This window comes from Benincasa hispida, unplaced genomic scaffold, assembly GCF_009727055.1.
Source record: "Benincasa hispida cultivar B227 unplaced genomic scaffold, ASM972705v1 Contig245, whole genome shotgun sequence".
NCBI classification, from domain to species: Eukaryota; Viridiplantae; Streptophyta; class Magnoliopsida; order Cucurbitales; family Cucurbitaceae; genus Benincasa; species Benincasa hispida.
Genome location: NW_024064773.1, coordinates 931762 through 1003850, shown reverse-complemented (window position 1 = coordinate 1003850; position 72089 = coordinate 931762). Strand labels below are relative to the sequence as shown.

General features: G+C 32.5%; 5 protein-coding genes and 2 non-coding genes across 10 annotated transcripts; 3 read left to right on the top strand and 4 right to left on the bottom strand.

Moving 5' to 3' along the window:
- Positions 1-7986: 7986 nt before the first annotated feature.
- Positions 7987-18282, top strand: LOC120069116 (OVARIAN TUMOR DOMAIN-containing deubiquitinating enzyme 5). 2 transcript variants are annotated; one of them, XM_039020801.1, is made up of 4 exons: positions 7987-8223; positions 10329-11637; positions 16403-16507; positions 17207-18282. In XM_039020801.1, exons 3-4 carry the CDS (start codon positions 16404-16406, stop codon positions 18063-18065), a joined length of 963 nt encoding a protein of 320 aa, XP_038876729.1. In that variant the 5' UTR covers positions 7987-8223; positions 10329-11637; position 16403; the 3' UTR covers positions 18066-18282. The 2 variants fall into 2 exon arrangements, with proteins under 2 accessions (XP_038876729.1, XP_038876728.1); XM_039020800.1 differs by lacking the exon at positions 10329-11637.
- A 14345-nt stretch (positions 18283-32627) lies between these two features.
- LOC120069137 (uncharacterized mitochondrial protein AtMg00860-like) lies at positions 32628-32957 on the top strand. The gene has a single exon (XM_039020820.1). It carries the CDS (start codon positions 32628-32630, stop codon positions 32955-32957), a length of 330 nt encoding a protein of 109 aa, XP_038876748.1.
- Positions 32958-35901: 2944 nt separating this feature from the next.
- On the top strand, positions 35902-36885 carry LOC120069131 (monothiol glutaredoxin-S1). The gene has a single exon (XM_039020816.1). It carries the CDS (start codon positions 36122-36124, stop codon positions 36515-36517), a length of 396 nt encoding a protein of 131 aa, XP_038876744.1. The 5' UTR covers positions 35902-36121; the 3' UTR covers positions 36518-36885.
- Positions 36886-39881: 2996 nt separating this feature from the next.
- LOC120069118 lies at positions 39882-41494 on the bottom strand. The gene is made up of 2 exons (XM_039020805.1): positions 41362-41494; positions 39882-40519 (listed from the first exon to the last, which is right to left on the bottom strand). Exons 1-2 carry the CDS (start codon positions 41415-41417, stop codon positions 40342-40344), a joined length of 234 nt encoding a protein of 77 aa, XP_038876733.1. The 5' UTR covers positions 41418-41494; the 3' UTR covers positions 39882-40341.
- A 3918-nt stretch (positions 41495-45412) lies between these two features.
- TRNAR-ACG lies at positions 45413-45485 on the bottom strand. Its single transcript has one exon. It is a non-coding gene; the product is annotated as a tRNA-Arg (tRNA).
- Positions 45486-51000: 5515 nt separating this feature from the next.
- TRNAR-ACG lies at positions 51001-51073 on the bottom strand. Its single transcript has one exon. It is a non-coding gene; the product is annotated as a tRNA-Arg (tRNA).
- Positions 51074-54854: 3781 nt separating this feature from the next.
- LOC120069105 (BTB/POZ domain-containing protein At1g03010) lies at positions 54855-59605 on the bottom strand. 3 transcript variants are annotated; one of them, XM_039020788.1, is made up of 5 exons: positions 59309-59605; positions 59073-59165; positions 57316-57382; positions 55790-56986; positions 54855-55695 (listed from the first exon to the last, which is right to left on the bottom strand). In XM_039020788.1, exons 1-5 carry the CDS (start codon positions 59368-59370, stop codon positions 55153-55155), a joined length of 1962 nt encoding a protein of 653 aa, XP_038876716.1. In that variant the 5' UTR covers positions 59371-59605; the 3' UTR covers positions 54855-55152. The 3 variants fall into 3 exon arrangements, with proteins under 3 accessions (XP_038876716.1, XP_038876715.1, XP_038876717.1); XM_039020787.1 differs by having other exon boundaries at positions 59073-59605; XM_039020789.1 differs by lacking the exons at positions 59073-59165; positions 59309-59605 and adding an exon at positions 57470-57555.
- Positions 59606-72089: the final 12484 nt, after the last annotated feature.

The following is a 72089-nucleotide window of genomic DNA, read 5'->3' as shown; positions in this document are numbered from 1 at the left end:
TTTCTTTTTGCCGTATAATCTAAATAAAATTGTATAAATAACTTGTATTTCTACAAGTTATCAATATTTCATCTCTTTCATAGATGATTATTCAAAATTTGGATATCTCTACCTAATGCAACGTAAGTCTGAAGCTCTTAACAAGTCAAGGAGTATAAGGCTGAAGTTGAAAACTTGTTAGGCAAGAAGATAAAAGCACTATGATCTAATCGTGGTGGAGAGTATATGGACCTCCAATTTCAGAACTATATGATAGAACATGGGATTGTGTCCTAACTCTCGGTCCCTGGTACACCTAAGCAAAATGGTGTATTTGAAAGGAGAAACAGAACCTTGTTGGACATGGTTCGGTCTATGATGAGTTATGCTCATCTTCTAGACTCATTTTGGGGTTTTTCAGTGGAGATGCATGTTATATCCTGAACAACGTTCCCTCGAGAAGTGTTTCTAAAACACCTTTTGAGTTATGGAGAGGTCATAAAGGTAGTTTATGCGACTTTAGGATTTGAAGTTGTCCGGCACATGTGCTAGTGACTAACCCAAAGAAGTTGGAACCGCGTTCGAAGGTTTGCCTCTTTGTAGGCTACCCCAAGGAAACGAGAGGTGGATACTATGATCCGAGTGAGAACAAAGTGTTTGTTTCTACAAATGCTATCTTCTTGGAAGAAGACCACATGAGGGATCATAAGCCACAGAGTAAGATCGTTTTGCATAAGATCTCTAGTGAGACTGAGACTGCTGAGGGTTCAACAAGAGTTGTTGAATAGGCCGACAGATCAACAAGAGTTGTTGAGGTCGGAACGTCTAGTCAACCAGCTCAAGAGTTGAGACTGCCTCAACGTAGTGGGAGGGTTGTGAACCCATTGGATTGCTACATGGGTTTGACTGAAGCCCAAAACTTCATTACGAATGATGGGGTCGAGGATCCGTTGTCTTTTAAGAAAGCAATGGATGATGTTGACAAAAATGAATGGGTTAAAGCCATGAACCAGGAAATGGAGTCTATGTACTTCAATAATGTATGGGAGCTTGTTGATCCACCTAATGGGGTAAGACCTATTGGGTGTAAGTGGATCTATAAGCGAAAGAGAGGTGTAGATGGAAAGGTGCAAACCTTCAAAGCTAAACTCGTGGCAAAGGGTTATACCGAGGTTGAGGGACTTGACTATGAGGAAACTTTCTCACATGTTGTCATGCTCAAGTCTATCAAGATTCTCGTATCTATAGCCACATTTTATGATTATGAAATATGGCAAATGGACGTCAAGGCTGCCTTTCTTAATGGTAATCTTGAAGAGACCATCTATATGACTCAATCAGAGGGGTTTATAGTTCTAGATCAAGAGCAAAGAGTTTGCAAGCTTAATAGGTCCATTTATGGGCTGAAATAAGCATCTAGATCTTGGAACATCAAATTTGACACTACTGTCAAGTCGTTTAGCTTTAATCAGAACGTTGATGAGTCTTGTGTTTATAAGAAGATCATCAACAACTTAGTAGCTTTCCTGGTACTGTATGTGGATGATATCCTACTCATTGGGAATGATGTAGGGTATCTGACTGACATTAAAAAATGGTTAGCTGCCCAGTTTTAAATGAAAGATTTGGGTGAGGCACGGTATGTTCTAGGGATCTAGATCATTTGGGATCGTAAGAACAAACGGTTAGCCCTGTCTCAGGCATCGTACATTGATCAAATGTTGATCAGGTACATGATGCAGGATTCCTAGAGGGGTTTATTACCTTTCAGGCATGGAATCGTTTTGTTTAAGGATCAATGTCCTAAGACACCTCAAGAAGTTGAGGAAATGAGACAGATTCCCTATGCTTCTGCTGTAGGAAGCTTGATGTATGCAATGTTGTGTTCCAGACCCAACATTTGCTATGCAGTAGGGATTATCAGTCGGTAATAGTCCAATCTAGGATTTGATCACTAGACGATGGTCAAGATGATCCTCAAGTATCTTTGGAGAATGAGGGACTACATGCTCGTGTATGGAGATAAGGATCTAATCCTTACAGGATACACAGACTCTGACTTTTAGACCGATCGAGATTCTCGCAAATCGACCTCGGGGTTAGTTTTCACTCTTAATAGAAGAGTTGTAGTCTGGCGAAGCATCAAGTAAGGATGCATCACAAACTCCACTATGGAAGTCGAATACATAGCCATTTGTGAAGCAACTAAGAAGGCTGTTTGGCTGAGGAAATTCCTTTCAGATTTGAAAGTTGTTCCAAATATGGATTTGCCTATCGCACTTTATTGTGATAACAGTGAGGCTATGACAAATTCGAAGGAGCCTCGAAGTCATTGTCGGGGTAAACACATCGAACGAAAATATCACCTGATCAGGGAGATTATGCATCGCGGTGATGTGATAGTCACGAAGATCGCATCGGAGCACATCATTGCTGATCCCTTTACAAAGGCTCTCACGGCTAAAGTGTTCGAGGGTCACCTGGAGAGTCTGGGTCTGCGAGACATGCGACATCTTGTCTAGGGCAAGTGGGAGATGATAATAGGGTATTCCCTAGTTTATTGTATATTGTATATTTTTTATATTGTATTGTACATTAGTCTCCCAAGTCATTAGGATAAGTGGAAAATTGTTAGGATTGGTGTCCTAATTCTCCCGGAGTCTCGTTGTTTGTAATGTTACACATTGTTTGATGAATAAAATAATTATTATTTCATTCTGGCATTTACTCATATCCAAAAAATAAAGCTCCACGGTTATCTTATGTATACTTAAGCATGTATATGTGATATACAAGTGGATCATGTCTTAAGTGATAACCCAAATAGGTCTGTAGTATAAGGATTAAGGTGGGATACCTGATCCTGGTGACACTACGGATACGGCTCGCTTTGTAGAGGTTTGTAAGTGTTGTAAACTACTACAGATGGTAGATCCTGATCAATTCATGTGGAAGACGTGCGAGCGAGGGTGTCTTATACAAAGAGTTTTGCATAAGACTGACCACGAGATGACTAGACTCTGTATATAACACCATTGATACTAGAGACTTACATCTCACCTAAACAACCATAGGTGACACGATCTCAATTCTGAATATTTTGGGAACTCTTGCCTTTGAGGGCGGTCTTTGATTAGTAAGGGTGAGAGTGGCCAAATTGTCAACTCAACATGCCTACCTTTTAGGGACTTGTCTAATTTAGGAGCTGGGAACTCAATCTACAAGATGGAATTAACTCATTTTCCGAAGCAGGGATAAGTAGAGAGATTTCTCCCTTAAGGGCTGATTCCAGCTTAAACATAATGGCACAGCTTCTCTTTGGAAGAGAGGACTCAGTCATAGTAGGACTGTAACTTATGTTCATTAGAGGGATCAGTGGTACTTTAAGAAGTTAGATGAAACTACAGGGCAATAACGGTTATTGGCCCACTGTAACTTACGAGCGATCTGTGAAGGGTTGTCGAACTTCTGATTGGTTAAGATGGACACATAATATACCTGTGGTAAGGAGAGTTCAACTGTAGGTTTTTAGTGGAGTCCGATAGTTAACGAATGGTAGATCTCGTGACTAAAGAGTTTAATCAGTTATTCATGTACCGTTTGAGCTTTGAGCTACAGGTTCATAAGGTTTCCTTGGTAACTCAATTGGATTCAGTTGAGGATCAGTTCTGTGTATTGAATTTAAAATTATTCAAATTGACAAGAGATAGTTTGATTATGTATGATATGATCGGTTTGATGTATGAGATACATCTAAGTGGAGGATTAAATGTAATGAGATTTTACATTAAGTACCATAGAATAGAAAGAACTATGGTGATGATTTACATTAAGTACCATGGAATAGAAAAGAACTATGTTTATAGTGTTCATGAGATGAAATATTAAAACTATAGGTTGTAAATATAGTATGATAATGGTTATCATTTATATTTATATAATAATATTAATTATTGGATAATTAAATCTTTTTCTCTAATAACCAATTGAGTCGGAGGTTATTGGTGGTTTTATGGTAACCGTGTGATAAAAAAGAAGTTTTTTTTTCCTAATGTTAGTAAGTTTTTACAAAGGTTGAAAAAATTGTTTTTGAGATTTTCTCTCTCGGAAAATTAATCTCACGGAAGTTGTCAAGTAAATAGGATTTACTAAGCGACAACTTGAAGCGAGCTAAATGATCATGTAATGTTTGTAGGCGACAGATCCACAGCTAAGCGATGAGCTAAATGATCGCTTAGCTTTTGCTAAGATCGATCGCTTAGCTTTTGCTAGACGATCGCTTAGCTTTTGCTAAACGATTGGGCATCGACCTATACAATAGGTTCAGTCTTCTCCCACTTGCTCAATTATTTACATGATTGTTGTTTCCTCTGTCTTTTGCCTAAAACCAAGTCCACACAAAACCCACCCTCTGGATTCTCACACCGAGAGTACCAAGGTAGCCTTCTTGATAGTGTCATACTCAACTCGACACTGTCGAGGTTCTGTGGAGGTTGTTCGTGCTGTTGGGGTGTTCGTGACCGAGGCGATCGCTGAGTTCGAGTGCGTAGTGTTCGTGCTGTGTAGCGGTCGTGTTGAACGAGTGTTCGAGGTTGTTGTGTTCGAGCGTTCGTGATTAAGGAGCCCTTGGCGATGATTCTACAAATGTGCATAGATTTCTCCTTGATTTTTTGTTGTATCATGCTGTAATTTCTGTAATGAATGCATAACCGTATGTTTGTGTTTATGACTGTAATTTGTAAAGTTCATATATGATTGTAATTTGGAATGATCTTTCCGCTGCTCATGGAAATCCCTGTGTTCGATTTCCTTCATTAATAAATTTAATAATTGAACTTTTAAATCTTCTTCAATTTCTAAGTTATTAATTTTCCCTTTCATAAGACAGTTGGGAGCTATATATCTTTTTTGTCTACATTTATAACAAGTAACTTTTTTCTCTTCTTGGTAATTTTATAATTTTTAAAACTTCCTTTTGGTTTTGATTATAATTTTGTTTGTTTTGGCTATTTTGAAAATATCCTTGGGTTCTATAGGGATTTCTGTAAAATTTTCTTCTAAATTTCTTGGGTCATTTTCGTGCTGATGGAGTCTATATTTTCTCATAACCATATTGAGCACAAAAAGATTCAAGTTCCTACTTTTGCTTATGAAATTCATCTTTCAGTTTTTGGAATTGAACGGGTTCTCTAATGGGATTTTTGGTAATTGTGTAAATTAAAGTTGCAAGAGCGTCTTGTGTTTGATTTATTCCTGAGCCATTTTGTTCAACTTTAATGACAATTAGTATTCTTGTTTTGTTACTTGAGGATACACAATTATCCCACCATCCTTTTAAATTTCCAGTGAATCCGAAAATTAGCATTTAAGCAATTTGATGCTGTATTTTGGTGTATCTTATAAGCAAAGCGACTAAGGTCATCTCATGCATTAAATTTAAAATTTGATGTTTAGTCATGTTATCTATATTCCATTCATAGATGTCATTTCCTGTATATTGAGCCTGAGTTAATTGATATATCTCTTCATATTGCATGTCAGGGAGAGAAGGTTTGATATAATAATTTCTTAATTCTAGGTGTCTATGATTTGTTATCTTTTGAAGGGTGAGGTTCTAAAATTGTTATTCCAGGTTGTTTCAAAATTCTCTTCTAGTTCATGTATGTGAGAATGATTTTCACCAAGAGTTTCATTTATGGTATTAACTTTTGATGTTGATGTACTTGATGTTTTTTATGAATTTAGGTTTAAGTTTCGTAATCGAAAGTTAATTTTGTCTAAAATGTTATTAGATTCTTTACTTGAAAAATTAATTAATTTTAAATCTTTATCCAAAATTTCAAAAGGTCTAAATAAAGCTTTTGTTTATGACTTGGTTGAGGTTGTGATTTCATAGGATAATGTTGGAGTTCAAGTTTAGATTGTATTCTTTCCACTTGATTGGATATAGTATATAAAATTTTATTGGAATAATTATTTTGTAATTTTATATTTTTAATATCTTTTAATGTAAAATTTTTCTTATAATATTGAAAATATAAACTACTAACAAAATCCATAATGAATGGGCCCATAAACTCTCCTAATTTTGATTGACTAACATTTCAAATTTATTAGCTTTTTATCCGTAATTCCTTCTAAATTTCAAGTATCAACCATTAATATAACTTCCTCGGAATTCTCATAAGTTTACTTTGGAGAGTTGAAGATTTTTCATATTTCTTATTTATTTATTTCAAAACTAAGCCATTCAAAAAATCCACTAAAAAATATATTATATATGGTAGATTAGATCCATTTTAAATTGAATTCTCTCCCTCCCTCTAAAGCTCTATGAACTCTAGAGTTTTATCGATATTCTATGTGGCCTCATGAGTTCGAGTTTGATTATCAATTGCTAGAGTAGAAATCATTTCTTCAATTCAATCCAATTGCTTCACAGTTTCAGGTTTTTTTCATTCAAATTCTTTTTACCTTTCTCTAAAAAAAAAAAATCATATTATCGATTGTTCAATACCTTAAAATCTAAGATTTATTTATATTTGTATACTTAGAATATCGATATGTCTACTACAAAATATGAATTTGGATATGAAAAAACCCAACAAGAAAAGAAGAGTATAAAAATTGATTGAATCTCAAAAAGGTGCTCTTGATAAATTTGTTATTGGAAGTAAAAGTAATTAAATAGATGAAATGATAGAAGAAATGATAGGTATGGACAAATCGAAAAATGAAACAAAAGTAGTAGATAATTATATGGTTGAAAATGAAACATGTAATTAAATAAACTTGAATGAAAGAAAAAAAACTAGAGAGTGAGGAGGAAAATGAAAAAAGAGAAAACAATGGTGATATTAGTAATGATAATAAGACATGTATGATGCATTCTGAATATAATATATATGATCTAGGAAAATGAAAAAAATATCAATTCTAAATTAATTGACTTATTGGTAGAAAAAGATCTCATTATAGAGAGTCATTTGATTTTTCCAAAAGATTATAATTCTAGACATTTTTTTAATATTCATTATACTAGAAAAATTATCCAATGGCAAAAAACGTGATAGAAATTGGCTAGTTTACTCAAAGGATTTCAATAAAATTTATTGTTTTTATTGTAAGTTATTTGGTACTAAATTTAATACAGTTCAATTGGCTAATGAAAAAGTTAAAATGATTGGAAAAATCTTAGTTCTCAGTTAAAAAATCATGAAACTAGTAATGAACACATATCTTATAAGAATGCTTGGATTGATTTACAAATTAGATTGTTAAAAAATAAAACAATTGACAGAGATGTTCAAATTAATAAAGATAAAGAACATTGGAATAAAGTATTAACATGAATTATTATTGTTAATAAAAATCTTGTTAAAAATTAATTTAGCATTTCAAAGAAATAATGAGAAATTTTATCAAAATTTAATGAATTTAGATTATCAAAATTTAATACATAAGCAAGAAAAATAAAATTTAGATAATTTTTTTTTATATGTAGACCTCGAACAAGATATAATTAAATTTCTAAATCCACAATTAATAATGATAATTTATACTTTTATTTATTTCAGGATTTTATGAAAATTAAAATAATATTTTTGTTATTGAATTAACATAAAATATGACTGTCTGATTTTTTTTTTTTAATTTTTTTTTAACATAACGAATCTATTTTGTTATCACACAAATCAAACCCGAATTGTAATTTTACTTATTTTAAATTTGAAATTAATGGTTTTTCTATGAGACCCCTTGTTCACTTCGAAAATTCGTGAATTTTCAAAAATGAAGATGAACTTTGGGTTAAACCAGAGAAAACCGTGAATTGAGCGGACCGAAACCGAACCCACCAGGTCGGGCTCGATTGAACCGAACCCGTGAAATTTAAGCGGCCGGTTGAATCGAAAATTAATGGAACCAAACATTCAATAACCAGTGGCATTTTCGTATTATCCTTGAACTTCAGGACGACATTTTAACAATTTTGCTCACTCTCACTTTAAGGGCAAGAGACTACAGTTCTTGTTCGTCTTCTTCCAATGCCCTAGCTTCTCTCAGTCCCATTTCCTCTTCCACACACTCATCACATTTCATCTTCAATTTTCCGTTCGTTTTGGACATAGCTTCTGCTGCACTGCTCTTCGTATTCGATTTCGACGGAAATTTGTTGATACTCAAACGAATAACGCTTCGTGTGGGTCATTTGTTAAATAATTCTTGCAGAGGATAGTTGCTGAGGTAAAGTTTGGCTTCTAATTCCAATATTTGATTTGTAATTACCCATCTTCCCCTTCTAGCTTCTCTATTTCAAAATAGAGTGAAATCTGAATTTCGTTTTCACGTCTTTGTATTGTTCATTTGGTTGGTTGTTAACAACGGTATTGGGATTTTCCGAATTGAGTTTCGAATCTAATATTTGAAGTGGGTTTTGGATTATGATTTTAGTTTAGAGAACGTAAAAAGAAGAATGAGAAGGCATTCTTTAGATCATGATGCCACTGGTTTGAGAATTTGATATGCTGTTGTTTTAATTAATTAGACTGTTACTTGGAGGTTATAGTGTACTCTTCTTGTGAATTTGAGTGAATATTATATAGATGTAGATATGCGTATGTGGACTAACTTGCCCCTATCTTGACAAATCTCAGGACAAGCGACCCTACACCATTTAGTTATTAGTAAACTCAATAGAATTTTAGCATAAGTAGGTGGCCACTTTAGATTTCGTAGTCTTATTGAAAGTCTAAAGACGTTATGAATCCATCAATCTTAGTTCCAAGTGTTCCAAATCTTATTTGGCTTCAGTTATATTTGTCTGAATGGAAGTATCTGGACCTTTGTTGACAAGTTACCCTATCCATATTATGGGAAAGGGGAGAGTGACGATGGTTCTTCATTTCGTTAAATGGGTGTTAGTTTCTAGATTGTGCGAGGAGATCGGATTTGAGATTGGTAATTAATGACTAAAGTCAGCCTTTGAGGGTGGCCTTCTTCACAAAATGGTTGTAGCATTTGCTCTTGTAGTTTGATGGTCTAGCGAAGCAAGCTGTGGTTGGGGATAGTGTATATATAAACTTGGGATGGAATAAGGTTGAAATAACACTTTTGTGAACCACTAAAAACCTAATTCTTAACCTAGTCATGTTTCATTTACTTTATTGGGGTATTCCTATCTCTTAGCTTGCACTTTAGAAGGTAGATCTGATGTGATTTGGGAACACAGGAGCTTTCTTCCCTTTGGTTTTTCATTCAAAGGAAGCATTTAAGATGAGAGACAACGTCTATCTCATATGGACTGCTCTAGCCATCTTGTTTTTTCTTCTACTTCTTTTTCTTCATTTTATTTTCTTGAGGAATATTAGATCACAAATAAGGAGATGGGGTTTCTAACCTATAACCCATAAGGTGAGGTATGCATGCCTCACCATTTGAGCAAGCATGTTGGCTCTTAGAAGGTTATATTCTAAAGATTGTGAAGTTCTTTCTGTTATGAAGTAGAGAGAAGTGGAAGAGACAAACATATTGAAGGAGAGAATATCCTCTTAGCCTATACATTGAGGTTGAACATTTCATATATATACCTAGGTTAAAGTAGTTGCAAGATGGATGTAAATAAAGACTAAAGAAATAAATAATAAATTAAATACATATCATTAAATCTAAATAACAATAACTCAATTCAATTATTTAGTCTAATATCCCCCCACAAGTGAACATGCCTTTATAGGACAAGGAGCTTGGTACCCAAAGGTGAGAATAAAGATCAGAGATCTTCTTGTAGACGTAAGAGGAGAAAGAAGGAAAAAAAATTCATGAAAATGATCGGGATCTTTTTGTATCCTTTTCTTTTTGAAGAAAGATTGGGATCTTCAATTAACAGTTCCTTTTTTTTTTTTTTTTTTTTTCGGTAAGAAGTAAAAAAGAGGAGAGCGTTTTTGGAGGGTAGGTTACTAAGAGGAAGCCGGAAGGGAAAAAGGATTAATAGTTTTTTTTTTCCCTCATAGAAGAAAGAGACCAAATTAATTGAAGAAAAGATCATTCCATTTGAAAATGAGGGTCAAACAGACCTTTCCCAGGCTCTGTCGGCTATCTAACTCCAAAAATATTTTTATAAAGGAGGCTTGGAATGCTACAAATTGCTCTTGGTCCCTAAACTTTAGAAGAAATATCAAAAAAGATGAGATAGAGGAGTGGGCTGCTCTTACTTATCTTATACCAAGTTTGAACCTTACTAGTAGAAAGGACCAATGGATATGGAAGCTTAACCACACTGGTTTCAATACAAAGTCTTTATACTCTTCCATTATATCCAACCCACTCTCATCTTTGGCCACCCTTTTCAGGAAGTTATGGAGCTGTCCCTGCCCGAAGAGAGTTAAATTCCTTCTATGGGAAATCACAAATTCTTGTCTAAACACTATGGACATATTACAGAAACGATGCCCATGGATCAACCTATCTCCCTCTTGGTGTTGCCTTTGTCAAATGAACAACGAAACTGCCCAACATGGTTTCTTTGACCGCCCCTTCTCTAGAGGGATATGGATGGAAGTCTTTTCTGCTTTCAACTGGTCTGTGATTTTTCCAAATGACTTACATAGTTGGCTTCACCTACCAATCAGCTGGAATCCTTTCAAAGATGTCAAAGAACGTCTCTGGTTAAGTATCATTTGTGCTGTTTTGTGGAAGATTTGGGATGAAAAAAATGCTTGAATCTTCCATGACAAGGCCAAGACATCAAAGGACATTATTGATACCATCATACACAATGCTTTTTTTTGGTGCAAAGATTTACGGACTATAAACAATTATAATTTTTCTTTCCTAGTTGCTAATTAGAAACACCTTTTGCACTCCCTATAAATGGGTCTTTTTTGTACATCCTATGATTGGGGTCCTCATGTTCCTTTGGATATTTTTGGATATTTCATTTAATCAATGAAATTGTTTCTTATCCAAAAAAAATTTGAAAATGAGGGTTGCGTGTAGGGGCAGTAAGATGTTAACAAGAGAGAGTTTGCGAAGAGATCTGATGAAAGGGAAAATGAGCAAAAAAGGGCTTTGGTGAAATAGATGAAGACCGTTTGGGAAGAACAAGACGAGGAAGACTGGGATTTTTCTAATCTTCCTTCTCCTTCTCCTTCTCCTTCTCCTTCTATCTCTATTTATTTTATTTTAAAAGGAAACAAAAAATGGTAGGGTCTGCTATTGATTTGAAGGTATGGAGAATAATAATAATTTTTAAGGAGTTGAAGAAGAGATGATTTGAGGAGTAGACGAGTGTTTGGGAAGAAGGAAAATAGGGGTAAAAGAAGAAGATAGAAATGGATGATTACGGTCTTGCCGATAGTCAATTCTCGTTTCTTACTCTGCTTCTTGAAAGTTGAAGCAGGTTGTCATGGAGTATGTTTCGGCATTTTCATTGGAGTCATTGGAGTAGCTGGTGACCGTACATTCAGACTTGGAGCATGTGGTTGAGCCCTTTTCAAGAAAAGGGAAGAATGCCCAATAAGGTTCTGATACCATGTGATGAAGTAGAGAGAAGAGGAAGAGAAAAACACAATGAGGGAGAGAATAACCTCTTAGCCTTTACATTGGGGCTGAATATTTCAAAGAAATAATTATCGAACCAAATGCATATCATTAAAGCAAGTAAGTAACAATAATTTAATTCATAATTTAGTCTAGCACTTTCTAGGTTAACTTTTTGCTTGGTTGATTGTGTAATGTGGTGGAGAATTATGCTAAAATATGAATGGATAGGAATGCTGTTGATAGAACAAAGCAACAAATATAAAAATAGGTTAAAGATACCATTTTGGTCCTTGTACTTTAAAAGGTCCAAAGTTAGTTCTAGTATTTTCAATAAATTTTAAAATTAGTCAATTGAAGTCAATTTTTTATTGAAATTGGTTCAACAATAATAATGATTTCAATGTAAGAAAAGACATAATGCGAATATGTTTCCAAAATTTATAGAAAGAAGGCTAGTTAAGATTTTTTTTTTGGGTTGAAAATTTTAATGGTGTTACTAATTTTTAAGATTTATTGAAAATACCAAGACTAAATTTGACATTTGAAAGTCTATGAACTAAAATTGAATGAATTTGACATTATAGGAACCAAAATAGTATTCTAACCTATAAAAATATTAATTACTAAAACAAGGGTTTTCAAAGATCCCTTAGTTGAGATGATATGCCTCCATTTGTACTGAGTTATTCGACATTTCACTTTAGGGATGTTCATTAAGCTTCCTTGTCCCTGCGTTCAAAAATCTTCTCATTAAATTTTGTGGGGATTCTCTACAAAAAATTCTTCGAGATCAAGTTTCTCACAGGAGATTATTCTCTGTTTTGTTTTGCTTTAAAAGAAATAGTAATTGAACCAAGATAAATTCTTTTAGAAAAATTTTGATTAATTAATTAATTTTTCACAGAGAATCTCCATATAAAGAGAAAATTCTTCAACCTTCTAATAGAAATAAAATGATGTTCCATATCAAATTATCTAATCATTCATACGTATAGTCAAGTGTGCAATCATGTCATTAAAAAATAAAAATTCAGATTTAACTTTTAAGTATTATACATATTGTGGGAGAATAGGTTAGAGCTGGGAAATGTTTCTCATTTTCATCCCTGTTTAGCTCACAGGGAATTCCTCCTCCCCCTAGAAGAAATTCATAAAACGTCACTATGTAGAAAGGCTCATAAGCCTCTGTTCTGAAGGCGAACCAACAAATTGCATGGTAATGTGCAAAACCGCAAGTAAAAGAGGTAGTTGAAAGTTTAATTAATTTTTAACTTTGCAGAACAATTAAAGTGAAAATAAATAAAATGGAAAAAAAAAAAACTTTAAAAATATCTAACGATTACCACCCCCCAAATTTAAGAATTTCTAAATATAAAAGCAGAATATATATATATATATATATATATATATAAAGCGTAACATGAGCATGCTTACTAGGTTAATGATCAGTTGCATCCAAAGTTTGTGAGTCGATTTGCTTTTAGGGTGCTAATGTGAGGTATCTCCTTGTTTTTGAGAGGGCTGATAATCTCTCCTCCCTTAGCGTCTATGCCGGGTAATACAATATGAAAAGCATAAAAGAAAGCTATTTTTCTTTCCTAACAACTATTCTACCCAACATTCCCTCGATGGTCCCTTTCCTCATGTAGGCTGCCCTCATGTAACTAACTTGCAGGTTACACACCGTCTTTTTTGCACCTGTTAGTGTACTAAATTGTAATAGGTGGCTTAATATCACCTGCCAAAGTTAGAGACACCTTGTCCTCAAGGTGATACCTATGGTGCTATTCTTTCGATAATTGAAAATGTCTTTATGTTCAACTTTCCATTCAAAATCACTAGTCAACAAAGGTGGGTCAGGTTGTTCCTGATTATTTGTTCCCAGGGCCTTCTTTAGCTGAGAAATATGAAACACATAATGTATTGTTGACTCAGATGGAAGTTGGACTTTGTAAACCACAGATCCAATCTTGTCTTTGATGCAATAAGGCCCAAAGAACTTCAGGGCTAACTTCTAATTATGTTTCTTTGCTAGTGAAACCTGTCTATAAAGAAAGATTTTTAAGGAAACCCAATCCATGATGGCAAATTCCACTTCCCTTCATTTCTTATCAACAAATTTCTTTCCATCTGTAATCTCTCCTTCAGAGGATATAAAGTTACACCCCCTCCTATGGGATGTCGATTCAAGGTGGAGTTAGGTGTCTTTTGATTGTCAAACGATAGCAAAAGGGGAGGTGGTCTGCCATACACGACATGGAATGGAGTTATGCCAATGGATATACGGAACGTGGTGTAATACCAATATTTTACCCAACACAACCATTGTATCCACTGCATTGGGCATTCACCACAGAAACACAGTAGGTAATTTTCTACACATTTATTTGCTACTTCCATTTGTATCCATCTGAGGCTGTAGGCGCAAGCGGTGCTTCACCGAAGTGAGTCCCTTGTACATGAGAAAGTTTAGTCTGACATTGGCTGATAAAGATCTTATCACAGTCAGAAATGATTGAGTTTGGGTACCTGTGTCAACTTCACTATCTCTTTAATAAACAGGGTGTCACGGTCTTTCCCAACAAATTCGAGCGCCAACATTGCATTTTCCTCTATTAATATTCGATCTTTTTCTCTGACAAACTGACAATTTCCTCAATTGACGTATAATTGATCATCCTTAAGCACATTAAACACCACAGTCAAGTGTCAGATATGCTCACAATAATCAGCATTGTTAAAAAGGATGTCATAGGAAAAAAAAAAACAGAATAAGAACTTATGGTGGCCCTCATGGGTCCTAAAGGCTGTTTTGGCAAATCATTGTTGTGTACTCGAATTTGATGGTAACCTTTCGAGTTTTCCTATTTTTCATATTTTAGCATAGCTTTCATATTATTCGTATTCTAGCATATTTCTCTGATAGATTGCATTTGGGAGGAGCCATCGAGTTTTCATTTGGCCAAGGAATTGTACCATCCCTGGGTCCTAATTTGTTTTTCATGGGAGTGTTATGATCATTAATCTCTCCTGGAAGCATAATTCTCCCTTGTCAATGACTGATATACAAGGACAAGGCAGGGTCCATCCTAATATTGAAGGAACATGGATTGGAATTAGAGATGTCTATTCTAACCCGTGAGCCTCCCCAAACAGGACAGGGAATCCCCGAACACACGGGAAATAGAGGAGGGAGTGGGAAATTATTTTCCTCATTTTCTATTTTCTCTGTCCCCGTCCCTGGCCCCGCCTATATATATATATATATATATAAACTAAACCCTAAAACTTTTCCCATTACTTCCCAGCCGCATGCCTCCCCCTCACTTCGCTCTCTTCTCTGTCTTTGGTTCACAGCCTAGCGCTTGCCACTCACGTCTGTCGCTCTGCCCCTCATGCTTACCACTTAACGTCCTGTCGTTCCCGATTCACCGGAAGCATTAAGTGTTGGACTATCTCTTAGGGTCCAAACGCCATTCTCGTAAAAAAGGGGGATATTGTTGATGAATGTTCTTTTGAAGTTTTTTTTATTTACGGAGCCCTTGATCAGATAATTTAATCTGAATTTAGAAGTCAACAAGCTTATATAGATTCAAAAAAGAGGATCATCATCTCAAAATATTTTTCTAATCTTTTAAAAATTAGACTTTAAAGGTTGAAATTTAGATTTAGTAATTTTAATATAAATTACTAAATATTCTTAAAATGTCAAAATATGCACGTATATTTGTATAATAATAATAATAATGTGTCCCCAATGTGTTGTGTCCTAATTTATTAGAAAGTGAATGTCATGGTGTCGTATCGTGTCCCGTGTCTGTGTCCGGACTTCTTAGCTCGTGGAGAATCCCTACTCCTATCCCTGTGGGGAATTTCATGGGGACGGGACAGGGACTTTCCCATCCCTGCCCTGTCCCATGACATTTCTAGTTGGAGTGGTCATCGATGCTAGTGTTGTCCATGGGTGAAGATGAAGATGAAGTCTTGATTATGATTTATGCACATTACCTGAAGCCAAGTTTGGGTTTGTAAAAGTGATGAGTGAAAAGATGGTCGTTGCTCTACTCCCATATCGAGCTGTTAGGTAGAATCTGAACTGAAGGCAGCTTTCTTTCACTAAATTTTACAGCTTTTATACACGATTAACCAGCAGTAATCTGCTATTTGACATAACAAGTGTAATCTACTATTTGACATAAGAAGCTCAGCAGTACACCGAATAAACTAACTATAGTAACTTCAGGGATTTCTAAACATAATTTATCCATACAACTCTGTAGGAACTAGGAAATAGCTGTAAACGTTAGCTCGCAATAATTCCAGACTTGAACAGTTTCTAATTGGAAAGGGAAATATTTATTCATAACATCAAAGGAGCTGCTCCAATTGTTAGTTCTTAATTGTCCTTGCTTCCCCCAAACTTTTTTGTTCTTTTTATTTCTCAGTTACAAAAACCATTAATAATTCCCCCAACCACCCACCCACAAACATAAGACCTCAATTTTCAAATTTACAACTAGCTTAAAATGCTATTGATCCCTTGTTCGTTATCATGTTTTTTTGGGCTTTGATTTTGAAGATTTTTTGTAATTATTCTGTAGGTATTATCTCGCATAGTTGGAGTCTCTTCTTGTGAAGGGAGTCCCCATTTTTTGTGGGCTTGATTTTTTGCATGCCTATGCATTCTTTCAATTTTTCTCAATGAAAGTTATTTTCATCGGAAAAAAAAAAAAGCTTAAAACGCTAAATTCTTGTTAAATTGTGGGGAGAATCTGTTACTGGAGTGATGTTTTTTTAGACTAATCAGCTATTTTGTGACTTGAGAAGTTGAATTGAAGCTTTTGATGGGTGTTACAAACTCTGTTTATTGCATTTATATCAGAATGGAGGACGCTCAGCAAATAGAGGACACGTCATCTGAAACTGTCCCAGATAAAGCATCTCAAGAGAATCTTGAAACTCGTGATGAAATGCTTTCTAGGCATAGGTAAATTGAAAATTTGAGTATTTGACATTTTGCCTTGCATCTGTGGCTTCTCATTGATGATATTTTTGCAGTTTTTTTTTTTAGTATAGCCTGTTGTTTCATTGTTTGCATCCAGTGGTGTTTAATGTAATTGAGATGTGTTTAAGTTACTTTTGCGTTGGTTACTTGATCATGTATAGTCCCAGCTTGATATTCATGAAGTCTTATAATTTTCACCAGAACTTTAGGATCTTAGTCATCTGGCGCACAATATATTAAAAAAAATTCAAGATCCAGTATGTATTGTATTCCAATTTTCTTCCGTTTCCTTACCTTTATTTTTCTAAGTCTTAAAAGGCTCCTTAGATCTTTATGCTCTTTAAGTCCATCAGGGGAGACAGACAGCATTTCAACTACAGTTCCCTAATATATGCATATGATATGTTCAATCACCCCAGAGACGAAGCTTATAGTATAATTACTTCAATATGAGCATGTGTTCTAAGACATATATTGATATGAAACAAAGGGGTTTATCATCATTGATGGCTATTGCCTTTACAATTGGTGATATTGTTTACTTTTGCATTTTGCACCATATTTTCAGCTGTGACTTCAACTGCGTTGGAGGGTATTGTTAACACTTTGTGTCAGTAGTGCTCGTAGAATTTTTATTTATTATTATTCATATTATTTTCTAATTACTTTATATATATGCAGGAAAGAGATATCACAGTTGCAGAACAAAGAAATTGAACTTAAAAAGGCAGCGGCTAGGGGTAGCAAAGCTGAACAAAAAGTGAAGAAAAAGCAGGTTGAGGAAGAGATATCTCAACTTTCTGTGAATTTAAAAAAGAAACATACTGAAGAACTTGCGTCCTTCGGCTTTAGTAACAGTAATGGAAATGGAAAAAACAACATTGACAATCTAGTGAAGGCCATAGCTGGGGTATCTATGACAGCTCAATCCGATCATTCAAAGCCAAGCAAAAGCACGAGGCGAAGGGAGAAAAGGGCTCAACAAGAAGCCGAAAGAGACCGAAGAATTGAAGAGGAGCAGAGCAACATTGTGAGTGATAGAATGATTGAGAATGAACATTTGGAAAAGAAGCTTGGACCTCTTGGTTTGACTGTTAACGAAATCAAGCCAGATGGACATTGCCTCTACAGAGCAGTTGAAAACCAGCTGGCCTTTCTTTCAGGAGGTTCATCTCCATACAGTTACCAAGAACTTCGGGAAATGGTAGCCGCTTATATGAGAGACCATTCAACTGATTACATGCCATTTTTCCTCTCGGACAATGGTGTTGAAGGTAATTCCAATGGTTCGTTGGCTGAAAGATTCGAAAATTACTGCAAGGAAGTCGAGTCAACTGCAGCATGGGGAGGGCAGCTGGAACTTGGTGCTTTAACGCATTGCCTTAAAAAACATATCTTGATATTTTCAGGATCCTTCCCTGATGTGGAAATGGGGAAAGAATACAAATCAGATGGCAAAGTAAACTCGAGTATTAGGCTATCTTACCATAAGCATGCCTTTGGACTTGGGGAGCACTACAACTCTGTGGTTCCTGTTTGATAATCAGTTGGGTATAATCACGAAGGGCCACTTTACTTTGGCATTTATTCTGCAATATCTTTTGAGCCTTGAGTTTGTACCTAAAGGACAAGGAGTGTGCTGAAAAAATATATAACGTTCTTTTTGTTTCCTTCCTTAGATATTTAGCTTTCCTCACATTTATTCTTCAATTAACCGAATCAAATTCTTCTGATTATAACACTTTCACGTGCTGTTATCTGTTGTTTTTTTCCTTATGCTGCACAGGAAGGAAAATCTCCCCTCATATCGAGTATCTCATCATGTGCGCCCACCGACATTTGTTGAGTTAAGTTGGTAAAATATATAGACTTAATGTTTGTCACTAACTTTAATTGTCGGTGGAGTTGAGTTGGTTTATTTTACTAACTCATAGAACTCACTTCAATTTCCATTCTTCCAATGTTTTCAATGGCTCCATCCATTGGTCACTATTGATGACTACCACTAGTTTATGTGCACCTTGACTAAACGTACGAGACAACATATCTAATCTTGCAATATTTGAGTGTAAAATAAACTTAGTAGATCATCAAATCTTTGAGTAGGTAGATTGAATCTATTGTATTGTGTTATATATTTTTTTTATAGTAAAATAAATTAATGTTCAAATATTGATGATCTTTCGATTTAGATCTTAAAACATATATGATCTACGAAGATATCAAAAGCATCAATAAAAGCAATCAACTTATTATGGTAGAACATTTGTCATCTTATAATTTCAATGCTCAATGTCGTGAAATGCATAGTTGAATTTGTGCCTAATCGAACAAAGTTTAATTGGCATACAAGTGTATTAGCAGGATAACTATGAGGTCCGTGACATAGTTGGGTTTGCAAATATGAAAGATGCAGGAACAGAGGAATTTATTAATCATTGATATCATAGAGGCTTTTAACGCTGTGCATAAAAGCTAAGGAAAACGTATCTCATCTAAAAACTGAGAACAAGAAGATATGTTCAACTGTTCACATCAAGCTGTTGGGATAAGAAAACACAAAGTAGAGTACCACTTGGCCAAGAAACAGAGAGAGAGAGAGAGAGAGAGAGGCGATTCCATGCCTTAATTGGGAATTTTTGTTATTCCTCATCTCATAATTGATCTTTGATAATTCTTGCTGAAAGATTTGCAAAGACTATTTTCATTTGCCCTTTCAATGAAACAAGAGACAATTTCAAGGATATTTGGTGATTCATTCCTCCATTGGTTGAGGGGGTTTTCCAATTTTCATGTTAGTTGCACTTGGAATTCATCCAAATTTTTCCTTGGGCTGACATGGAATTGTTATCAGATAAACAAACAACTATTGCAACTTCTCAACTCTCAAATCAAAATTTGAGAATCTGTACTTTTGCCTTTGGGGAATTTTCTGATACATTTTAGTTTAGTTCTTAAGCTTTCGTGTTTGTGTTTAATAGTTTCGTAAATTTTAAAAAATATTTGATTTCTGAACTTTCAATTTTGCGTCTAATTGATCCGTGAACTTAACAAGGTCAAATAACTTTCAATTTTGTAGGGTCCCAAGCATATCAATCTCTTCCAAAACTAATGAATCATTTAGACACTTACCATATTTTTTAGGGTAATTGTTTTAAGGACAAATTGCAAAAGCTATCTCTGAGGTATGATGATAGTTGCAATTATACCCTTAAACTTTTAAATTTAAAAATTTAACCCTTAAAATTAAATAAATGTAAAAATTGGGTCAAATTGGACCATAGTTTAATTTTTATCATTTTTGGGCATAATTTCTACGATTTTTGTAAGCTTGGGTGTCCAATTTTAATACTTGTAGAAGTTTAAAGACCCCATTTTTACATTGAAGGTTTGAGTATAGTTGTAATTATTATCTTACTACTGGAGTTGTTTTTGCAATTTGCCCTTGTTTTAAATCGTAAAACTACTGAATTTTTTTTCAAATACAGCAAAATGTCACTGACTATCAATTACAACCAATAGACATTGAAAGACATCTATCATTATTAGTGATAGATACGGATAGATAATCAATCACTGATAGACAATAACATTTTATTATATTTTGAAATAAGTTTGCTTATTTTTTATATTTGAAAACAACCCTACTTCCTAAGGGTATGACTTATTAGACTTTTTTTTTTTTTTTTTTTTTTTTTTAATTCCAACGACTTATTTAACAGAAACCTGAAAATTTTAGGTTCGTTTGATATCATGTTACCTGTTTCTTCTTTTTCCCCTCAGTTTTAAGGAAAAAAAAATTGTTTGATAACAATTTATATTTCTTATTTCAAGTTTTAAGAAATATTTTTAAAAAATGGTAAAATTTTGAGAAACAGCAACTGCTTTTATCTATTATTATTTTTTTTTCATTTTCATACATCCATATTCCTTTTCTCTCCTCCCCTTTTATATTAATCTCTATTCTCTGCCCCATCTCTTCTCTTTCCCTCTTCATACTAACTACCTAAAAATAAATAAATATTATAAATATCATAAAAATAGATATCTTTAGTGTTTTAAAAGCCATGTGTCATTTTTTATATTGTTCATGTGCTTTGTAATAATTCATGTTAGGTGTCCATATAAGTCCTACTTGCCACTTTACCTATAAATAGTGGCATTGGATCTAAAAAGAATGCATATTGGTGAGAAATTCACTTCAAAATTCCATTAATTTTTATTTTATCTAATTTTATAATTTTAGTTATATTATATTTATTATTAGTATATAAATATATTATTATATTATATTTTCTCCATATCCATGTTCCCTTTGTGCTCCTCAATTTCACAATATGTTATCAACACGAGCTCTTGTTGTTTCCATTGCTAAAGGTAGGTTCATTTTTTTTCTTTTTTATTATGATTAATAAATTAAATGTTATTTTGCATATTTAGTACATATTAAATTTCTAAATACAATATTTTGTGATAGTGTTGTCATGACAAACCTTACAAAATTAAAATTCGTAATCCTTGACATTAATGACAATAATTATTTCCCATGGGTGCTCGATGTCGAAATTCACCTGAATGCTATGAACTTGGAAAAAACAATTAAAGAAGAAAATACGACATCCAGTCATGACAAAGCAAAAGCTATGATTTTCCTTCGTCATCATCTCCTCGAGGGATTTAAAAGGGAATATCTTATAATAAAAGATCCTCGTATATTGTGGAAAAATTTGAAAGAAAGGTATGATCATCAAAAGACAGTTATTCTTCCTAAAGCCTGTTATGAGTGGATGCATTTAAGACTACAAGATTTTAAATCAGCAAGTGATTACAATTCCGCATCATTTAAAATCAGTTCAAAATTGTTGTTATGCGGAGAAAAAATTACTGATCTTGATATATTAGAGAAGACCTTTTCTACATTTCATATCTCGAATATGCTCTTGCAGTAGAAATATCGAGAGAAATGTTTTAAACAATATTTTGAACTAATTTCATGTCTTCTCGTGGCCGAATAAAATAACGAGTTATTGATGAAGAACCATAAATCTCGACCAACTGGAACAACACCATTCTCTGAAGTGAATGTTGTGAATGTTAATAATCGTGGTCGAGGTCGTGGTCGAGATCATGATCATTGTAAAGGAAGAAATAATTATTATTTTCATGGTTGTCGTTCTAATCATTTAAATGATGATCTCAAAGGAAAAGCTCAATAAGATAAAAGTTTAAAGAGTATTGAAAATAAATGCTTCCGAAGCAGAATGACTGGACATGGGTCACGTATCTGTCGTATGTCAAACCACTTAGTTAACCTCTATCAAGTCTCTCTGAAGGAAAAAGATAAAAATGTGGAAGTAAATTTTGCATACCAGGATAATGACATATTTGACCCATACCACATGACAAATTTGGATGTAGCAGACTTCTTTGAATCTCTTGAAGAGAAGATTGACACGGTTAGTGGAACATCAAGTGTTTCTTTTGATTTTGAGAATATCTAGACTTAATGTTGTTGTTTTCTTTTATCTATCTTCATGGATTTTTTAGTAACTTTTGTACATTTTAAGTGTTGCTTTTCTATTGTAATTATTTTCTTTGAAGAAATATGGATGATTTTCATATGTTGGGTGTTTCAAAATGAGCAAAAAAGATCTATGTCTGACAGATAGTGCAACTACACACACAATACTTACAAATAAAGAATATTTTTCCAAATTGACAATGCTGAAAGCAAAAGTAAATACAATATCAGGTTCTGTAAACTTGATCGAAGGTTTTGGAAAAACAAATATTATTTTGCTAAAGGAACAAAATTTACAATTGACAATGCATTGTTCTTTAGTCAATCAAAGAGAAATCTTCTAAGTTTTAAAGATATACGTTGCAATGGTTACCATATTAAGATTGATAGTAAAAATAATATGAAATATCTATATATTATCTCTATTGTCTCAAATGAAAAACGTATGTTGGAAAAATTGTCTGCTTTATCTTCTAGATTGTATTATACTTATATACGAATAATTGAAACATATGCAACAATAAACATGAAGTTCATGAATCTAGACATATTTACAATTTGGCATGACCGATTGGGTCATCTAGGATCTATAATGATGAGGAGAATTATTGAAAATTCAAATGAATACCTATTGAAGAACCAGAAGATTCTTCAATCTAATGAATTATCATGTGATGCTTAATCTCAAGGCAAATTAATAATTAGACCATCACTAGCTAAAGTGGGGATTGAATCACATGCATTCTTAAAACGAATTCATGGTGATGTATGTGGACCTATTAACCCACCAAGTAGACCATTTAAATATTTTATGATATTAATAGATGCATCCAGTAGATGGTCACACGTGTGCTTATTATCAAGTTGAAATCTTACATTTGCAAGATTACTTGCTCAAATAATTAAGTTAAAAGCACAATTTACCGATTATACAATTAAGATCATTCGTCTTGATAATGCTGGTGAATTTACATCCCAGGCTTTTAATAATTATTGTATGTCAATTGGGATAAGTGTTGAACATCTTGTAGCTCATGTTTATATATAAATGGTTTAGCAAAATCATTCATAAAACGTTTGCAATTAATTACAAGACCATTACTTATGAGAGCTAAGCTTCCTTCATCTGTATGAGGACATGTTATTTTGCATGCAGTGTAACTTGTACGCATTAGGCCAGTAGCTTATCATAAGTACTCGCCATTACAATTAGCTTATGGTCATGAGCGAAATATTTCCCATATGAGAATTTTTGGGTGTACAATATATGTTTCAATTACTCCACCACAACACACTAAGATGAGTCCTCAAAGGAGGTTAGGAATATATGTTGGATATGATTTTCCATCAATTAATAAATATCTTAAACCCCTAAGGGTGATGTATTTACTGCATGATTTGTTAATTGTCATTTTAATGAGACAAATTTTCCAACACTAGGGGGAGAAATTAAGAAATTGGAAAAAGAACTTACATGGAATGAATCTCATTTAGATCCCCTATAGATCAATGTGAACTTGAAGTTCAGAAAATAATTCATTTTTAAAACATAACAAATCAATTACCAGATGCATTTATAGATGCAAAGAAAGTAACTAAGTCACATATACCAGCTGCAAATGTTCCACTAAAAATTGATATCCCAACACAACAAGTTGTCGCTAATGAGTCTGGAACACGCCAGAAGTGTGGTAGACCAATGAGTTCTAAAATAAAAATCCTCAAAAACGAAAAAGAATTAATAGTAAAAAAAACTTGGTTGAAGTTGTAAATACCCATGAAGAAATCCTTGACATGACTAGTGAAGAAAGTGAAATACCTAAAGATAATAATAAGATTTCAATAAACTATATCATGACAGAAAAAAGATGGAATCGAACTAATGTAGCTATTGACAACATTTTTGCGTATAATGTTGCTCTTGATTTTATATCTGAAAATGAGGATCTTGAATCAAAATCTGTTGAGAAATGTCGACACAAAAAAGTTTGGCTTCAATGGAAAGAAGCAATCGAAGCAGAATTAAACTCACTTTCAAAACGACAGGTTTTTAGACCAATAGTTCGAACACCAGAAGGTGTCAAACATGCGGGATATAAATGGGTATTTGTGAGAAAAAGAAATGAAAATAATGAGGTCACAAGATACAAAACAAAGCTAGTTGCACAAGGTTTTTCACAAAGACCTGGTATTGATTATAAGGAGACGTATTATCCAGTGGTGGATACAATTATATTAAGATATTTAATTGATTTGACTATGTATAAAAGTCTAGATATATATCTTATGGATGTAGTCACAACATATTTATATGGATTTCTTGATAATGATATTTATATGAGAATCCTAGAAGGATTTAAGATACCTGAAACATACATCAAATTCCTGGGAATAGTATTCAATAAAGTTACAGAGATCACTATATGGATTGAAACAATCAAGATGGATGTGGTACAATCGCCTAAGTGAATATTTATTGAAAGAAGGATATCAAAATAATATAATATGTTCGTGTATTTTTATAAAGAAATCACAATCAGGATTTTCTATTATAACTGTATATGTTGATGACTTGAATATAATTGAAACTCATGAAGAGCTTTAAAAGGCAATAGAATATCTTAAGAAAGAATTTGAGATGAAAGAACTCAGAAAACAAAAATCTTTCCTTGGTTTGCCAATTGAGCATTTAGTAGATGAAATATTTATTCATTAGTCAACTTATACAGGAAAAATTTTGAAAAGATTTTATATGGACAAAGCACATCCATTAAATATTCCAATGGAAGTCCGTTCATTAGATATAAAGAAATATATATTTCGACCTCGAGAAGATAATGAAGAACTTTTTGGTCCTGAAGTACTATATCCTAGTGCAATTGATGCACTTATGTATCTTGCTAATAATACAAGACTAGATATTACATTTTTAGTAAATTTATTAGCTAAATATAGTTCTCCTACAAAAAGACATTGGAACGAAATTAAGCATATACTTTGTTATCTCTGAGGAACAATTGATATTGGTTTGTTTTACTCAAATAAATCAAAATCTGATCTAGTTAGTTATGCAGATCTTGGATATTTATCTGATCCACACAAAGCTAGATCTCAAACAGGTTATTTGTTCACATGTGGTGGAACTACTATATCAGGGCGATCGATGAAACAGACCATAACGACTACTTTCTCAAATCATGCTGAAATTCTTGCAATTCACGAGGCTAGTTGAGAATGTGTATGGCTAAGGTCAATGACTCAACACATTGTGAAACGTGTGGCTTGTCTTCTAATAAAAATCTTCCAACAATATTATACGAAGACAACACAGCTTGCATGACCCAAATCAAAAGATGATATATTAAAGGAGATAGAACAAAGCATATTTCACCAAAACTTTTTTACGCTCATGATCTTGAAGAAAATGGCGACATCACTATACAACAAATTTATTCGAAAGATAACTTGGCACAGACTTATTTACAAAAGCATTTACCAACCGCAACTTTTGAAAAGTTGGTGCACAACATTAGAATGCGACAACTTAGAGGTAAGTCGTGAGGGAGAGTAAATATATTGTATTCTTTTAGGAGTATGTACTATATGAAATATGTACTTTTTTTCCTTCACAAGGGTTTTTTTCATTGAATTTTTCCTAGTAAAGTTTTAACAAGACATATTATATATATATATATAGGCATCTAAGGGAGAGTATTATAAATATCATAAAAATAGATATCCAATGCTTAGTATCCTAAAAGTCTGTGTCATTTTTTATATTGTCCATATGTCTTGTAATAATTCATATTTATTGTCCATGTAAATCTACATCCTATCCTACTTGCTAGTTTGTCTATAAATAGTGGCATTTGTTGGATCTCAAAAGAATGCACATTGGTGAGAAATCCACTTCAAAATTCCATTAATTTTCATTTTATCTAATTTTATAATTTTAGTTATTTTATTTTATTTTATATTATAGTTATTTTTATTATAAAAATATATTACAATATTATACTTTCTCTATGTATGTGTTCCTGTTCCCTTTCTCCTCAGTTTCACAATAATAAACATTTATTTTCTTTTAATACTTCATTATCCTTCCTTTTCCCCCCTTTTTTTCTTAATTTGTTATAACTCTCTCCTTTTATTTTCCTTTTTGTTTTTAATTATTTTTCATTTTGTTATCGAGTCTTTAGTTATTATTTTCTTTTTAGAAAGAAAAATATTGGCAATGAGGTCAACAAAGCAAAGGAAATTAAAATACTTATGGATTGGTTATTTTTCCCCGTTTGTATCACTTTTTTCAATTTTTGGTCTCATTTAGTTTACAAAATTGAATGGCTAATTTTCCTCCAAACCCTAGTTTCGATTGTTTTCCAAGCATGTTGAATCACGACCATGTATGTAAGCTGTGTATTTCTATTTTTTTTCCCCCTCAATTTTGGTAGGATTTTAATTTTTTTTTAATTAAACAAATAAATTAATAAGGCATTTCATGTTTACCATTATTTTTCAAAGAAAATAATGTTCTTCTTTTTTTTTTTTTTTTTAAGATTTTATTTGTATATCCAATTGACCAATGAAAAATACATGCATTTTCAAACGAAGAATAAATAAATAGATTTTATTACTAAATTAAATAAATGTAGGTATGCCTGATTTTCTAACCTAAATGTTTCATTACCAAATCGACACATAAATATGTAACAAGTTGTGCAATAAATTAATCATCGTTGAAAACATAATTTACAAAGTCTATCAGGTAATTTACAAATTGGTCTAATTTGGACAAATTCATGTAAGCCAACATCATTTAAAATTAATTGTTTGGAGTGAGAGACAACAGATCAAACAATTGAAGAATAAATTATGGGAAATTGTACCGAGTGGCCAAAAGTGGATACTTGTCTTGATTTTTGGCCAGTTTTTGAAAATTTTAATTTATAGCCATTCGGTTGTGTTGAGGGCCTATCATTAAATTTATTGTACAACTCTTCACTAATTTAGGAAGATTTGCAGTGGTTTAAGCAATTTTTTAGATAGAATTTGTGGAGATAGAGATAAATATATTTATTTATAATTAGAAAAAGTGAATCACATACATCCTTCATAAACTATTACACAGCACGATACCCAAAAACTGGTGGCCATATTGGTATTTCTAAGAAAAAGCTAGGGCTGAGTAGGCGATATGAGACGTTGTGGAGGATTAGTGTTGGTGAATCTAATGGATAAACTATAAAGAAGGTCATCAACAACATGGGTGGTTGAAGGAGGAGAGATAGTTTATATTTTAACCAAGTTGTTTCCTACTGTTCCCATCAAGGACTTGGGGTTTTAGTATGGAGTATTTGTATAGTTCAACGGATGATTTTTTAGTATGTACATTTGCATATGATAAATTATTTTAGTTATTACAGTATGTGTGGGATTTAAGTTATCGTGTGTGATAAAATATGATGAAGATTAGTTATTACAAGGTATTTGCATATTTAGACTAATAAAGACTTCAATTGCTCTTAGTATGTGTAACGACATATGACTAATAGGTATTTGTGGGGCTTAGTATGATACAAATTTCTATTTTGAATACAAGACATTTGCTTATTTCATGGCTAACTATTTTTAATACAAAGTATTTACTTATTCATGGCTAACTATTTTTAATACAAAGTATTTGTTGATTTCTAGTTTTCAACTGTTAATTTGTAATTATGTTTCTTAGATTTTGATTCTCTAAGTTATTTTTCTTAGTGATATTATTTTAGATATTGTTTTTTAAAACTAAATTAGATATGATTTGCCACTTGATTTAAATAGTTATATTTATTTGATATACTTTGATCAAAATTTAAATTCATGACATTAAATCTTAGGTTGTTAGATTTCTCGTTTGAAATTCACCATAATTGTAGAGATTTGATAGCAGGGATATTATTGTCCATTCTTAAAAGTTTAGTAGTATTAGATTTAATCGTTTCACCATTTTTACAAAGAAAAGTTCGTTTGGCCATTTTTCTAAAACACAATTTCATTTTGGCCATTTATCCAATTGCTCCTAAAATTATTATAATTATTTTTTAAAGGTTACTCAAGGCAAGATCCAAAGTCCACGGGTAGGCCCAAACCCAAAGGGTATCAGGAAAGAGCATAGAGGCAAGCGTCCCAAAAGGAAAATGTCAACACCTCAGGGTCTAGACCAACCAGCTGAGCTAATAAATATATACCAATCGAGCAATAAATGAGTCAAGGTCAAATCGACATCCATTAATCTCAAACACTAAAAATGTCCCTAGCACCCCCGTCATCATATGCAACTATGGGCATGTGTCAAAGGATTGATTTATAATAACTCCATTCAATCACCCCAAGAGAGAGATCCTACTTTATTTCTTTTCATACTTAGTTGAATTAGTCACTCCTAATATTGACTTAAGCATTGAAGTGTAGTAGACTCAATCTCATACCAGTGCGAGGATCTCTTACGCAGGTCAACTCGGACAAAATCGAGACTAGACCAATGGGAAGCAGGCCGAAGTCAAGGCTATCGAGCACCCACAACGTAACCCAACATGAACAAGATCCGACCGCCAACAATTTTGAATTTTGCATTAGGCCAAAAATTGTATTAAATAATATAAAATTTTAATAATAATTTTATATTTATTTTAATACATGTTATATATTTTATTATATTATATTTACTAAATTTATTTTAACTAGAAGGACAAAAAAAAATTATCAAACACATTTTTGTTTCTATTAAAAAAAACAAAAATATTTATAAAAAATATTTATTTTTTCTAATTCCTAAAAATAATCACAAATAAAAACCGAAAATTATAAATAGGAAACAAAAAAGGAAAACTTTATTAAACGAGCCCTTAAGAAATTATACATAGAAAACAAAAAATGAAAACGTTATTAAACGAGCCCTTAAGAACTAAACTTGTAATTTAACCTACATTCTATTTATTCACAATAATCAATTTGCTAGTATTAAAGATATTAAAGGTCAATGCAATGCATCATAACTATTAGGTTACTTAACATCCTTTCAAATAACTCAAAGCTTTAGAGATTCTTTCTTTGAAGAAGGAAACCATCCCTCCTAAGATTAGTTTGAGCGTCAATCCGCCTGTTAGTTATTGGAAGCCACCAAGCGAGGGTTGCTAGAAGATGAATGTTGATGTCGCATGGTCGGAGAACGCTCAGAATGGGGGGATCAGGTGGATTATTCGTGATTGGACTAGTCACCCTATTATGGATGGGTGCATCCCAATATATCTACCAGTTGACCAGTCAAAATCTTATAAGCTAAAGCCATTGTTGATAGTTTAAAACACATCCTAGTTTTTTGAGATATGTAGAGCCCTTGATGGAGGTAAAATCAAATTCAATCGAAATCATCAAGCTTTTGATTCCTAAGATTTCTGACTTATGTTAGTTTTTTTTTTTTTTTTTTTTTTTTTTTTTTTTTTTTTTTTTGTTGTTGAGGAGGCTATCTTTCTTACTCCTAGAAATGTTTCTCGTTTTTGTAAAACTTTTAGATAGGATGATAAACTACTCATAATCTAGAAGCTTTGACTTCTTCATCTAGGTCATAAGGCTTCATCTTTTTTAAGAAAGTTATTTCCTTCCTCTATTTTATCCCATCTTCGAAAGGGATTGATATTTGATTGTTGGGTTATACTATCGGTTTTAATGAATATAAATTTCAAAAAGAAAAATATTAAATTTTGATTCATTAAATTAAACATTGTTAGGCCTCCTATAAAGCGTGTGTACGAGAGGAGGGGCAAAAGAGGAATTGCAGCTACTGGTAGTTAGGGAGTGGGAACCACTGTTCGTACGTGTTATAAGGGAATTGGGGGAATGTGGTATTTAAATGTTTTGTTTGGATTAGGGTTGGTTATCTTGTCTTTCACTATTGAACACTGTAGTGGGGGAATGTGGTATTTAAATGTTTTGTTTGGATTAGGGTTGGTTATCTTGTCTTTCACTATTGAACACTGTAGTTTTGGAAGAGGGGAAGACCTCTCTTGGCTAGGAGAGTCGTTCAAACTATTGTACTAGTGGTTTTGTACTGGTATTATTAAATTGTTTTGGATTCAAGAAACCGTTTTCTGTTTGAATATTAACATAGTAGGAAGGGATCCTTACAAGTGGTATCAGAACAAGGTTGGAAAACCTGGGGAAGTGGAAGAAGATGACGTAGAAAAAAATGGAAGAACGATTGAGTGCGACGAAAAATGATATCGAAATCATCAAATAGAAGTTGCAGAGCTGCCGACATTGGAGAAATCAATGGAAAAGATCTAAGTCATGTTGACGGAGATGTATGGGAATCTCTATAACCAACAGGGAACGTCAGAGGTGACCGGTACCACTACGAAAAAATGGAAAATAAGGTCGGATAAGGAGCAGGAAGTGGTCGGAGAAGGCGACGAAGAGGAATCATCCCAAAGAAAAGAGAACGGTGAAGGGTAGGAACAGATTAAGTTAAAAAAACTTGAGATGGAGAGGACCCGGATGGGTGGTTTTTTAGAGCTGAGCATTGCTTCCAATTGCATTTTCTGACCGAGAAGGAGAAGCTAAAGATCGCCGTCGTGAGTATGGAAGGGAAGGCACTGAACAAGTACCAATGGGCGAAGAATCGCAAGAAATTTAAATCGTGGAATGAGCTTAAAGATGGCATTTACGTTCGTTTCCGATCAGGGGAACGAGGGACATCGTGCGCTCGATTTCTGGCCATCAAACAAGAAAGAATAGTCACAGAGTATTTGCAACGGTTCGAGGAGTTGTCTGTGCCGTTACCAGACTTGGCGAAGGATGTTTAGATCAACACCTTTACGAACGTACTGGATTCGGTGATACAGACGAAGGTGTTCATAATGAGAGCGGTGGGTTTGGAAGAAATGATGGACGTGGCCCAGCTCGCTGAGGATAGCATTGACGTGGGTCGTACGACCCAAGGCCCATATGGTAAGGATGGAAAACCGGTCCAAAAGACAACAGTAAAAAGCCCGGAGGGGAGTACTACTCGGACTATCATATGGGCAGAGAAAGTACCAAATCTAAGCTCCAATACATGAACAAATAGACCCGAAATCCCTTTTCAGAAGTAGACGGATTCAGAGTTGCAAGCGAGAAGGAAGAAATGGTTGTGTTATCGTTGTGACGAGTCGTTCAGTAAGGGGCATTGTTGCAAAAACAAAGAACTGTGCCTCTATGTAGTAGCGGATGACGTCGAAGATCTAGAAATGGAGGACATGCAGGTGGAAGATCGCATATTGGAGGTAAGCCCGATGGTTGAATTGTCGTTAAACTCGGTGGTGGGCTTAAGTACTTCGGGCACTTTTAAGCTCAAGAGGAAGATCGGGGAGCAAGAAATCACCATCATGGTGGACTGTGGAGCGACGCATAACTTCATAGGGCAACGCATGGTGGAAAGTTTGTTCTTACCCATGATGGAGATGACCAGCTACGACATCATCATGAGATGTAACATTTGTGGAAGATTTTCTTCCGATGAAGCTGGGTAACTTAGACATGGTGCTTGGCATGCAGTGGCAACGAAAACAAGGCTAGATGACCGTTGACTGGAAGGAAATGACGATGACCTTCAAGGTGGGGGAGTCAAAGGTGGTATTAAAAGGGGACCCAACGTTAACGAGGATGGAAGTCTCTTTGAAGAAGATAGTTAAGTCGTGGCAGCCAGAGGATCAAGGGTTTCTGATCGATTTTCGAGCGATGGGGGTGCCACGTGAGGACAGTGAGTTGCTGATGAGTGACACCATTGAGGAACTTCATCCAGAATTGGAGCAACTTTAGCAAGAATACAAAGATGTGTTCCACATGCCTGAAAGGCGACCCCTGGCCCATTAAGTTGATCACCCGATTCAATTGAAGTTGGGAACTGACCCGATTAGCGTAAGGCCGTACCGTTACCCACATGCGTAGAAGAACGAGATCAAAAGGTTGGTGAGGGAGATGATGGAGGCCGGCATTATCCGACCAAGCATAAGTCCTTTTGCCAGGCCGGTTATCCTAGTCAAGAAAAAGGACAAAAGTTGGCAGTTTTGTTTTGACTATCGAGCACTGAATAGAGTGACGGTACCCAACAAATTTCCCATCTCGATGATCGATGAGTTGTTGGATGAGTTAAATGGGGCACACGTTTTCTCCAAGCTCGACCTAAAATCAAGTTATCATCAGATACGAGTGCAGGAAGGAGATATACCCAATACTACTTTTTGAACCTAGAGGGCCACTCCGAGTTTCTGGTCATGCCTTTCGGACTGACCAATGCACCAGCAACGTCTCAAGCTCTCATGAATAAGTTTTTCCGCCCCTATCTTCGAAAATTTATTATGGTGTTTTTTTTATGATATTTTAGTATATAGTAGGGACATGGTCTCCCATCTGGAACACTTGACGGCAGTAGTCTAGCTCTTTCGTGAGCACAGTCTGTTCGCAAATCAGAGTAAATGCCAATTTGCCAAGACTCGGACTGAATACTTGGGACACTGAGTGTTCGCGAACGAGGTCGAGGTAGATGAAAGGAAAATCAAGGCCATGGCGGAGTGGCCCCTACCAAGATACATCAAGGAATTTAGGGGTTTTCTAGGCCTCACGCGGTATTACCGCAGGTTCGTGGCTAATTATGGGTCAATAGCAGGCCCATTAACAAGATTGACAAAAAATCATGGATTTGACTGGACGGAAGAAGCTACAAGGGCTTTCGAGGCCTTAAAGAAGGCCATGACGACGCTTCCGATTTTAACTCTACCAGACTTTAATCTTCCCTTTGATATTGAAACGGATGCCTCTGGGATGGGGCTCAAAGCGGTGTTGTCACAGAATGGCAGCCCATCGTGTATTTCAGTCAGATACTTACAGCATTAGGGCGAGAGAAATTGGTGTATGAAAGGGAATTGATGAAAATTGTGTTGGCTGTGGAGAAATGGCGCCACTACTTGTTGGGTCACCATTTCACGGTATAGACAGATTAGAAGGCGTTGAGATATATCTTAGAATGAAGGGACATTCCACTGGGAGTCCAGAAGTGGGTGACCAAGTTGATGGGGCATGATTTCGAGATCATTTATAGGGCTGACCAGAGAACAAGGCAACTGATGCCCTCTTGAGGATTCCCAACGATGCCCAGTTGAACGTGATAACCGTTTCTTCTTTGATTAACTTGGGGGTGGTCGACAGAGAAATACAAGAGGACGTGAAACTCAGGGAAATTTTTGCCAAAGTGACACAAGGTGATGAGGCAGTTACCAATTACACCGTGCATCGTGGAAGACTGTTTTATAAAGAACGGTTGGTCCTTGTCCGTTCCTCAGAACTGATACCTACCATCCTTCATATGTTCCATAATTCAATGGTAGGTGGGCACTCGAGGTATTTAAGGACGTACAAAAGGATAGCTATTGAATTGTTCTGGGAAGGTATGTGATCAGATGTAAAACAGTAACACGATGTGAAGTCTGCCAACGAAACAAAATCCAAGCGTTGTCTCTGGCTGGGCTGTTACAACCCTTGGCAATTCCGAACCAGGTGTGGAAGGATATCTCGATGGACTTTGTGGAGGGTCTACCCCATTCAATGGGATTTGAGGTGCTCCTAGTAGTGGTGGATCGACTTAGTAAGTACGTGCATTTCACCGCCCTGAGCCATTCCTATTCGACCAGAACAGTGGCCTCGATATTTATTAAGGAGGCGGTGCACCACCATGGGTTCCCATGTTCCATCGGATCGGATCGGGATCAGGTCTTTCTCAGTCATTTCTAGAGGTAATTATTTCGCGCACAGGGCACTCAACTAAAACAGAGCACGACATACCACCCCCAAACCGACGGTCAGACGGAGGCTGTAAATAAATGTGTTGAGATGTACCAAAGTTGTTTTTTCCAAGAGAAGCCAAAGAGATGGAGTGACAAGCAGCCTTGGACAGAGCTGTGGTACAATTCATCTTATCACACCTCAATCAAAACCACTCCATATGAAATAGTTTATGGAATCCCCCACCCCACCAATCATTTCTTATGGACAGGCGAAAGTTACCGCGAATGATTCGGTGGAGAAACAGTAGGACACAGACGAGACCTTGGCGATATTGAAGGACCACCTCACCCGTGCGCATGAGCAGATGAAGAAATTTGTAGACTGCCATCGGAGAGAAGTTGAATTCAAACCTGGGGACTGGGTATCTTTGTCCCTACCGACAACGATCACTTGCTAAGCGGCGTTGTGAGAAGTTATCTCCGAGGTATTTTGGACCTTTTCGCATTAGGAGACAGGTCGGCGCGGTTGCTTACCTCCTTGACTTGCCGGAGACAACCAAGATTCACCCGGTGTTCCATGTGTCCCAGATGAAGAAAGGTGTGGGCAGTCACCACGTGGTACAATCAGACGTATCAATGCTAAATGACCAGATGGAATGGGTGTTGGAACCGACTACGATCGACCAAATGTGATGGAATGATGTTGAACGGGAATGGGAATTCTTAGTCACCTGGAAGGATCAACTGGTGCACGAAGCTACCTGGGAATCGTATGTCGCTTTCACTGCCCAATTACCTGAATTCCACCTTGGGGACAAGGTGACTCTCCTTTAGGGGGAGTATTGCTAGGCCTTCTATCAAGCGCGTGTACGAAAGGAGGGGTAAAAAAGGAATTGTAGCTACTAGCAGTTAGGGAGTGGGGACCACTGTTCGTAAGTGTTGTAGGGGAATTGGGGGAATGGGGTATTTAAATGTTTTATTTGGATTAGGGTTGGTTATCTTGTCTTTTACTATTGAACAGTGTAGTTTTGGAAAAGGGGAAAACCTCTCTTGGGTAGGAGAGCCATTGAAACTATTGTACTAATGGTTTTGTGCTGGTATTATTAAATTGTTTTGGATTCAGGAAACCGTTTTCTGTTTGAATATTAACGTAGTGAGGAAGGGATCCTTACAAACATGTAGCCAATAAAAAATAAAGAAAAAAGCATCCACCAATTTTAAGTCTATCAATTGTCATGCTAAATCATCAAGTGCTCACCAGTAATTGACAAACTCTAAATTTTCGATTTGGTTGGAGGTTCAATTTTTCACTCTATATTATTATACTCAAAATAGAAAGAGAATATATATATATATATATATATATATCATTTTACCTGACATTTTTGTTAAATTCTTTCAAATTCGATCACTGATTATATTCGTAGGACGTGTATTTTACTGCTTGAGAATATAATATCGAAGTATTTACCTGTTTGAAATATATATATATATAAAAGCATTTACCCACAGGAAATGCAACAAGCAAGAGCCAAGAAGATAATTTGGTGGGACCTTCAATTTGTCATCTCCTTCATGTACGGCTGCTAGGAAGATCTTCATTCAGTTGCTGGAAGATTACCTTTAGCAAAGCATCTTTATTTTCCAAGATCTTGCCTTTTCCAGCCTTTCCCTGAATTGTTTTGTTCACAAATGGCTGCCAAATCTTGCTCAGGAAAAAGGAAAATCCATGACTTCTACAAGATTGGATAAGCCTCAAGCTCTTATCTCCAACTATGCAGATGCTCCAAAATAAGTTAGGCCAAGACAAGTTCAGCAATGTGAAAATGACAAGGAAAATAGAGAATAAAAGTACACAATATGTCATGCCTGGTACCACAAGTTCAAATTTTATGAAATATGAACAATAAATGCCAAATAAAAACAAATGGTAAATTCCAATATTCTGAATGGCTAAAAAAGCAGAAGAAATGACTCCAAAATTTCACCAAGCTCTGATTCATTCTTTCAGAGTTGTACATCTAACTTTGAATTTGTGCATTAACTGTGTCTACATTTTCCATGAGACTGCACCTTGTCATTATCAAATATCAAATACCATGAAGGGTATTTTGGAAATCTGCTTACACATCTTCCTGAAAGTTATATTCCTCTCTGCTGTTATTCAATCACAATGCTAAAAGGAAAACCAGGCAGAGATTCTGAAATTCCAACTTGCAGAAAAATGAACAGATAACCCCATGACATAAAATCCCACCTCAGTATAAATAGACAACAATGGGAGCTTTAAACTCATTAACAGAACAAAGAAAAAACCAAGATTTTCTTCTAAACAAAAAGACCACATTCCCAAAAGCCATGGATATGAATGCAGTGAAAGGGTTGGTAGCTGAGAAGCCAGTAGTGATCTTCAGCAGGAGCCAATGCTCAATGAGCTATACAGTAAAGACACTTATATCAAGCTTCGGGGCCAATCCTACTGTGTATGAGCTTGATGAGATACCCAATGGGCGTCATATTGAGACACTCCTGATTCAACTCGGATGCCAGCCATGTGTGCCTGCTATTTTCATTGGGCAGAAGTTAATTGGTGGTGCCAGAGAGCTCATGAGCCTGCAGGTCAGGAATGAGCTTATGCCATTGCTCATGAGTGCCAGAGCTATATGGGTTTGAAACAAAAGCTGCAATCTCAGCACAAAACTCTTGAGAAATTTGCTGATAATACATGTCTTATCTTTTCTACTTTCTTTCTTCTTTTTTGTTGGTCCGTTTGGGGGACTCTTGACTCTATTTTGACTTCCAAAGTTAAGAATTGAGAGCACTTTTTACCCTCTTTTGTTCTTCATGTCACACATGCTGATCATGTTGAATAAAGAGGGGTTTCCTTATGGCATTTACAAGACACATAATGAATCAAAACGGCTCATGTTTTCTTTCTCCAAATATGTGATCTTCTGCACCTTTAGAGACCTAACATGTAATAAAGCATATGATATGATGAAAGTGAATAGAAAATGATCGTGAAAATAAGGTTAGTTTCTTATTTTTGACACTAGTGACTTTGGGACCCATAACAGTAAATAAGAAAGAAGATAATTCTTTGCTTCATCAGTAACTATTCAACTCAAAACCGAAATTCTAAAGAAAATTATGGATTATTGACAGACATCTTAATATTTTACAATGGTTCATTGGTCATGAAAACTTTCTTGTTTCAAAATCAAGAAAGAGAATTACAAGTTAAGCAAGAGATGACTTTACGTTCATTTTTTATCTTCTACTCCAACTATTAAATTATCAATTGACCTAAATGCTTAAGCTCCATATGGATTATGGTAAATTTATTTAATGCTTTAACACCAACAAACATCATTTTAAGAATGTTCATGATGTCCCACGACACCCTTTTGCTTACCTTCTTTATCACTCTTCGACTTTCTCTAATTCGAATTTCAAAATGAAAATACTTGATTTCATTTATCTTAGAATAGTTTTCTCAACGAGAATGACAATTAGCGAATTGAAGATGTAAGAACCTAAACTACAACCACTCAAGACAACTTGACAAATACCTCCGTAATAAGAACGGCCTTCTTCCATTTGAGAGCTAGTAAAAGAGTCCATAACAGTCATCCCTATCTTTTACCTAATTTTTACACCTTTGTATCCTAAAGACGTAAATAGTACCTAAGATCACAAATTTTCCGAGGAGTCTTGGTTTACACATGTTCAACATTTAATCCACTTATCGAGGTGGTTCAAGTCATAAATTCTTTGTCGAAGATAGCCTTTAATGGTGATAATATTGCTGAAGACAGACCTCTTTGTTCCTCCTTTTTCACTTTCAGAGATTTCAGCTTCAACATTAAAGAATGGCTAGGCCATCCTTCAACATAAATGAGTGTCGCTATGATTCCAACAAAGTAAGGAAAGAAGAATTTTGGATCAACATATTTTCTACAAAATAGCGCAGGGCCCAAGTTGATGTTAAATGTCTCATGAACAATAGTAGGTGTAACATAGGGGAAACAGACATTAGTCGATTGGTGCCCATTCACCAGCAGTTGTGGTTGCCGGTTGGTTTTCACTGATTCAAAACCGACAATCTGCCTGTTGGTGAGAGCCAGAGGTCACAGTTGGTCAAGTTCAGTCAGAATTTTTTCCAGATCCTCTAAATCTATGAGAAAAGAAAAATCCTCCCTACACATATTTGAAGCTGGCCAATAGACTTTTATCGACCAAAAATGGAACTATCAATTGAACATGGGACAGAAAACAGGTATCTACCACTGCCACTGCGGTTTAATAGATGCAACCCACATGATCAAAATTCCAACTAAAGAACCAACTACATCCTAAGAAGTCCACAATGTGTGCCTCAAACTCCATAGAGATTTGACAACTTCAAGTGCTCTGGTACTTTCTCCTATGCCAATCAGACGTGCAAACGACCTCTGATCTCTCCCAACAAAGTTGTATTGAGAGTATTTCCAAGCAAAATAACAATATTAGCGATGGCCCATTTGACCTAAGAAGTTTTTTTAGAGTGGATGGTTACAAGTGTCAAGAACAGTGAGTTAAGGGTTCGAAAGTCATAATATTTTAGTGGGTGTTTGAAGCAAGGAGTAGAGTTGTGAAATCTAGGGAGTTGAACCATTGAAGTCCATGGTATAAGAAGTTAATAAAATATAAAATCGATGTTTTTTAGTCGTGTGACCCACAAACTTCTTGGGCCAAACAAGGAGTTGTGTTCACAACTCCACACTTCCCAACTTCTTGGCCTAAACACCCCCTTATTGATATCACAATAAAATTCCAATATTGTGTTCCTTCTTAAAATCAAGCTCCTATCAAATTTCTTTTCAGAAAATTCTTAGTCGCCTCCCTAAAAGAACCGATGTAATGGGCATGACCACCTTACGTAGGAAATCTAGATGGAAAGGAAGTAACAATATGGGATGTTATTTCAAAGTTAATACTAACAAGGAGTTCAACTCTTGCATGAATAAAGCTTGTAAAATTTACCTTTACCTTGATATAGGCTACTAGTTATTCAAGGACATTTATAGTTATTCTTCGGGCTTGGCACATTCAATAAAATCTCCATGCACATCTTAAATCATCTAAGAAGAATGACTCAGAACTTTCCATGAAAGCTTTAATTCCATAGTTCAAATTGTCACAATCATTGACAGTAAACAGACACTTGCAAAAGCAAACAACCTAGCTTGGTATTTATCCTTACTTCTAAGAGATGTTTGAAAGAGATTTAATGAGCATACTGGACATAGAAACTGCTTTAAGGAATTTAAAATTTTGAACAAGTCAAGTGGAAAATCCTTTTAGTTATAACAATCTTTAACTCCCAATGAATTCACTCAACTTCCTATGTAGAAGTTATCTCCATATCAAGCTTGTGGATCTTGTCAACGAGCGGTATGTGAAGAAAAATATTACTACTCCCGCCAACCACTTCTGATATCATCTACAAACAAATGGTAGAAGATGTGTCAAGGGGAGAAACACTCTTACGAATTTCTTCCCTGGATAGTCTGTATTAAGCTCTAAAAGTTGATCCCAGCCTTTCATCTTGTATCCTTCAAGCAGCATAAAATGACTCTTTATACCATTGTTATCCAACTAAAAATTAAAATCACCTAAACAACTCCTCTTTGTCCGAGGTAACACATAATCCTTGCATCTAAATTCTTCAATGTAATTATTGCCTCAGAGGGGTCATATAGGCTTTTTTCGCTAAACCATTCAAAGGGAACAAACTAAATAGAGAAGGAAAAGGAGTATGATTTCCAACTTTAGCAAGAAAATGTGTATACTCTAAAAGTACTACCAAACGCGATTGAAAACATTTTTCTTTTCAATCATTCAAGATTGCCTTGGATGACATTCAGCTCCAGATTAGTGGGAAGTACTTTCATAAGACAAAAAAACTTGAAAAGAAAAAAGAAAGCCAAAGATGAAAGGGAGCAATGGATGAACAGTTAGGTGGAAGAAAGTAGAAACCAAATGACGTCCTTCATGTGCTAAGCCATTATAAAATTCTTATAGATTTAGAGAAGTGAATTTGATAGTATATTGAATTTACAAAGAAATACATTCAAGTGCTCTCCAAAATGAACATCGAAGTCCCCAGTGCTTCCCTATTATATGACTAACTACTTCCCACCCTCACATCACACTCTTCGTCACTCTGTTCGGATGTGTCTTATCACTACGTTCTGTTACTAACAAAATTTACAAAGGAAAAGATCCACATGTCCTTCTATAGCTGCTACACACTTCCTCCCACCTTGTTTGGATGACCCATAAAACTTTCTTCAAGCGAATGTAAAATACCCTGGAGGTTCATTAGTGTTATCAATATCATATTTTTTTACTCAATGTCATTGTTTAACCTCATTTTTATTGAGAATCTAATAGGAAATTACAAAAGATGTCTTTGAAGATCGCTATGGAAACAGTTTCTCTCCAAGATATGGTTACTTGAAATACTTGCTTTGTTTTTCAATGCTTGTATTCCTTCGCCAATTATTAACTGCTTCCCGAACAGTAGATTGTGCCTGGCGCATCTCCTCAGCAGAAAACTTGTGTTCAATAATTCCCAGAGGTCCAGGCTGCAAAACCCTTATGACAGTTTCCATCTCTTGCTCCAGTTGCCTATACGAGGAAAGGAAAACATTAGGAGTTGTCCTAAAACAACACAATAATATGCTTTTATTTGTAAAACTTTGCGTAGAAACAATTGGGTAAGCTGTAAAGTTGAGGTTACTGTGCATTTTTCTAGTCTAAGAGTTGAAAGTTACTTTGCACTTGGATCAATATTCATAACAATTCCATCTACATGACCTTAGCTCAACTAACATAAGACATATAGAGGTTCGGATCTCCCACTCCCAATTGTGTACTGAAAAAAATATATATACATAACACTTCTAAAATACCCCATTATCATCTTATAATATAGGTAAGTTAAGAAACAAGAATTTTCAATAGGCTACTTTAAATCAATTACAATTCCTCTCCTCTCCCAATATTTTCTCTCACTTCACACCTTGGAAGACAATGTTCAAACAAAAGAGAGAAACCCCTCTACCAGCTTATTCGGGTAACCAGGAACATATCCACTAAACACTGAGTGAGACCACTAATTAGCGCATGTAGCTACGAAGTGTTGGGGACTCGAATCCTTCAGCTCAATTGAGAGAAGAAACACGAGCACATACGATATTTCACAAAAACTAAACACCAATTAAATCATAATTTCACATTAGAAAACACACACACCCTTGTATAGATAAATCATATCAATGCAGCAAAAGCAATGTATCAACGATTTTTCAATCACAACAAAGGCATCAACACTCGAAAAAAGAAAAAGCTACCAAAATCGAAATTACAAACAGATATACATAAAACTGTAGAAAACACTAAGATTCCCAATGGCGTCTCAGCAAATAACGATGGTAAGAATCTGTAGAAACTAGATTTGAGAGAATTACCTGAACAGGCCGGAGAAGGGGATGGAATTTCCCAGTCGAGAAAATGAAATTGGCATATCTGAGATTCTTCGTATTGTGCCACGGCCACGTTGAGAGACGGGAATAATATATGTACGAACGACGTCGTTTGAATTTTCGGCCATTTTAGAGAAAGGGATTTTTTAAAGAAAATAAAAATAAATAAAATACTCGACTACGGGGGATTGAACTAGGGTTGGTAAAATTTCCTGCGAGGACCGTGGAGAATCCCCGGTTTGATTAGGGATGGGGTCAAACCAGAAAAAATTTCTGGGCCCTGTCCGGAGACGGTATCCCCACCCGACCCTGACATCAATTTGATATATTTATATATTTATAAATATATATTTATAATATATAAAATAATTTATTTATAGATATGTTTATAATGTAAGTGTTGGTTTGGAGCCCGGAGAACTAGTAGGGGATTTCCTGCGGGGAATTAGTAAGGGAATCCCGTGGGGACCCCGTTTCCTCGACGGGGATGGAGAGAATTTCCCCCATGGGGCCGGGGACTGGGGATTCCCCTGCCCCGGCTCGGCCCCCTTGCCAACCCTATATTGAACCCAGGATCTCTGGTTCCATAGACCAGCGACAGTGCTCGCTCATTTTATCTATTTTATCTAATGATAATTAACTTGGATAGTAAATATTTAGACCTTGTCTAGTCATATTTTTATTTTTTGTTTTTATTTTTGAAAATTAACCATAGACACTACTTTTATCTTAAAATTTATTATTTTTTTTGTTATCTACTTTTCAAGTTTAAGAAATCAAACCAAATTTTGAGAAGTAAAAAAAAAGTTGTTTTTTGTTTTTGGAATTTGGTTAAGAATTCAACTACTATACTTAAGAAATATGTAAATCATTATAAGAAATGTAGAGAAAATAGACTTAATTTTCAAAAACCCAAAACAAAATACGAAATGGTTAACAAACGAGGCCTTAGTTTTTGTAAAATGGGTTAAATTACAAATTTAGTCATTAAACTTTGGTCTTTAAATTTTAGGAAATTTTTTATAAATGTCAAACTACTAAAAATATTTTAAAATATAGCAAAATGTCACAATCTATAAGTGTTTATTAATGATAGATGATAATAATCTATCAGTGTCTATTACTGATAGACAGTAAAATTTTGCTATATTTGAAAATATTTTGGCTCATTTTTCTATATTTAAAAATAGCCCTAAACTTTAAATAGTGTGTCTCATATGTTTACAATTTCGATTTTTTTAAAAAATTACTTGATATATTAAATTTAAATTTAAATTTTATCAAAACTCTAAACTTTTAATTTTGTTCCTAGAAAATTTAAAATTTTTAAAACTTTTAAAATTTAAAGGACTAAAATCACAATTTTAAAATTTTAAGAGTCAAATAAACCCAATCTTAAAAATTTAAAGATTAAATTTGTAATTTTAGATTTTAGATAACTCTCTAGTCATTATAGTTTAATATTTGTAAGAATTCACCCCTACAGTGAAAATTTAGTTCAAACTTAAGTATCAACTTATTTTATTTTATTGTTAAAGATCAACTTCCAATAGAGAAAAAAAATAAATAAAAGAATACAAATGGCATAAAAAAAAAATAATAAAGCACACAAAAGGGAACAACCCTAAAAAAGGAGCTCCAATCAAATAAAATGAGACTTTGAGAGTAAATACAAAAGGGATTTGGCATTTGCACCTCACAAGAGACCAAATATCAAAAGACACATTTTCAATCCTCTAAACAACCTATTGTTTCTATCTTCCATAAACCCAAAAATAAAGTGGAGGCTAAAAAATAAAGTGCACACCTCTGTTTGTTATTAAAAAAGAAAACTATATTTCCCGTACTAATGACAGATGAAAGAGAAATTCTCGATCATATCACTAAAAGTAATGTGTCAAACAAGCTGAAGGCCAAACACATCAAAGAAGTAATTGTAGACCAATTGAGCATAGTCACGACTCCATAATAAATGATCCATATCTTCTTACGCCTTCCGACAAAAGGATGCAACAAAAGGATCCACAAAAGAAAGCAATTTCTTTGAGAGTCTCTCCAAAGTAATGGCTCTTCCATGGATAACCTTTCGGAAAAAAAAAAAAAAAAACTTTTTATGGGATTTTCACCATCCTTAGCACGAGAGTCCTTTAGGCATAAGTGACGAATTTCTTTTATAAATTTTCGTTACGCCTTATTCTACTTGATTGGAGTTTTTCTTTTTTAAAATCATTTGTATTATTTCATTTTTTTTCTCTATGAAAAGTGGTATTTGATAATAACAATAATACGTTGATACTTAATTTTAAAATAATTTTTTCACTATGTGGATCAAATTCTTACAAATTTTAAACTACTATGACTAAAATATTATCCATTAATATCAGTAACTAAATTGCTGCTAGAATGTAAAACTATGAATTTGGTCCTTGAAGTTTGAGGTTGTATTTATTTGGTCCTTAAGCTTTTAAAATTACAAATTTATGATAAGATATTCTCCACCTAATAAAAGGACGCAACAGAAAGGTGCATCAAAGAAAACAATTTCCTTGAGATCCTATCTAAAATAAATTTGAAAGCAATGATGTAATATAAAATTTTTAAGATAATTGCAATAAATAACACTTTTAAGATTAATAATTACGTGTATAACAATATTTTTAAAGAATTGTAAATATAACAAAATCTATCAATAACAGACTCTGTCGTTGATAGACTTATTGCTAATAAAAATCTATCACAATAGATTTTGAGAGTTGAATCAACTTCTTTTAATTAGATAAAATTATTGTTACAAAAAAAAAATGATGAAATTACATGAAATATATATATTAATGAGATGGGTATTAATAGGGGGCAAAAAAATGTATATAATAAATAAAATTCGACTCTGCTGGGGATAGACCCCAGAATCTCTGGTTCCGTAGACCAGCGCCTTATCCATTGGGCCACAAAGTCAAATTGTTAATACTAAAATTAATTTGAAAGTAATTATCTAATATAAAACTTTTAGGATAATTACAATAAGTAACACTTTTAAGACTAATAATTAATGTATAACAACATTTTTAAAAAATTGTAAATATAACAAAATATATCAATAACAGAACCCAAAATCTCTGGTTCTGTAGACTAGCGCCTTATCCATTAGACCACTGAGTCAATTTGTTAAAATAAAATTAATTTGAAAGCAATGATGTAATATAAACTATGAAGCACAGATACTTCATGCGAAGCAAAAAATCTGTATCAGACATGTATCAGATACTATACTTTAAGATACTTCCCAGATACGTATCTGATACGCGATATGACGTATCTATTTCTACGCGTAGCTTTTTTAAAGAAAAAAGACAGGCAACTCATCTAATCTTTTCCAATCTAAAACTAGGCAACCTATTTAAAAAGCTCACTATTCGAGTCCAAAACTAAAAGGAAAAAAATAAATAAAAGACCAAACCTTTGAATCATCTAATCTTTATCTTCACATTTGAGTCCCCACAAAATCCACTAAAATATAAACCATTTGGATATCTTCAATAATTCAATGAATAAGTTCTTCGTTTATCTTCATACTTTTCCCTCTAATCTTCTTCTTCTTTGTAATATGAGTCAATTTCTAATTCATTTTATTAACCATTGTACTTCAACATCTTAAATGTTGTTTTTTTTTTTTTTTTTATTGTATTTCAGTGTTTGTATTATATTTTGTGTTACTGATATTAAATTGTATGCTAAATTTATCTATATCTTAGATTTTTTAAGAAAAAGAAAATGTATCTTCAATGTATTAATATCATCGTTTTTTAGAAATATATATATAAAAACATGATGTATCCTTAAACATACCTATATCTTAGTTTTTTAAAAATTAACGAATCTATCCGTATCTGTCTATGCTATATAAAACTTTTAAGATAACTACAATGAGTGACACTTTTAAGACTAATAATTGATGAAATTACATGAAATATATATATATATTTTTAATGAGATGGGTATTAATAGGGGGCAAAAAATGTATATAATAAATAAATTTCGACTCTGCTGGGGATCGAACCCAGAATCTCTGGTTCCGTAGACCAGCGCCTTATCCATTGGGCCACAGAGTCAATTTGTTTATATGCTGAACATATTATATAAAAACCTTATATCTTTTGGGGGACAATATTAACCACGTTCTCTCCTATTAAATTTTAATATTGTTTTTTTAATTAAAATGTTAATAATCATTCAAAATGTTCTTAGTAAAAATTATTTGGAGATATATTTCTTTTTAAAAAAATAAATTTCATTATATGCCATCGTTGATTATATATCTTCACTTAATGATTTCTTTTATTTTATTCATTAACAAATATGGTATATATCTTTCAATTTTACAAAAATATTTGTATTATTTTATAATTAAAATATTTATAAAATTCAAATCGAATTTAATATTTATTAAATTTCGTTTATATTGCGCAAGATTTGTCAATACTAATCCCTTGATTTTATGAGTTTTTGCTTCTGAATGATATTGTTTCAATTAGTCACAAAATTTTCCCAAATTTCCTTTCTTACCTATTTTGGATTTTAACTTAAAATTCAGAATCCCTAATTTCGATGGTCGTATTTAATGCAAAATTATTGTTACAAACATTCATCTAATTTATGTTTAATTTCTTATGTATATATACGAAGTTTATCTCAAATATATATAAGGTTTATTCTAAATGTATTTAGAACTAGTACAAATTTAAGGTTGTTATACACTATATATTGTATATTTTAATTTTAGTCTTATTTCTATAAGATATATTAAGAAATAAAAACAAAATTATGCTAGTTTTTCCATTTTATAGTCTATTAGTTTGTTGGGCTCCGATTTGTTAAGCCCATTTTCTTTTCTCTTCCATCACTCTATATTCTGCTTACTCTGTATATAAAGAACAAAGTTCATTGTATTTATTTTATTGATCTATCAATGAAGAGAATTGTCTTCTTATTTTATTCAATGTGATAATATGGCATCAAGTGAATTTTTTTCACATTGAATCACTCTTCGATTGATCACCTTTTGACACACTTTCAGATCATCCCTATTTGAGAACTTATCCTCGCCATGTCCACAGGAGAAGATTTAACACCTGTGAATTTGAGGATTCCACCTCTCATGAATACTAATATGGAAGTGCAATTGAATCCATATCTCCTACATCATTCAATTGTTCCACTACTAATCTTGTATCTCAACCACTTGCTGGATCAAGCAACTACTCATCATGGAGTAAAGCAATGCGTCTGGCACTTTCTAGTAAGAACAAATTAAGGTTTATCATTGGAACAATTCAGAAACCACCGATGAAAGGAAGTTTGATGTCTGTCTGGCAGTGTAACAATGATGACATTATGTCTTGGATCATTAATTCGGTATCCAAAAAAATTGCTGCAAGTCTCGTATAAACTAGAAATGTGAAAGAAACCTGGGATGAATTGAAGGAAAGATATTTTCAGTCCAATGGCTCTTATGTCTATCAGTTGAGGAAAGATCTTGTGACAACGATACAAGGTAATTCCTCTGTTGAAACATATTATGCTAAAATCGCTACAATATGGCAAAATCTTGTTGAATATCGCCCTGTTTGTGAATGCCATTATGGAGGTTTGAAGAAAATGATCGAATTCCGTAATGCTGAATTTGTCATGATCTTTCTTATGGGATTGAATGAATCATACAATCAAATTCGAGCTCAAATTCTCTTAATTGATCCTTTGCCGGCTATCAACAAAGTTTTTTCGCTGATAATTCAAGAAGAAAGATAGAGATCCATTGGTCAGAATTCTTCATCAACTGAATCTATCACCCTAATGGCAAATACTGATGGAAACAAAAAGAGTGAACCTGATAAGTCTAATAGGAAAGATGGACATCGTCCCATATATTCCAACTTTGGAATAAAGGGACACATTGTGGATAAATGTTACAAACTTCACGGATATCCATTAGGTCACAGATTATACAATTCTTCTATTCATCAGAAAAATGTTATCTCCAGCCCATCTTCTCCCAATGTAACAGCATCAGAGAAAACTAGTATTGCAGGGCGATCCAATCAGTCAACATTCTTTGCAAACCTCACTAATGATCTGTATTCATAGCTGATGACTATGCTGCAGTCTCATCTCTCCTTTTCACAGAATGAAGGTATCATCAAAATTGAAACCACACATGTAGCAGGTACATGCCATTCTCCATTTACACCTATAAATAGTGATAGTGTTCTTTGGGTTTTAGATTCAAGAGCTTCAAGTCACATATCCAATAATCGATCTCTATTTGCAAATATGAGAGTTGTTCATAACTATCAGTTGTCTTGCCTAACTAAACTAGATTCATGGTTGAATTCATTAGTGATATCATTTTACAGAAGAATTTTTTGCTTCATGATGTCCTCTTTGTCCCAGAATTTGCATATAATCTGTTGTCTGTCAGTGCCTTACTTAAAGATCAACGTTATTCCATTCATTTTTCTAAAGATCATTGTTCAATTCAAGACAAGTTAAGCTTGAAAATGATTGGGAAGGCTAATCTCATTGATGGTCTTTACTTGTTAGCAACACTCACTAACAGGAATAAAGGTAAAATGCAACATGTTATGTCTTGTAAAGCATCTACCTCTATATGGCATCAACGTTTGGGATACCCTTCAACTGTCAGAATGGAAGAGTTGTCAAATATCTTGTCATTCTCTAATTTTATATCAAATCATGATCATTGTCATGTTTGTCCATTGGCAAAACAACGTAGACTTTCATTTCCTGTATTGAATAAAGTTGCTGATGAAACTTTTGATCTTATTCATTGTGACATCTGGGGACCTTTTCACAATCCCACATATGTTGGTTTTTCTTACTTTGTCACCTTAGTTGATGATAAATCTCGTTATACATGGGTTTACCTTTTGAAACATAAGAATGATGTCTTGCATATTATCCCCCGTTTCTTTAAACTTGTTGAAACATAGTTCTCTAAAACCATTAAAGTCTTTCGATTCGACAATGCACCTAAACTCAACTTTAAGGATTTTTTTGCCACAACTAGAACAATCCATCAATTTTCTTGTCCTTACACACCTCAACAAAATTCTTGTTGTTGAAAAGAAGCATAAACATCTCTTGAATGTAGCACGAGCCTTGATGTTTCAAGCCAAAGTTCCCATTATTTTTTGGGGAGAATGTGTTCTCACTGTAGCCCACTTGATAAACAAAATCCTCATGCCATTATTATCTCACAAAAACTCCTTTTTCTATCTTAAATAGAAAAGATGTTGACTACTCTTTGTTAACAGTCTTTGGTTGCTTGACATATGCTTCAACCTTATCAGTTAAGAGATCTAAATTTGATCCAAGAGCTCATCCATGTGTCTTTATGGGATATCCACCTGGTGTAAAAGGATACAAATTATATGACATTGTTATGAAGAGTTTCTTTATCTCTCGAGATGTCCTCTTCTTTGAAGATTTATTTCCTTTCCACAACATCATTGCCAATCCTTCTAACATATCTACTAATTTCTTAGATCAGTTTGTACTTCCTTCTCCAATTCTTATGGATATACCTCTAAAAGCTACAAGTACCACTAACTTGAATATAAATTCACTGAATCCTAGTGACAGTATGTCTACTGCTATACATGATTATATGCATAATGATCAGTTGATAGAACCAGAGGTTGCTACTTCAGTACCTGATGTAACAGCAGTCGCTTCTCCTACTGAACCAGCTCCAAGACGATAATAAAGGCAACACAAGTCACCTTTTTATTTGAAAGACTTCCATTGCAACATTATAACCAACACTCTTACTCACTCCACATCTCCATTTTTTTTTTTGGAAAATATCTTTCCTATGATATTTACTCATAAGCCCACAAAGCATATATGTTGAATGTGGCCACAGTCTATGAACCTAGGCAGTCAAATTCAAGGAATGGAGAGATGCTATGGACAGTGAAATTGATGCTATGGAAAGAAACAACACTTGAACAGTTGTGTCTTTGCCAAAAGGACATCACACAGTGGGTAGCAAATGGGTATATCGTGTGGAATACTCTCCTAATGGGACCATTGATCGTTACAAGGTCAGACTTGTGGCTAAAGGATATAACCAGCAAGAGGGTATTGATTTCTTTGATATTGTTATAGTGAAAATAGTCCTTGCTTTAGCTACCTCGTATAATTGGCCCTTGGCACAGATGGACATCAATAATGCATTCTTGAATGGAGATCTATTTGAAAAAGTCTTCATGACTCTACCTTTGGGATACAAGACTTTTGAAGAACCAAAAGAGGGGGAGCATCTTGTTTGCCAGTTAAACAAATCCATTTATGGTCTTAAACAGGCTTCACGACAATGGTTAATCAAATTTTCAAGTACTTTATCATCACATGGATTTCGATAGTCAAAGTCAGATTATTCACATTTTACTAGAGGACGTGCTGATACATTCATTGCACTGTTAGTTTTTTTTTTTTTTTTTTTTTTGGGGGGGGGGGGGGAGGGAGGCGTGTTTAAGATACAAGACGATCTGTTTCTAGGTTTTATATCTTATTGGGAGATTCCTTGATTTCTTGGAAATCCAAAAAGCAGCCAACTATGTCAAGATCATCTGCTAAGGCTGAATACAGAGCTTTAGCCTCTGTGACTAGTGAACTGCTAACAGACTTGAGCATTCGACATTCACTTCCAGCCACTGTTTTTTGTGATAATCAAGCTGCCATTTCAATTGCTTCAAATCCAACCTTCCATGAGAGAACAAAGCATATTGAAATAGATTTTCACTTTGTTCGAGATAAGATTGTTGATGGATTTCTCAAAAGCGCTTCCAATTCGTTCCAGTCTTCAGCTAGCTGATATGTTCACAAAGGCGTTATCACACTCTGTTCTATCTAATGTCTTAGTCAAGTTGGGTGTCCTCGATATTTATCTTCCAACTTGAGGGGGAGTATTAAGAAATAAAAATAAAATTCTATTAGTTTTTCCGTTTTATAGTATGTTAGTTTGTTGGGTTCCAGTTTGTTAAGCCCATTTTCTTTTCTCTTCCATCACTCTGTTTTCTGCTTGCTCTATATATAAAGAACAGAGTTCATTGTATTTATTTTATCGATCTATCAATGAAGAGAATGGTCTTCTTAATTTATTCAATGTGGTAATAATATATATTCCACATACTTTATTATACTTTGTTATATATACACACGTATATACTTGAAATTGAGATATATGTTTAGTTATTTTGTCAATATATATATTTTTCTTTTTTTATAGATTTCAAATTTGACTTAAAATTTAGAATCCTCAATTTTTGTAGACTACATTTATGTAAAATTATGGTTACAAATTTTTGTTTCGTTTTTATGTATATATACGAGATTCAAATATATTTAGAACATATACTAATATATACATCACATTTTAATTTTAGTCTCATTTTTATTAAAATATACATATATTCCACATCATTTGTCAAATATCTACATACACATTTAGTTATTTTGCAAATATATAATTCACATTATAGACCAATAATACTAACATGAGAAAAAAAGGCATAAACTATTATTAAAAAAAAAAACGAAAATCGACTTCACTGGGGATCGAACCCAGAATCTCTGGTTCCGTAGACCAGCGCCTTATCCATTGGGCCATGAAGTCAGTTTGGTTCAAACTGTTTAACAATTAAATATAGTAGTAGACTACCATACTTTTGAATTTTGTTTAAATTAAAATACAAATTTTGGTTCCTTCGATTTTGATAAATTTAGAATATAATATTTTATATTATAAAAGTTAGAATTAAACTGTATATTTAGAGACTTATTTATGAGAGTTTTATAAAACCAAAGATATAAATTCTATCTTTTAAAATTATATAGACTAAATTTTAATATTCTCTAAATCATATGAACTAAATTTGTAATTGAAGATTTATTTTAAATTTAGTTCCTAGATTTCAAATGCTTAGATTCACTCTCGAGTTTTCATGAATAGTAATCATTTATTTTTAGGTCTTTTATTCCAAGTCGATAAGAAAAAATAGTAGCGAATGCTTTAGCCCTCCATCACCACAATCAAACTTCGATGTCTCATCAATGGACTCCTAACGTATACGAATGAGTGTGATTCATTCAAGAAATTCATGCCTCTCTATTGAGATTTGAACGGTTTGTATTTTTCAAAACTTCATGGACATGCAGAAGAGAAATACTATCCCCACTCGGACCAAGACATAACTTTGACTTGTTCAAATAACAAACAATTAAGCCTTTATTTAGATTCTTTCTCTTTTTGAATGATTGGGAGGGATCATCCTTAAAAAAAATCTCTTTGGAACGTTAAAGAGATAAAAAATTTAAAAAAAAAATAGAAAGAAAGAGAAGTTTTGTCTTTCTTTCCAAAGAAATGGAACATGTCTCGGAGAAGGCCACTAGCACCCGACTTACCAAAATGTCCCATGGCATCACAATGTAAGTATTGGTTTCTCTTGGAAGCACCATCAATATTGAATTTTAACTGGAAGGAAATTTCCAAGCAATCAACTTTCTTACCTTCATAATTGACTCAATTTTTTTCGAATAGAAAATCTTTTTCTATAGCTAGACTATCTTTCTTCAAGTGAAAGATCGGATCGTGAAACCTCCTTGGACTCCTTTGAAATCCTATACTCATGTCTTTATCTTAAAGGCTACAGAACTATCTCTGGAAAGCATTAAGCCGTCGAACTATCAAACCGAAGCTCACCTTTAATCAGCTAGTACAAGAAAGTGGAGGTTGGATGAACAACCTAAAAAGTTCTAGTATCTCGTATAATCCCAAGCTTGCAATCCCTGTTGGTATAACATAGATGTCTTCTCTGGCAATAGTCAATCATGAACCTAAAGTAGGGGCCAAGCCAACACACTGGACGAGCTCTTCCTTGGGAGCTGACCCGAGAACTCGAATAGCTCTATCTTAGTGAGTGTTGGCTAAGAAGCTCTTTTCAGCAATAGAATAGTACTCCTGTTCATTCATATTCTTTCTCGCTTCTTTTCGATAGTGTAATTTCGTCTCCTCGATCACCATTCCTTTCACCTGAACTGGTTAAGAGAGATGAACCCGCACCACATACATTTTATAACCTTCGAACCAAAACCCTCAATGTCAGATGACCCTACATGTGCACTTAGTAGATGATATGTTCACTTGGACTTTACATGTGCACACCCTAGATTGTAATGAGTAAAAAAAAAAAAACTCTGGTAACTCTTCCCCTCTTTTTTCATTTGCTTTTTTAAATAATAAATAATATATATATAACTTTATTTTTTTTATTCAAATATAGAAAAATATGTGTTTAAGAAAAGTTAGATCGTGTAGCATATTTAGAGTTTGGTTTTGGAAAATAACAAAAATTGAAAAATTTCAGACCCGTTTGGTAATCATTTGATTTTTGGTTTTTTGTTTTTAAAAATTAAGCCTACAAATACTTCTACCACCTCCAGATTTTTCCTTTATTGTTTACTTTTTACCCATGTTTTCAAAAAAAAAAAATATATTTGAAAACTAAAAAAAAATTATTTTAAAAACTTGTTTAACTTTTTTAAATTTAGTCAAGAATTTAACTCTTGTTAGGTCCATTTGGTAACAATGATAAGAAAATGTGAGAAATAGACTTAATTTTTAAAAATTAAAAATTAAAAACGAAATGGTTACCAAACAGGTTTTCATAATTATGACAAACCACCTTCAAACTACTAGTTGCCCTCCTTCTCTATCTTCTTCTTCTCTTATCTTGGACCACTACTCATAATCTCTTAGCACATAATAATTAGGGAGTTTTATTTTTTAAAATGTCAATGACGATAATGATTTAAAAAAAAAAAATACATATGGGTTGCACATTGTGTTTGCGGTTCACCAATTTACTGTCACAAATTTGATCTTATTTCTTTTTTTTTTCTTAAATAATTTCAAGTCTTTTTTCTAATGAGATTGGAATGGATTGTAAAATGTTAAATGCAATCAAAGATATATATCCTTAACTTAAATTTAAATATGATAATTAAAAGTTTATAGTAAAAAAGAAAAAAAGAAAAAAAAGGAATAGTAGTATCTAATAAGCTTAACTATTTTTTATATAAATCTATGATAAATATAAGACAGGATTGTTGGCCAATAATCTCCTTTTCCAAATATTTAATACCAACCTTCAAAAACTATCACTTCATTTTACTTATGTGAAGAATTAAAATAATTGATGATGACACATGCAAAAAACCCTACCCATTGGCCATTGCAATCTTAATTAAATGCAAATATATATATGTATAGTAATAATAAGTTATATGAGGAACATATATTCAAACACAATCACTTTCAAATGAAACAAAAGCATCACATGGGTTGTCAATTGCTTTGTACCTTTTGTCCTACCTAAGGAACAAATAAAAAATCCTTGACAAATACTTGGCACCTTCCATAGATAAATAAATAAGAAGGGGGGTGTTTATTTCCATGAAGCCAAATATTTGTCTTTTCTCACTATGTTACCATACTAGTAATCAAGACCATGTTATAATTATTAAACTTAGGAGCGTGTTGTGCAATATATAATAAAATATTTATGTCTCTATAGGTAAAAATTTAAAGTGATTTACAAATAGTTTCTTTATTTTGTTTATTTTTATATGATATTGATCGTGTGTTAGGATTGGAAAGCCTAATCAACAAATAGAGCCAATCTAAGCTCAAACCAAAACTTGAGTTGGAATCTAACTCTTACTAGTGCATAAGCATTGTGATGCAAAGTGGCTTGGCATCATATTGCTTTAATAAGATGCAATTGATTGTACACTTCTGATCAAATAATTGCTTTAGTTGGGACATTTGACACTTGTGTATAAACAATTTAAGGTGCAATACGTGAGTTGAGATTAGAAACGTGTGAAAAATTCAGTCCATATTTGGTGGGGGCATTAGAGTATTAAGAGGACTTTTCGTAGAACGAGAGGACTCAAAAGGACACACCTCAAGTGCACAATAAACGTCAGGTAGCCAAATGCAGAATGAATAACTAGTGAAACTATGAAAGCATCTAAGCAGTAAACATATCTTAAATTGAGTTTTCTCCTCTTCTGACTTGAGTGCTTAATGTTAAGGGCCAAATATTGACATAAGTTGGAGAGAATGTAGAAGTATATTTGTTCTTCTTATCACTTTTATTGCATTATAAAGTGTACCAAAAGACATGATGTAACCTAAAATAACAAATTTGTTTTTGTGAGACTTGAGATTACATATAAAAGAAAAGAATTCTAGGATGCATTATTTTTTTTATGGGAAACAATGAACTTCTCCAAAATTATTGCTAAATGCATATTATTTTATATGGTACTAACATATATCATATATATACTTCTCTAAAAAGATGTTATACATTAATAATAAAATAGATCCACACAACTGGCGAAAGAATACATGTAATTAAAAGAATATGATTTCAACTCTATCTTACTGGTGAAAGTATGGCTCATTCAGGCTTTACCTCTAGGATAAAAGTATAGGATACCTGTATTTGAGAATTGAGGCTTACCCACCAAAAAAGAAAGAGAAAATGAAGAGTCAAAGTGATTGGGATGAACATAGCAACAACCAGAATCAACACTCAGTAACTATCAACCTCATATTAGACAGGATCACACTAAAAGTTACACTATACACTCATTTCCACGGATCCAAATTCATTAGATTCAGAGTCATGAAACCGAATGCCGCCTTCTCTTTTGAAACGGGAACCGGCTTTCGGAACTGCCCTTCGTCCCTATAGGTTTGATGCTGTTTATCCTGAAAAGAACATTGAGTTTACTCAACTTCTTGGTGAATGATTTGAATAGCTTGTTTGCAGGATGGGACTTTACAAGTTCCTGCTTCATAGAAACATGGTCCTTTTCCAGGTCAGTTAGCCTCATTCTCATTCGAGCAACTTCGAGTTTCAGCTCACGGTTCTCTCTTCTAACTGATGCATAATTGTCCCGTGGGGAGATGGCTCCACTTCCAGCACCACTACTCGATCGTAGTGGAAATTGGCTACCATTGGTCGACCCGAAAAAGAACTGATTGTGGCTGCCATTCATCGCATTCCTCAACCTGATTTGCTCAAAGTATAGCACTTGTACTGCCATCTGCACTGGTAGCCTTTCATTTTGTGCAGCATGGCTACAAGCTTCTTGAGATAGCTTCTGACAGTCTATGGTTTTGCAAAGGCGGTAACGCTCTGAGTCTTTGATGTTCGGATGAACCTACGAAGGATGATAAGAACGAGTTTAAAGAATAATTAAGCTGTGAAGTTGCAAAAAGTTTTACACAGAGGAGATGAGTGAGAGAGATGCTTACTTTGAGGAAGATATCTACAGCTCTGTACAAGCCGTCACTTACTGCCCGAGCATGATCAGGCAGTAATTCAGCTAATGCTATGAACTTTGAGGGCATCAAATTTGTGTCGAGTGCAACTTCCGCTAAATAATTATCCAATAACTTAGAAACCTTCAGAATCGCGCTTTGTTTAGGCGAACCAGGACTGTCGAAATCACACATCATTTCACTTTCATCTCTCAAGTGATTATCTTCATCATCCTCCTCATCCAAGTTTAGAAAGATGGAGAAGATCCTCACCACTGATTCTGTATCATACATGGTGCTATGGTTGATCCCATGTGTGATTGAAGGAATTAAAACATCCTCAAGAATAGCTTGGTCCAATTGCAAGCCCATCCGTCTCTCCAAGTCCGATCGACAAGAAGTTGAAGCCGAAGCAGTGATTGCTGTTTTCAACAAACTTGAAAGAAATGCCATTGGAACTGGGCTCTTCCGGGACTGGGTCGGTAACAAGCTAACGATTGTCTCCACGATCACCCTCTGTTTCTTTTGCATTTCCAAATTTAAAGAACTTCCCTTCACCAAATGATGGTCTCTTATAACAAGGCCTTGAAGAGAATTATGAGCATAGTTGATTAAAATCTTGCTGATCATATCCTGTTTTAAACCTTTCGACTTCACCGCCGATAGAACCCTTTGGAAGAAATCGAGATTGAGCATCGTCAGTGACTTCCCCCACCAATCTGATGGCGTTTCTGGCTCGATGTTAAGAGCAGTTTTGGAGGGATAGTTATGATCTAACTTAAGTAAGCCGGAAGTCAGCTGCTCTTTGCATGCATTGCTAGCAATTGCATTGATAAGTCTATTTACCAGATTGATCTCTTCTGAGAAAGACAATAAACTTTCACAGCGGTGAAGGACAGATATAGAGTTCGATATATTTGGAAATACCATCTCCTTTAGGTATGCTTCAGTTCTGGTTTCCAAGTTTCTGTCTGCAAACTCTTCAGTCATCTCCAAGTAATGAGAAGCACAACGCAGCATAGCGACATTTGATAATGTAATCTCAACATTTATGCCATAACAGAACTTTGCGGTCAGCTCAAATGCCTCAGACCCACCAGGAATAGTGGAGAGGTTAACCCTTGAAGTTTTTGAATCTTTCGCTTCCAACAATAATTTTCGAATCTTTCCGCTCCGAGAAACTAAGGGAAACTGCAATGTATTGGCAACTGTAAGAGGGAAGCTTCAAGTTTGGATCACTCCTTTACTTCAATTTCAACAATATTTGTTTCGGTTTTTCAAACAAAGCAGGAAAAAGTTGTACATGGTTCACAAGCTATGCAATTATCTTGGCAAATCTTTCTTAAAATTTCTCTTATCTAAGCAACAAACCAGAACCAGATGCATTTTCAGTCCAACTATCATGAATTGATGTTGGATTGCACTTAAAAATTCAGATCGAGTTAGTTTTGATATTAAAGTAAAGCTAGATGAATATATATCACAGACTTTGATTTCTAATCGAACCCAATTTCCCTCACCTTGTGAAGTGCAAAGCTAGAGCCTCCAACTTCGATAGCAAGATCACTGGAGACATCAGAGATTGGCCTGCAATTAGTCAACTGGTTAGAATGCTAACAAAAAGAGAAGAATACCAAGAAGACTCATCCGAATGAATAAGCAAATCGAGCATACATGCTTGTTACTTGTAATTGTTGGCAGGGACCTTTCAAGATTATCATCAGCCAAATAAAATTAAAAAGAAAACTTTCCTTTTGCATGAAAGAACTGACAGGATTTTATCTGCACTTCAAAACTATGGACAAGAACACTAAATTTGATATTATCAAACAAGAAGAGTGGCCCAGTCTGATAATGATGGATCTATTATTAAGGAATGAAGGTGGCTGATAAAGTTATAAACAGTGAAAAGTTAAAATCTCGAGTTGGAGGTAGAAGGAACAGTTTGGTTCATCGAAGCTGGCTAACAAAATGAACCAACTTAATATACGGAACACATCAACAGTATTCATATGATTAGAGATAAAAAATGGTCATACGAGCCTTATGGTCTAAGAAGTCGATGCAAATCACCTTACAGAATGTAAAGCCAGAAAATGTCATCCTGTGTCAACTGTTCTTCAATTTGTCTGTCCTTTTGTGAAAAACAAGAGATAACAAAGCTAAAAAAAATTGTAGTTCACCAAATTGATAAATAACGCAGCAAATAGAGACAGCAATTAGCCCCAAGCCTCGTGAACTTGTCCCCTGGGCTCAAGATGTTCAAGGTCAACCTCAAAGCTGGGTTACTGTGATTTTCAAATTCTACTGTATACTTGTTTTCTTCCATATTTTTTAAGCTCTGTGAACCAGAGCTAAGCTTGGTAAAAAGAATATTACAGTTTAGAGAATAAGATGTTTCATACCATCCCCAAAAAAGCTTGATCTCCAGACGGGGGTTAAAAAGAAGAAGAAAAGAATCATGTGTATCTCATAGCTTAGTGGTAGTGGAATAATTTTGAGATAATAGTTTTGAGATGAAACGAACCTTATTAAATATATATATATATATATAGCATAAGAATGATAGCTCGCCATAAATCTTCCAAACAAAAAAGAAAACAGAGGAATTAATCTGGCACTTATTCGAGTTGGGTGTTCAATTTGATTTGATAAAAATATTCTACAAAATTTAAAGTTAAAAAATAAAACTAAATAGTTTTTTTTTTAAAAAAAAAAAGACGAAGAAGAAGAAGAAAGAAAAGGAACCAAGCTTTTTTCCTTCCTTTTTCTCGCTAGAGCAAGATAGAGAATCCACCCTGCTACACGTATTAAGAATTTGAGAGCTTACAGTAAGCTCGTAAGTAACGATCAAGAGATTGGTAGTACAAATCTTCCGAACCCATTGTAAAAAAAAAAAAAAAAAAAATGAAGCTCAGCAAAATGAGAAAATGGAGTTCTTCAATTATCACCTCTCTAGCCATTACTAACTTCCAAACTCAGATTACTCTACATTCTTTTTAGTAACTGCATGGCATCAGTTTCACTCTGTTTGTCTCATTGTGAAGGGAGATGACAATTCAAGTCTCTTATTTCCATAAAAACATATTAGAAAATTTATTTCCAAATCCCAATACTCTTAAAAACCACCACTATTGCAAATCCATAACAGAACACCCATGATCCTATATTCTCAAACAGCCAAACAGTCTCAAGCAATTCATCAAACACATAACAGATAATACAAGAAAACCCAACTCAAAAAAATGGAAAATCAAGAATTAGTTCAAGAGATTACCACTCAGTCGCATGCCTAATGCTGGAACTGGGACGAAACGATCTCTTCCCAGAAATGCTCGGCTTCAACTCCGCAACAGTAACGACCCCCATTCTAAAAAACACAAAAAATTCACCACACCACAAAGACCCAACTAAGAAACTCGACTCAAAAATGGAAACCCATTTCAAATTAGACGAAGAAAATCGAAATTGTGGGCAGAGATTGTTGGACATTGAAGGCCCTGCATATTCAACCTTGTGTGATGAGAATTGAGAAGAAAAGGGGATGGAGTGAGGGGAAAGTCACATGAAGTCATGCAAGATTGAAGGAGGGAGGTGATGACTTTGGGAAAGCATTAGTTTAATGAGTAATTATAATGAGGTTAATGGTAAAGTCAAGAAAGGAGAAAGGAAAAGGGAGAAACAGAGGAGTGATAGAATTGAAACTTTTCGGTGAAAGGAAAGATGAAGAAATGAAATCAACATTCCGATCACAACTTTTTCTTCATTTGTTTACATACAAACATGGTTTGGTTTTTGTTTGCTTAGGAAAAATTGTAGGAATTGTAAAAGGTTGCATTGCAGTGCTTTTGGGAGTGGTAATCATGGCCATTGAAAGCCACCCACATGAAAAAGTTAAAACATTCCTCTAATTTTTAAATTTCAAAAAGTAAATAAATATATTAAAATTATATTTTGCTCTGTATATTTGGTAGTTTGTCTAATTTTAATCAATGTATTTTTAATAATCTTAAATTTAATCTCTCAACTTTGATTCTTATATAAATTAATTAAATAATAATAGTTTCGTGCAAGAAAACACAATTTATGAATATATTTTTAAATTTGTACTAAAAATGTTAATAGATACCCATTTTTTCTCCAAAGAATCAAAAAGAATCAATAATAAATTTGCAGTAGGGATTGAATTTAAAATTTATTGAAAATACATGGATTAAAATTAAATAAATAAAAATACTAAAATAAAAATTCAACAAACTTAAAAAATATAAGGACCAATATAATTTCTATATCACTTTTCTTTACCTTTGTATATAAAATAATTAAATAAATAAATAAATTAGGCATGCAATTTTTTTTATTATTTTATATTTTCGTAAACGAAGTTTGTTTTTCAAAATTACGCGTTGCAGTTTTTGAAAGTTAGTTGCAATTTTTTAAAATTTTTCAAAGAGGTACATTTTAGTTTTTCATTTTCTAATATATTCTTACCCACAATAGATTTGATTTAACGAGTGATTCTTATCCTTGGTTTTAAAAAAAATAAAATCCTTTCTTACAATACGAAATCAAATTTTAGACCTTAAAGTTGATAGTAGAAACTTTATACCAAACTATTAATTGAGCTATACTCATTTTAGTATGGTAAAAAATATTGAACCAATAGGTAACTCTACTAAAATTATGCTTGTCAACTTGAAATATGTTGGTAGATAATGCATCAATTATCATTACAAAGGTTAATAGTTTGATCTAAGTCTAAAATATAGGGTCAACGTAAATGTCAAGGTCTCAATTTTATGAAAATTTTGATAAAATGTTGATGTTGATAGATGTCTCTTCAAAAATATAAAACCAAAACATGATATAAGGTATTTAAATTAATAAATAATTATTTTTAAATTTCAAATGGGTTAAAATATTTATTATTAATATTATATTCATCTTATTGATATTTTGTTGCTTATTTTTTTATGTTTTAAGACTTTTTTACAATACAATGGGAAATCGATACACCCTGTATATCAATGTCGAACCCATGAAAATGTGAAAATGTCGATATAAATATCAACATGTCAATTAAAAAATTAATATCATGGTTCTATCCTCACCTCACACTTATCTAAAACATCAATAAACCTTGATAGAGGGTTAAGAGATTATAGGTTCAATTAATGGTGGGCACCTACCCTAAGATTTGATATCTTACAAGTTTCCTTTAACATCGAGATGTTGTAGATTTAGATGAATTGTCCCGTGGAATTAGTCGATGTGCACGTAAGTTGGTCAGATACTCACACACACATAAACTTACTACATCCACGACAAATGTAAGAGTTTCAATCTTCACCTAAAATGAAACTGGTAAAAATAAAATTAATTAAAATGACATGTACTCATGCAAAAAAAATTACTTATTTATTTAAGTCTAGCCAAGAAATGAAATTTTTCGATTTTTAAAAAGATAATATAGAAATTTTATCTATTGATAGATGGCATTTATTAGTCATTTTCAAATGAAGTAGATTAAATATATGTAATTGGAAATAAGCATTATAATTTAACCCAAAAAGAAAGTAAACTCTATTTTAAAAAACAAGAATCTGATAAAGAAAAATGATAAAAGTTAGATTAGTTTAAGTGCAAATTATGTGTAAAGCTTAACTAAAGTAGGAGCCAAAAGAGAGGGAAAAAAAAGGGTTAAAATTTTATATGAATGTTATAATTAGATGAGAGGCGTGGTGTGGGGCAAAGGCAAACACATATATACCTCCAATACAATAATAATGATTATTCTTTGAGGTTAAAAAGGCTAAAACTCGTTATCTAAAATTAAAACAAACAATAATAATAATAATAAAATCGTGTGTCTTTCAATTCTCCATTATAATTAATACGTGTGTATGTGTTTTTCCTTTTTTAAAAAATTACTTTTCTCGAAAGGTGGTATTTTTGCTTTTGTTTTCTTTAAATTGTTTGTGTGTTTTATGCAGATAATTATTTAATTTTTTTAAAAAAAAATAAGAAAGGAAAATAAAGAACTTTGATGGGAATTGGGACATAGGTTGGATTGGGATTATTGTGACTTTTAAAATAATTCTTGATTATTGTACTTCTAGAAGAGAAAATTTTTAAAAATAGAAAAATAAGAAAAAATATTTATACAAATATCAAATGTAATTATAATTGTGAAACAATGTCCATCACAGATAGACGTTAATAAAAGTTTATCAACATCTATCAATAATAAAAACTGATACCATTTTATCATTGATAGACACTTATAGAAGTTTACCAGTGTCTATCAGACTTCTATCAATGATAGAAACTGACAGAAGTCTATCATTGATAGATGCTGATAGAAGTCTTTTAGTGTATATCGGCGGTAAAAACTTATAGAAGATAGAAACTAATACAAGTCTATCATTAATAGAGGTTGACAGAAGTCTATCAGTATTTTCTTTTTTCTTATTTCTATAAATAATTTGACATTTTTCCTATTTGTGAAAATTTATCTTCTCAAAAGGTAGTATTTCTTTTTATTTTCTTTAAATTATTTGTGTCTTATGCAGCTAACATTTTGAATTTTTTTTTTTTTAAAGAAATGAAATAAATAATATATTGATGGGATATAGGCTTGGTTGGAATTGTTGTATTTTTTAAAATAATGGTTGGTAATTACGTTTTTAGAAAAAATTAGATATTATATAAAAGTAGATCAAAAGTAGTTGGCAATGTTTGATAAGTTTTGGACTAGATCTGCTATGGTTTAATTATAATGACCAAATTAGAAAAATTATTTTAATTATTTATATGTTGATATTTAATATATTAACTTTTATGAGTCAATGATCTATAAATTTTATAGTTTAAGTTACAAAATTATATATTTTTTATTTTCTTAAATTATTTTATGTTAACATCTAACATCTATTTTATTATAAGTTATTTGTTGTAAAAAAATCGACGTGATTTAAATTGCAAGCTATTTTTGTTTAATCTAAATTATTTTTAAAATGTAGAAAAATCAATTGTTATAAAATAGATGTAAAAATAAAAATTAAAAAAAAAGTTTAAAAAGTTTTTTTAAAAAAATAAAAAATAAATAAAAAAAGCGCCAAACTAGTCCCCAACTTTTTTTTCCTTTCATTTTTCTAATCTGTTTTTTTTTCTGCTTTGAAATAAATCGTAAAATATATATGTATATTTTGTTGATGGATGTTAAATGTTATATTTTAATACTTAAAATCTAATATGTTTATTTTCCAATGGTTAGTTTTTTAGTATATTCTTTTAATTAATTTTACAAAAAAAAAAAAAAAAAAAATCTTGCAGCTAAAATGTTGTATTACATATGCTAGTTTATTCGATAGAAATCTAAATTTCACTTTGAATGCTTATATAGAAGATATTTATCTAATTTTAGAGGTCTTCTTGCCACGGGAATTTTTAGGATGCTCGTGTATAGGGCTCTTCAAATAACATTTTTATCCTTCATATATCCATTTTCTTTATTTCACATTTTTTTTTTAAATTTGTAGTTTAAAATAAACTAATATATAGTCTTTTAATATAATCATTGATGCATTCCTGTACTAAGAAAAAATCATATGCAATTAACTATATATATATTAAAATAATAAATACCACGATATTATACATATTTAAATTAGATTAAAATAACATCTAAATAAATAAAAAAGAACATTTGAAAACATTCTTGCATAGAATTCCGGTAAAACAAATACAACTATCCAAAAATATATAGATATTCTTATAGGTTATTCATTTAATATAAACATGACAATATAATCTATGGATGCGTGCATAAATTAAACATCTACAGTTTCTAGTATTATATAGAGACCTATGGGACCCGATCCTATGAAAATTTTTGTCAGTCCTAGTTTATTGTTCGTTAAAAAATTATTATTATCGTTGTAAGAGAAAAATAAACGGCATTGTTGTAATTATTCTCAAAGTCGAAGGGTTTTTTATTTGATTTTCTAAATTACAAATAGATTTTTTTTAAAGTACAAATTGATCAATTGATTATGCGATTTCGTGTATACATAATAATTGCATGATTTTGTTGCTGGTGCGATTCATTCGTTAGTTTGCTTAATCATCTAAATTAAATAAATATAAAAGAATATTAATAATGAATTAAGAACAGGTAAACAAATAATGTCATGTCATTATAAATACGACAAGTTAGATTTTTGCTAATGACCCATTTGAAATCAAGTATTTCTCTTTATCCTAAAGTGTTAAACTGTCCCTTTTTTGAAATTATGGAAGAATAAAAATATTGAATAATTTCTCAAGATTCACCAACCACAGATGTCATCTTTATCTAAAAACAATATTTAAAGAGTGATTCATAATTAGAAAGAATCAAATGATTTTGTTTATAAGTTTAAATGAGTGAGTAAGTGGCCAAATATCAGCAAAACTCACATGGTATAAGATATATAATTCCGTCGAAAAGTTAGTAACTAGTAAGTTTGAATCCTACTTTAGATTGTTGCACTTTAAAAAATCAAGTCAAATTACTTATTGATTTTAATGTTTTGTTATCTATTTTTTTGTGTGTTTTTAAAAATCAAACAAATATTAAAAAACTAGAAAAAGCTATTTATGAGGGTTGAAATTTTCTCATTCATTTTGATCTCCCTCCTCTCCTCTTCTATAGTGGTTGAATCCGATGCTTGAAAGATGGTGAATCTAGTTAATAACGACTCATCAAACTTTAACGAGGTGAAGAATAATGCAGATGATGAAATCAGTATTTTGATGAAGAGACTGAAAACTGTATCTTTCTCTTTTTGCTCTCATATCAGGAATCGAGTTGCTCACTGTGTTGTTCGTTATATTGCTAGTTTCAAGATTTTTTTTTTTTTATAGTTTTTTTTGTCTTCCAATTAAGAAGATTTGGGAAACATAAAGTCTATAATTTTTTTTAAATGGTTGATGTAATGAATTGTGACTTGCATCCTCCTTTACCTCTAATTTGGGTGTTATTGAAGTTTCTTTTTAAAAGATGAAATTAAAAAAAGAAAGAGTAAAATTAGGCATAAAAAATGATAAATTAAGATAGGTGAAAATAATAGGGGGTATGAGTAAAATATATGAATGGGTTAGGGGGTGACAACTGTTGGGCATTAATGGCCTAAGATTGGGAGGATCAGGTGGCAATGATGGAATTATTTTGCATGATGAAGGCTGCCCTTTGGGGTTTGATCATTGCTGGCTTAGGCTATCAAAAAACTAGGCCTCAACTCAAGTGCTCAAGATCATTTCATTCTCTTTCTCTCTACCATTTGGCAGTTATGGGTTGGTTTCTTATGCTGATTTTTTAAGAAACTTTTTTTTTTTTTAATCTATAATATTTTTATAATAAATTTTGAAAACATATTTCCATATTTTATTTTCAAAGTAGAATAAATTTAAGATTTATTGAGAATATATGAACTAAAATTGAACCTACTTCATAAATAACAGGTTAAATCTTATCAATACTTTCACGATAAAAATTTTGGTCTAAACTTTAAGTGAGTGATTCAAAAACCAAACTAAATGTGACTAAAAAATACAATAATTAGTCATAAGCATATGGTTTGTTTAGGGTTGTTTTTATAAAATGTGAGATTGTAGGGGTAGGAAATAAAAAAAGGAAAGAAAAGAGAAAGGGGTTAGGCACTCTTCTTGCTGGCATCTTTTGATGCAAATTCTGCAATTAAAATGAGAGGATCCCAAAGCCTTTTTTCACTATTTTTTCCTCTAGTAATCATTAAAATTACTATTATTCTTCCTTTTTGAAAGAACCTCCAAAGCCCAAACTCAACTTTTTACTTAAAATATTATATCACTTGATTTCATCTTATCATTTCAAACTACTCAAATTTAGTTGTTTTCTTATTTAGTACCATCTCATTATGTTCTCATTCTACTTTTTCTATTAAATGAGAAACACTTTTATATCATACTTAAATTGGGAATTTAATATTCTTACATAACCATAAAACACTTTTAGTCTTAAAAAAACAATTAAATCTTTATATTTTAGTTTGTAATAATTTAGTCCTTATATTTCAATTGTGTAATGGTTATTTAGTCTCTATACTTAATATGTAATAAAATCATCTATTTCAAAATTTCATGAAAAATTATATAAAATTAAATGTTAATTTTTACTATGTAACTATTATTTAGTATTTATAGTTCATAAACATGCATTTAGCTCTTAACTAATTTATCCATTTATATACATAAGAAATCTCAATAATCCTTATCCATGGTTTTCTTGATTAAGATTAAATCGTTATAAATTTTAAAGTAGTATGATTATATTTGTTATATTAAGGTTCACAGACTAAATTGTTATATATTAATGTTTACATACTGAATTGATTGAAAAACTCCATAGAAACTAAATTATTACAAGATTAAAATTCAAAGACTAAAAGACCCTGTTTGATAAAAATTTCATTTTTTGTTTCATGTTTTTGAAACACTTAAGACCCGTTTAGTAACCATTTGATTTTTCATTTTTGTTTTTGAAAATTAAACCTATAAACACTACTCCTACCTCCAAATTTCTTCATTTATTATTTACTGTTTACCAATACTTTAAAAAACAAAGCCAAATTTTGAAAACTAAAAAAAGTAGCTTTTAAAATTTTATTTTGTTTTTGGAATTTGGCTAAGAATTCAACAATTGTACTTGAAAAAATGCAAATTATTGGAACAATAGAAAGAAAATAGACTTAATTTTAAAAAACTAAAATAAAAAACGAAATGGTTACCAAATGGGAGCTTAAAATTTTTAGTCAAATTTCAAAAACATAAACTATCCTTTTGAAAACTACGTTTTCTTTTTTAAATTTCAAAAACTTGACTTGACTTTTAAAAACATAAGTAGAAAATAGATAATTAAACATAAAAACTTATAAATAGAAGTGGTATTTATAAGTTTAACTTTAAAAAAAAATGGTTAATAAATTAGAATCTAAATAATGGTTACTTTTATGCAAGTTTACGAACCGTTTTTTTTTTTTTTTGAAAAAAACATTTATTCTTTGCTAAAGCATAGTTGTAGGCATTTTTCTTCGTTGAAAGTTGTTTTAACTATTTTTTTTGACACCTGTTTTAACTTAAATATGAATATTTAATTAATTGTTGTTTTAAATTAATGATTTGGATTCTTTTTACATGTTGATTTTGTAGCTTGATTCACGTGGTTTCATAATTAAGGTTTACATGATTTATGTGACACTCTCGTTTAAATTTTATCAAAAAGCAACTTTATTGTATGCACAAAATCAAATCAACAAATAAATTGGACTTACCTTTTCTTTCTAACATCCCAAACTCAAATGTGTTATAATTTTATATGTTGGAAGAATATGATGTACATAAGAAACTATGCAACCCTAGTAAACAGATTACAGGAAATAATTGGATGAAAACAATTACAAAGTATATATAATACTATAGACTGGATCATATAAAAAAGTTACATAAAACAGTCCTAAACCAGATGAGAATAATAAAAGTTCGGAAGGCACGTAGATGATCATATTGACAGTAGCTACAATATTAAACGAATTGAACCTATGTTATGAGAATGTGATAATAGGTAGTCAAGACATCCTTCCGATAATTAAGTGTTATCATAAAGATAATTGTTTGATATGCATAGATTCTATAATGATTATCTCAGCCAGATGCAATGACTAACTTTAATTTAGTAAAACAACTTCAAACTGCACGAATCTAGTAAAACTCTTATATAATGACTCTCAATTCAACCTATGATCAAAAGAAAGAAAGAGGGGAATAAACAAACTTAAAATATATATGTCAAACATAACTAAATTGAGTAGTTACTCGATCAAATTCACACATAATCCATTAAATGAAAAGTAACTACAAATTTAACTTTAATATTTGATGTTTTTCCATCCAATTTGAATGTTTTAACATTACATTTAATATACACATTTTGATGTTTTAATTCAATTAGAATATTTCCCATTTCTTTCACAAATGATAATAATATCCAATAATAAACTCATTCCAATCACTAGATTAATCTATGAATTTTGTCAATACTGCTAGCTCTAAAATTTAACTAAAAAACCTTAAACAAGAAGGATTCAACTAATATCTTAATTGGTAGATTATGATTAAAAAAATGGGAACATCCCGAACTGCACTCATATTTATGCAATCCATCCAATAAATGTCCAAACATAAGCTATCACATGACAATTTCTTTTTTCTTTTTGATTGAAGAGAATATGCATAGTGATGAGTGTAATTTAGGCTATATCTAGACATTACTCGACTATGATTAATGAATTAATCCGATAACATATCCATTAATTTATCGAATTATTTGTCACATTATACGTCTAACTCAAATCCAAAATTTCCTAACAAACACACCACGTGTGATCAGCAATATCTACCAATAAGGGGACATGATTTAAACTCAGAAGAAAACAAAAACAGAACCAAAGTTTTAAGATATATTGCTCTCCTATTTGTTGAAGATTAGGGTTCTGTCTGTTTGTCTGTCCAACTTCAAAGAAAAGAAAACCAAACTGATAAATCTCAGCCAGTAATTCTCAATTTGTTAATTTGTGGACCAAAATGCAGCTCACATTTCATTATAATAAAATTGTTTTTTTTTCCCACTTAAATTTAAGTATCCAATTCCCAACATTTATGTTCTTATATCAAACTTCCTTTAATTTATGTTGTTTTTGTTCTAAATCTTTTTCTCTGTCAAAGTGGTGTTGGATTTTTTTCACAAAATTAAACTAGCTAAACAACACATGATTTCTTGTCTGCCTTCCCCTTCATGGTTGGTAACTCTTAAATTATTGGTTTCCTTTATTTTTTTTCATTAAAATATCGACCTTAATCTATCTCATTAGAAAATGTAATGTCAACATTAAAAAGTATAAAATGAGTCAACATAACTTAGTAGTAAAATGAGAATACACGAAGATTAGTTACCATCTTAAAGATTGATAATTGATCACTCACTTCGTAATTATTAAACTTTAAAATTGACAAAAAAATATTTAATGTTTAAAAAAGTGGTGAATTAAAAATTAAACTTTGTGGCATTATAAAAGTGGACATTTAAAAAACATCATGACGATAGTTCTAGATCTGGACCAAGACGAACTATTGTAGGAGATTTATTGAAACCATTGAATTCGGAATATGGTAAAGTGGCTCCTGGGTAATGAGTCAGAAGCATGAATTTTTGTATAATTTGTGTTTGGATTATTCAGAGAATTAAATCTAGAAACATGCAATTGATATGTAAGTTGATCATGATAGGTAAAGGTTAATATTAGGTTTTACTTCTTTATATATATATATATGTTAAGTTTAAGCAATGTGAGTTTTAGGTCTAATAATTCTCATTTATATGGATAATTTGGAATGAAGAAACTCACATATTGAATTTATTAACTTAGGGTCGTTATATTAGGTTGATCCATGTTTGGTATGTATGAGTTTGCTTTATATGTATAAAATGTAAGTATATATATATATATATATAGTCCTTCATATATATTTTAGTTCATAATGATCGAGAGTATTGTTTTAGTTTAATACATAAAATTTAAGGATCAAAATAGACACATTTTGAAAGTTTTAATAATAATATATATTTTAAAAAGTTTAAAAGATAAAAATAATATTTAAACTTAAATTTACAATATATATGAGTGAATAACCGCAAGTTTAGATGAGGAAATAGATTACCTAAGAGTAAGAAGATTTCTAATCAATTTCTCCTCCTAATTTATGAGAATTTAGTAAAATTCTTCCTTTTTCTTAGTGGCCTAAATCTTACTTTAAACTTCTACCAAGTCATTAAAGAAGTAAAGATTATGTTGCATAAGTTTATTATCCAATGGGTTTAAAATTTGATTAACATGAAGAGTACAATTGAAAATAATTACAATTTTTAAGCAATATTAAACATCTAGAGTGGAGATTATAAAAGCATAATCCATGGAGATCAAAATTACTTATTTAGCTTTTTTAATTTCGTGGTTGAACTATTACAAATTTAGTTCCTAAATTGTATCTATTTGGTCAATATATATAATATATTTTTTTATTTTTTATTTTGTATCATCGACAAATCTAATTTTTTTAAAAATTAATTATTCTGTGAAATATAATTTTTATTTTTTGGTCCAATGTGAACTTTGTTTTATTTATTTATTTTTGTCGGTTTTCTTGGGTTGGGTCTTCATGAAATTGAGTTGAAATTATGAAAGTAGATGAGCAAAATAATAATAAAGAAAAAATAATGAAAAATATTTGGTACACTGTGTGCTGTAATGTATCTATCTTTGTGCAATCTAAGAAATTGTCCAATAAAAGATTGTCACGTGGTAGTTTTTGTATTTTTTTTAAAATTGATTTTAAAATTTTTTTCCTGTGTATAGGGAAATAAATGTAGCTAATATTACTAAAAAAGTAATTATCTTTTATTATTATTATTATTTAAAATTATATATTCGAAAAATAATAAATAAAAACATACGAGCCCACGTTTTTATGATTCTGTTGATCCTACGATGGGATGATGCCTTTTTCTTTCCTTCTTCCCTTCTCTTTTCTTTTCTTTTTTTCTTTTTAATTTTTTTGTGATTTTATATGACTCGTGAGATTTTTATCAACATAATTTATCACTGTCTATACACTTTCATCATGTCTTACATTTTTTATTTTTATTATTTTTTTAAAATAATAATTCTCTATTTATTAGCTTATTTTTAAGTTATGAATTTCAATATACAGAAGCTTAAAATAAATTTATAAATTGTTTTAAGATTTAAATATTATTTTGGCGTGTCCATACTTTTGACTTTGGTTCATGTAATTTTAAAATGTTCATTTACGACCCTTTAATTTCAACTTTGTTTCATTTTGGTTTATATATTTTTAAAATGTTCATTTGGTCTTTATAATTTTTTTAAAAAAAGATCAAAATGATCACTTTTAATAAGTAAAAGAATAAAAATGAATTCAAATTAAAAGTACAAGAATTAAAATGAAGCAAAGTAAAAAATAAACAGACTAAAATGATCATTCTAAAAGCATGAGAATCAAAATTGAAAATATAATGATGAAAGTAGTATTTAAACTTTGTTTTAAATATTTAAATTTATTTGTAAAGCAAAATTCCAAAGATTGATGTGTAGTAGATAAGGTAGCTGATATTTTAGTGACTAAACTATGTTTGTTTTTTAGGTAATTACTTTTTTAAAAAAAGAGATTTTGGATTTTTGCTGATTTAGTGCAAGATAGTTAAGACATGTCTACTTCTTCAGGTGTGAGGAAAATTAATGAAATTAAAATAATGTTAGGTAGATGTTGTAAATGCAGTGATTAAATTTTAGGGAGAATGTTCTTTTTTTTTTTTTGTAGGATAAATTTCAAATATTTATATATAATACCACAAATTAAAGGGTAGAGGTTCAAATTTATAACTTCTTAGAAGAACTTAGACATATCATTTTTTTTTTTTTTTACAACCATTACTAGTTTACTATATTTTTTTCTCAATATGTGTCCGTTTTGAATGACTTTTCAAGTATTTAAAAAGCTTTTATAATGTTAAGTTTATTTTGCTTGTTTGCTAAATTTAACAATATTATTTAAGAATAGATGAAAATAATAGGATTTGATATCAGACCTTTATACCCTTTTTTTTAATAGGTTTTAATATTTAGGTTTAAATACCATGTTGGTTCTTGTACTTTTTGTTTTGGTTCATTTTAGTCCCTGTACTTTTAAAATAATCATTTTGATCTATATACTTTTAATTTCAGTTCAGTTTGGTCATTATACTTTCAAAAATGTTCATTTTGGTCATTAGATTTTCGACTTTGGTTCATTTTGCTCTCTAAACTTTCAAAAAGTAGGCATTTTGATCACTTAAAAATAAAGAAATGAAAATAAAGGAACTAAAATGATCACTATTTAAAAATACAATAACCAAAATGAACACTTTTAAAATATAAAGATCAAAATGAATCAAAACTAAAAATACAATAACCGAATAATATTTAAACCTTTTTAACATTATTATTATGGCCATAGTACACATAAAATGATAATGGATTAATTAATTAACTTGGATTTTCCATGCAAGCTATATATATATTATATACACACGTATAAAAGTTGGTAATTTTTTTGCCCAGGTATCATATACGCCCCAAAATAAAGAGCTCTTAATACTAGA

Coding starts and splice junctions, on each gene's coding strand:
- LOC120069116 (XM_039020800.1), top strand. CDS start 16,404: ATGGAGGACGCTCAGCAAATAGAGGACACGTCATCTGAAACTGTCCCA. Junction 16,508..17,206: donor GAAATGCTTTCTAGGCATAG/GTAAATTGAAAA, acceptor ATATATATGCAG/GAAAGAGATATCACAGTTGC.
- LOC120069137 (XM_039020820.1), top strand. CDS start 32,628: ATGGCGGAGTGGCCCCTACCAAGATACATCAAGGAATTTAGGGGTTTT.
- LOC120069131 (XM_039020816.1), top strand. CDS start 36,122: ATGGGAGCTTTAAACTCATTAACAGAACAAAGAAAAAACCAAGATTTT.
- LOC120069118 (XM_039020805.1), bottom strand. CDS start 41,417: ATGCCAATTTCATTTTCTCGACTGGGAAATTCCATCCCCTTCTCCGGC. Junction 40,520..41,361: donor CCCTTCTCCGGCCTGTTCAG/GTAATTCTCTCA, acceptor TTCCTCGTATAG/GCAACTGGAGCAAGAGATGG.
- LOC120069105 (XM_039020787.1), bottom strand. CDS start 59,287: ATGTCCAACAATCTCTGCCCACAATTTCGATTTTCTTCGTCTAATTTG. Junction 57,383..59,072: donor ATTAGGCATGCGACTGAGTG/GTAATCTCTTGA, acceptor GACTAATTGCAG/GCCAATCTCTGATGTCTCCA. Junction 55,696..55,789: donor CTGTAGATATCTTCCTCAAA/GTAAGCATCTCT, acceptor CATCCTTCGTAG/GTTCATCCGAACATCAAAGA.